We start from the raw sequence: 62,996 nt of genomic DNA on the forward strand, positions 1-62,996 counted from the left end.
ATGATACACGAGGCTCTGAGTTTCCCCAACCGTTCTCTGAGGAGTTTGGGCCAGATAATCACTAAAGTTCATATTCTGGTTACCACTGCTGTGCAAACGACTCCAATTAAGTGGTGTAAATCCAGCAAGCATTGTATCGCGCTCAGGATCTTACAGGTCAGGAGGTTAGAAGGGCCTGGTAGACAGGCCTTGTTAGCATGCCTCATGCACCTGCAGGCAGGTGTCGGGTGGGGCTGCGGGCATCAGAAGCTCAGCTGGGCTGGATGTTCGCCAGGGTGTGTTTGTGGGGCCGGCAGAGGGTACCAGCTCTTGGCTGGGACCGAGGCTGAAGCTGTCAACCGAACACCTGCAGACACACGGCCCCTCTGGCCCAGGCTGGTCTCAGGGTAGTTAGACTTCTAAGATGTCGGCTGAGTTTCCTCAGAACCGCTCTGCCTAGAACTCCCAGTGGAAGTGGCGTGACCTCTTCTAATCTCACCTCAGAGGTCACAGAGCATCACTGCTGCCATATTCTGTTGGTCGGGGAGGCCCTTCCTCACCCAGATTCTGGGAAAGGAGCTTAGACTCCACTCCCTTGACGTGTTAAAGAATTGGGGGCCTTAAAGGAAAAAAAACCCGACCACATCCCAGTGGTCTTTGGAATCCTACTCTGGCCCCAGGCCCTGTGGCTAGAGCTGGCTGAGGCTCGGGGGCTGGTTGTGGGGTCGGAGAGACCCCCACACTTTGGTCTTCCCTTTCCTTAAAACGGGGCCTCTTTCTCCTCCTTCCTGGGCTTTTTAATGTTTTAGGCTGAGACCGTCCCTTCTGAATAGCTCTGGGAGAATGACTCTCTGCCAGGGTGAGGGGGCCCCCAGAAGGCAGCAGGCCCCCTGGACTTACTCCCATTGCAAGAAGGAAGGAAGCTGATGTTTAATGAGCAAGTATTAGATTCCAGGATGGAAAGAATTCTCTACTGGCTTCCAGTCGGTTCTCCAGAAGGAGTTCGTTTTTCCCTCACAACGTCTCTGTGAGAAGGGACATTCTCCTTCTAGAAAGTAGAGGTGAAACGGGTTCCGGGACTTGCCCCAGGTCATAGGGCTGTGACACAGCCATGACTCAGACCTACCTCATGCCATCTGCTCTGGGCAAACATGCAACAGAAGTCGGCTCCCATGTCCTCCCAGGCGCCCTCCTCCTCCCGTCTGCTCCCTCCGCCCTGGGGCCCCAACTCAGCCATTTGCCTCCCCAGCACAACTTCCCTGTTTGTGCCCCACTCGGGCACCGATGCCTGAGGATCCCTGGCCCCCTGGAATAAGCCAGTTACATGGGCAGCCACACATTTTTTTTGGTGCCCTTCCCATCACCAAGGGGGGCCTGTATGCCCTCGCATTCACTCTGGGCAGATGCTGTGACCTACAGGATATGGCAGAAGTGACGCTGTGTCATTTTCCAGGGCCAGGCCCCTTAAGAAATGGGCTGCGTCCCCCTCCTGTCTCTTGAAACGGTCTCTCTGGGCATCTGGAGCCACCGTGGACCCAGAGATGAACTGTGCAGGGGCAGTCCAGCTGCGGATGCTCCCCTGGGAACAGTCTAAGACCAGCCTGCCAGCCGTTCTCACTGACGTGCCTGCCGTTTGAATGTGAGTGAGGCTGCTGTGGACCCTCCAAACCAGCTTATCTACCAGTTTCATTCCACTGGGTGACCTCAACACCATTAAAAGAGCCACTCAGACCAGTCCTGCCTGAATTCCTCATCCCTAAAACATAAGCGTTTTTTGGCCTTTTTTTTTTTTTAAGGGCTGTACCCGAGGCATATGGAGGTTCCCAGGCTAGGGGTCGAATTGGAGCTACAGCTGCCATCCTACACCACAGCCACAGCAACGCGGGATCCAAACCAAGTCTACCATCTACCCCACACCTCAGGGCAAGGCTGGATCCCCAACCTACTGAGCAAGGCCAGGGATCAAACCTGTGTCCTTGTGGATACTAGTCTGATTTCTTTCCACTGTGCCACAATGGGAACTCCCAAAACATGAGTTTTAATTCCTTAAGCTTAAGTGTAACTTGTTATGTAGGCATTATGTCATTCTATCCAGTTTATACCTATCCTACAGATTAAAAAGTTTAAGTTCAGAGGGGTTGTATAACTTGCCCTAGGTCTTTCAGGAAGCAGGAGCCCTAGCTGGCATTTGAACTTGAACTCGAGAAGTCTGACTCCTAAACTCCCTCAAACCCAAGCCTTTGTTATGCTGCTTCTTAGTGGATCTATGTGTCCCTCCTGGCAGGAGGGTTGGCATTTCAACCAAAAACACTGACTTTCAAACAAAGAACTGAATGAATTTTCAAAGAGTGATATTTTCAGCATTATCTCCCCTGTTTGAGAGATAATGTGGGGAGCTTTGGAGAGGGAGGGGTTGGGGAGGAGGGGTTCCCTTTTCCAAACTCAAGACAGTAGGCACTGATTATTTACCTTTGTGTAGCCACAGCTGGAACAGAGCCTGTTCATGGTGGATGCTTAATAAATGTTTGTTCTAGGGTAAATTAACCCAGAGTTCCCACTGTGGAGCAGCTCGGGTCACTGCAGATGTGTGGGTTCAATCCCCGGCTTGGTGCAGTAGGTTAAAGGATCCTGTCTTGCTGCAGTTGTGGCATAGGCTGCAGCTGTAGCTTGGATTCAGCCCCCGTCCTGGGAACTTCCATATGTCATAGGTACTGCCATTTAAAAAAAAAAAAAAAGGAGGAGTTCCTGTCGTGGTGCAGTGGTTAACGAATCTGACTAGGAACCATGAGGTTGCGGGTTCAATCCCTGCCCTTGCTCGGTGGGTTAAGGATCCGGCGTTGCCGTGAGCTGTGGTGTAGGTCGCAGACGTGGTTCGGATCCTGTGTTGCTGTGGCTCTGGCGTAGGCTGGCAGCTACAGCTCCGATTAGACCCCTAGCCTGGGAACCTCCATATGCCGCGGGAGCGGCTCAAGAAATGGCAAAAAGCCAAAAAAAAAAAAAAAGGAAATTAATCCACAGAGGAAGAAATGATAGCGTGGGAGAGAGACGCTGTGGACCAAGAGATGGGTTTTCCTGCCATCTGGTGGCTATTTCTGGAACAGCACTTTCTTCTCTGCTGCCAGAGAAGGAAATGCAAGGTTTTTTGGGGGTCTTTGGCTGTGTCTGGGATCAGGCAGCCTCATTCCAGTATGGAGTGGGTGCTGAGGTCTGTGGTTCTTGAGACGTGAGGCAAGAAGGCGCGTGTCCCCCACCCATGGCGCATTCCACTGCTCAGAGCCCAGCATTCAGTAGATGCTCAATTGAAATTTGAGAGAACAGCTCCTGTCAAATCTCATGGTTCATCGTTACCGTCTACTGAAGCTGGCAGGAGCGATCGCTGCCTGGAAGACAGGGCCATGCCCTCAGAACGCACAACGCGGCCGGCTCCCGGTGAACCCGCCTGTCCTCTGCCCTCTCCCACCTCCCTCGCAGGCCTCTGGGCACTGGCACCGCCTCTCCCTGATGGGTGGTTTCCACCGTCGCACAGCTGACAGGTCTACATGGCTGTCTTCCCAGCAGAAAGTCAGGGCAGGAATTTCCCCTTCCAGCCTTGTGCATGGACAACAACCTCCATCTCCCATTCCTCTTCCTCGCCCAGAAACCCTCAGGCACCAACGAACGTCTCACCCGCACAGAGCTGCTGCAACGATCACATGGCTTCGAGGTGGGAAGCCCCGGACTCCGTAAGGCGGGCGGCCGGTGTGTGTGCACCGTTAACTCTGCTGGATGATTCCTGGGAACATAAGCCCATGTCCCTCCTTATCCTCAAACGCCACAGCCAGACAGCCGGGCAGCCCCCAGACCCCCACAGCCGTCCTCTCTGGCCCCTCCCATCCAGGCTTTCACCCCAAAGCTGCACTGGGGATCCCCTCTCCCTGATCCGGGGCAGGTCTGAATGGCAAGAGAGGGAGTTCCCTTTGTGGCTCAGCAATAATGAACCTGACTAGCATCCATGAGGACTCAGATTTGATCCCTGGCCTCGCTCAGTGGGATAAGGATCTGGCGTTGCCGTGACCTGTGGGGTAGGCCGGCAGCTGCAGCTCTGATTCAACTCCTCGCCTGGGAGCCTCCATAGGCTGGGGGTGCGGCCCTAAAAAGACCAAAAAAAGACAAGACAGGCAAGGTGGGTTTGGTAAGAACAGACGCTTTATTGTACACCATGGGAGGAAAGAGAGGAAAGAGGGTCTCCAGGGGTGACAATGCCTTGTTCCCTCCCCTGGGCTGAGCGGTCATGACCCAGGACTCTTGTCTAGTGTGGGGCACGTGGACTGGAATTGTTCTGAGCTGGTGCCAGAACCTAAAGTGACGTCTGCCAGGTGCGCTTGGGTCTGTACAAAGCAGGGCTGGGATGAGCGGGGACCCCGGACCCTCCCCCCTCGCCTCCAGTCACTAGGCTCCAGTGAAGGGGCAGTGGGCCCCCAGGTTCAGGGCTCAGGGAGTCGCGTGCATTCCAACCTGTGCTCTGGTGGGGAGGGGGAGGTGCAGTGAGGATGGGCAGAGGGCCGCCCCCTGCCCATCATAACGCGGCAGCCCGCTCAGGCCTGGGCCCATGCGGCTTCCGCCCCCTGCCAGCCACGTGGCCAGTGGCAGACTGACTCAGGAGGGCTTCTCCGGGCACTAGAAGAGCAGCAGCCCCCACAGACTTACTGCTTGAGGGCAAAAGCCAACCTGGCTGGCACCAGCCTGTGTGCCCACCGGCTCACCCCATCTGGGCCTCGGCTGCAAGCTGCCTCAGCAGAGAGGGCTCCCTGAGCAAGAAGCTGGTGACTGGGGCTGGAGGGCAAGCAGAGGCAGGACCAGGGACTCTTTCCGGTACAGCCCTGCCCTGCTCTGCCCTGGGTCCGCTCTGTCCCCTGTGGGCACTGCAAGGACAGCACCAAAGTCATTGGGGTGGAGACCCTGTGCAGGAGCATAGGGGCCTGCCCCTCTGGCCACCTCCTGCTCCTGCGGGGGCTCTGGGGCTGGTCTGACCTGGTCAGATGCCCCACCTGCTCTCGGCCCTGCCCCACTCCCAGGTGGCATGTGTCAGAGGCACAGGGGAGGGTCAGCTGTTCCCTCTGAACACTGCCAGCGATGTGTCAAGGACACACACAGGACAGGGGCCCCGTGAGCCGATGCCCTCTTGGGGTCTCGTCCTCTTAAGAAACCCAGCGCTTACTCTGGGAGTGAAGAGCTTGTGCCTCCAGTGGGCACAGCAAGAGGCTGGCTGGGAAAGAAATTTAAGGACCTCCCCCGTGCCCCCAAGACCTCCCTTCCCCGTTTCGGGCAAGCCCGCTGGTGTGAAGGCAATGTGTCACCCGTCAGAAGCGTGTGCCTTTCCCACAGAGGGCACTTCCCACGGGACCCTGCCCTGCGACCTCGCCTGATGGAGCTGAGAGGAGGGGCAGGAGGTGGCGGCGGCGTGGTCTTCAGGGTTGTGGTGAACGCTGGGAAACACAAATTAGCAGCCTACACACACCCACACCCACGTATGTGCACACACACACACACACACACGCACACACGCATGCCAAGCTCCAGGCCCTACAGTTAACAGCAGACACAGCAGGATAGGGCCCTGCTCACAGCAGTGGCTACAAGCACTACCCAGCCCACGAGGACGGAGAAGATGCCCGGCTCAGTCACCCTGTCTCAGGCTGGCAGGCTGGGGCCTGGGCCAGCGACACGCTACAAAATTAAAAATATCTCAAATATACAATGAAAATAGATCTGTACAGCACTGAGGATGAAAATAGTCCACCAGCCACAGTATAATATTGGGTTTGTCATTTACCAGCATTTACACCCACATGTACAGATTGAATATACAATAGAAAGAATACACAGAAGAGTATATTTAGTCCAGTGTCTCTCCCGGCGCCCTGTGCTTCCTGTTGCTATTTCTGCTTGGGATCAGGCACGGGGCCAGGGAGCAGGTGGTGTCAGGTGAGGAGGCCTAAGGGGGGATGTTGTGCCCCCAAAGCTCACGTTTTTGGGGAGATGTGGGTCTCCCTCTCCCCTCACACACGCAGGAAGGATGGGTGTGGCTGAGAGGGCTGCAAATGGGAGCACGGGGTGGGGGGACGGGTAAGGGAGGTGCTGGGTGGACTCCAAGGAGGGGGAGGAACCAAGAGACTAAGGGGTGAAGGACGGCGCCCTGGGCCTAGTCTGTCCCTCCCAGGCTGAGAGCAGTCAGAGGCACAGAGTGAGTCAGGACCCTCTGTGAAGGGAGCCAGGCCAAGCACTGTGGCCCGCCCTGCCCTGCCCACCATAGCTCTCAAAGATGGAGATTTGCTGTCCCAGCCAGAATTCCTTCCTCCCTCCCATTCATTCATCCATCCTTCCCTCCTCCATTCATCCATCCTTCCCTCCATCTATCCATCCATCCTTCCCTCCCTCCATCTATCCATCCATCCTTCCCTCCCTCCATCCTTCCATCCATCCACCCATCCATCCATCCATCCATCCATCCATCCTTCCATTCTTCTATCTATTGCTCTGCAGACTTCTGCTCCCCGGTCAGGTTCTGCTCCTCTGAGTCTATACTCCAAAGGAAGCCCCCTTCTGGGGAAGGGGAAGGTAAGTTGGGTCAGCACGTGTGGGACTGAGCCCCAGGACAGAGGGCTGGCCCGTCCCCTGGCAGCTTGCAGTGTCCACAGCACTGTCCGTGGCCCTCCCTGCCACAGGCCAGGCAGCTTGGGAAAGGCTTCCGAGGTGTCCCCACATGATGTGCACACGAGGGGGGGGGCTGTGCTTGTACAAGGAGGGGGTGGTGGCCCAAAGGGGCAGTGAAATCATCTCTTTCCCCGGGTGTGAGCCCCTGACGTCCAGGGACCGCTGTTCTGGGGGAGAAGCTGCCACTAGTGAGAAAGTCGGGCCCCAGGCAAGAGGGGAAGGGGTGTGTGCTTCACAGCTGTGCTCCGAACCATCTGAATTGTGCTGGGAACCATCAGGTGTGCCCTCCATGTGCTGTGCCCCCCCGCTCTTGAGGAGGGAGGCAGGGCCGCCACCCAGGGCTCCAGGAGGCAGGTGGAGGGAGAGGGCAGGAGAAGCCCTAAGGGAGGTGGGAGGGGTTCCGGGGCCAGTCATCAACCCCCCAGGCAGGATTTGAGAGCACGCCCCACCCACCCAAGGCAGGGCCAAGGACTTGGGGGTTCCCCCCTGAGCTGGGGCCAGAGGAGCCCCCTCAGCCCCCCCACCCCTGCGGCCCAGGCTGCTGCTCAAACCAGAGGGCCCCACCTGCCTCACCAAACAGAACTTGGGGACTTGTGCAGACGCCGTCCCAAGTCTGAGCCCTGAGTCCTGGCACATCTGACCCACCCCTAAGTCAGGATGAGACACGGCTATCCAACCCACCCCGGTACCTCCCAGCACCACCCCTGCCTGGCAGCACAGACCTAAAGGGCCCTGAGACCGCAGAACTGCAGGTGCCAGGTGCCAGGGAGAAAGGGAGAGCGGAGTGACCCCTAGAGTGGCCCTGTGTTGCGCTGGGAATCGGGATTTCTAGATGGTTCCAGCTACTCAGCTGCAATTTGGTACGAGGCTCTCAGAAGGTTAGCTGCATTGGGGGCCTAGACTGGGGGCCAGAGCTTCTCCCAGCACCCACTCAGATTGAGGGGGCAGAAATGGGCCGGGATCGGGGTGGGGGATGAGGCAGGGCAGCCCCCTCCCCTTGGGCGGAGGGCCTGGCCCGGAAGGAGAGGCCAGGCTGGGACAGGCAGGCCGGCTGGCGGGGAGCGGGGGACGAGGCAGGCAGGGCGGGGCGGTGGTCACAGCTCTGACTCGGGGGTGCTGGCCAGGAGGTAGCCGCTCCCGTAGCGTCCGTTGGGGTTGCCGCTGGTCTCCAGGGGCGATGTGCTGCCAGGCCCCAGGTAGGAGCGGTGGGTGGGCATGGGGGAGGGCGCCTCGCTGGGCACCTTGCTGAGGATGAAGCGGGTCTCGTCGTTCTCCTCCAGGTTGGAGATCTCCTTCATCATGCGGCCCTTCTTGTAGGACACGGAGAGGGTGTTGGAGCCGTCGGAGAGCAGGTGGAAGTGCCGCAGGACGAAGCCCACGGGGATGGGCAGCACGGCCAGGACGATGAGCGTGATCAGGAGCGCCATGGCCCAGTTAGGGAAGTACAGGTAGCGCTCGGCAGCCTACGGGGGACAGGGGTGAGGCCCGCTGCCCCGCCCTACAGCAGCCTCACCCTCTCAGACGCCAGGGCCACCCCCTCCTGCCCTGCCCACCCACCCCCCAGCCTCTCCCATCCTACCCCCACCAGCCTGCCCGGCCTCCCCCACCCAGGCACCGGCCCAGGTGGGGGTATCAGGGGCTGCTCCTGGGTTGGCTGGTTTGGTTAAGGGCCCAAACCTCCCGGGATCTCCGTGTCTACCCTTGTCAAAAGTTGGACTGGTTCCATCCCACAGACATGGAGAGAAAACGTGGCGTAGGAACACTGGACAAGGACGTTCACCTTTGTGCCACGCGGTGGCCCCATCTGTGTGATTCTAGGAATCCCACCCCTCTCTCTGGGTTGTGGCAAAGGTTACAGAGCAGGTGTAACCTGCTCGGTGGCAGGGCCTGGCACCGAGTAAATGCCCTATAACGTTTCTGTCTATTCCCTAAAGGCCTGGGAAGATGCCAGCATCCTGGGGGTTTCGGGCCCCCACCTCTCACCTCCTCCTTGATCCAGGCGCTGTAGCCCGGGGGCGTAACCCCCAGCTGGATGATGCTGGCCGTGGTGAGCACAGCCATGCACAGTGGAGACACGAACTTCCACATGTAGAAATAGAAGCGGTAGGGCCGGAAGCCCAGCATCTCTGTCAGCTCCTGCATGAACCTGCCAGGCACAGGGGAGGGCCCAGAAGTTGTCCCTCCCACTGCTCCTGCATAATAACCCCCAGCCGCCTCCTCCAGGAAGCCTCCACCCACCACTCCCTCCCTCCCAGGCTCTTCCGTGCTTCATATTCAATACATTATTCTGTGGCCCGGCTCATCTCTGAAAAGGCTCTGCTGTGCTCCCCTAACTTCCTCTTACTATGTCACATCACACTCATCTGGGGATATGATACAGGACGCGCCCTGGGCAGGTGGACAGGCTCCAGAGGGCTTCGTTGGGCACAGAGCCCTACTCACACTGGCCTGGCTCTAGACTCCCCCTGCTGGAAGAGACGTAGAAGTGCAGGTGCCTAGCGTCCAAAGGCAGAAAGGCCACCTGACTCGAGATTCTAAGCCCTGGGCATGTGGGTGGAATTCCAGGAGCTTGCAGGCTGAGTACACAAATGGCACTTTTAAAAATCATTTTTGGAGTTCCTGCTGTGGCACAACGGGATCAGTGGCGTCTCTGAAGTACCAGGACTGGGTGTTGGCTCCCTGGCCAGGCACAGCGGGTTGGGGATACAGAAGTGCTGCCGCTGCGGCAGGGATTACAACTGTGGCTCCAATCTGATTCCTGGCCTATGCACACCATAGGCCAGGAGGAGGCCAAAAAAGAAAAAGCAAAAAAAGAAAGAAAGCCATGGGGGGAATAAATCATCTTCGGCTCAGTCACACCTAACTGAAATCTTGCATTTCTTTCTATTATAAATGCAAGCAACCGCAGCGGTATAAACAGTACCCCTGACTCTATAAGGAAGTGATTAAATCACAGACGTTCTTCTATCACGTCACAAGTGAAAGAGCCACAAACGTCATTTATGCTCATCACTCCTTCCAAATTAGTTATTAGATCTTATAACTTAATGCAGCAAAACTAAAGTACACATATATTAATATATCACAGGTTTGAAACATGATTTTGCTAATTTCCAATATAACTCATTTCCTGTATAGTCTTATATATTTTATCATAGCTTTTTTTTTTCTTTTTGGCTTTTTAGGGCCGCATGTGTGGCATATGGAAGTTCCTAGGCTAGGGGTTGAATTGGAGCTGTAGCTGCCAGCCTATGCCACAGCCACAGCCACAGCCACAGTGACGCCAGATCCAAGCTGCGTTTGCAACCTACACCACAGCTCATGGCAACGCTGGATCCTCAACCCACTGAGCAAGGCCAGGGGTTGAACCTGCATCCTCATGGATACTAGTCAGGTTTGTTACTGCTGAGCCACAATGGGAACTCTTACTTTTTTTCTTTTTTGCTTTATGCATTTAAAAATACCATTCTGAGAAGGGGTAGGGGGCTTCACCAGACTGCAGAACCATAGGAGCCCTTCCAGCAGCATGTTCCAACCCTGGCCGGAGGGCCTGCTTCTTCTCTTCCTGCCCGCCCCCTGCACTCTCCTAGGATGGATACAGCCAGGCCCAGCAGAGAGCTTCATTTAAGACATGGTCCAGACCTTGGGGAAGGTCAGGCTGAGCAGGTTAGAGCCCTTGGCCTTGCTGAGTGCGTGGGGGGGCTTCCTGGGGACACGGACTTGTCCCTAAATGAGGAATGAGGTCAGGGGTTGACAGTGCCTAGGTCTGCCCAAGACTCAGGCCGTGAGACCCGATCCTTCCATGGTGCTGAAATCTCACCCCGCCCAACTTTTTTTTTTTTTTCTGTCTTTTAGGGCTGCACCTGCGGCATATGAAGGTTCCTGGGCTAGGGGTCAAATTGGGGTCACAGCAACGCAGGATCCGAGCCCCATCTGTGATCTACACCACAACTCAGGGCAATGTCGGATCCTTAACCCACCGAGCCAGGCCAGGGATCGAACCTGTGTCCTCATGGATACTAGACAGATTTGTTTCCGCTGAGCCACGACAGGAACTCCGTCCCCACCCAACCTTAAACCGAGGCCCCTACCACACCTGGTCTCACCCTCCTTGTAGCTCACCCTCAAACCGAGAGGCAGGCTACCGAAGTCAAGGAGTTCCCCAAGGGCAGGGGCCACCCACGAAGTGCTTAACAAGCTTCAGAGAATTCTGAAGCGCTGGTAACCAGGAAAGGTGCTATGGTCATTTAAGGCTGTTTAGGATGATGCCAGGACCCGAGCCCAGGAGACGTGTGTCCTCAGCCCGGCTCTGTCTGTCAGTAGCCCAGTGGCCCCCGGGCAGCTGTGCCTTCTGAGACTCAGTTTCCCTGAATGATCTGTAAGGGCACTGGCAGGCTGATCTTCTGGCTGCAGGATCTCCCGCCCCACTCACGAGCAGCCCTGGGCACACGGCGCTCTCCAGAGAGTCGGGATGGGAGGGACCCTTCCTCCTGTCCCCGCCTCTCCCCCACACATCCCCCTTACTTCTTGGTTCCATAGATCCAGGCCACCGCGACGTTCTCAAGGATGACAATGAGGGTGAGCGGCAGGGTGGCCGAGTAGTCATCAAACATGGTGACAAAGTAGTTTCCGGAGCGCTGGACGAACAACAGCCCCACGAAGAATGCAAAGACACAGCAGCCCACTACAGAGAGCCGGGAGGCCGGTGTGGGGGCACAGGTGCAGGGAGGGCGGGGCCCAGGGGGTGGGGGCACCCAGGCCCCTCCCACCCCACCCCTCCCCACCGCAGGCCTGTAGCCCACCCTGCCGCAGACCCAGCCCCGCACGGGGCGGGGGGTGGGGGCACAGGTGGGGTCCAGATGCTGAGGTTCTGAGCTCCCACTCTACTAGGCAGAGAGCACCCCGGGGCTGGGAGTGACAGGGATGAGCAGGATGCCAGGCCAGCCTGGAGGCAGGCCACCCCTGCCAAGACACCTCAGCAGGCCCTCGGGGAGAGAAGCCAATGAACCAAGGCAGCCTAGCTCCCAGGCCAGGTTTGGCACGGACATGCCAACGGCCTTCTCCCTTTCGGCTCTTGGGTGTCCCTCTCTGGAGCCGGGCTCCAGCTGTGCCCCAGGTTGGGCGGGGGCAGGGGAGCTTTCTAAGTATGGAGTCATGAAAAACACAGTCGGAACCCCATCTTCCTGAGGTCAAGGCCACCACCTGACCACGGTCCCCCAGGGCAGCCCACAAGCTCAGAGGGGGCCGCGGGGAGGAGTTACCTGTGAACATCTCCTTGGGCACCTTGAAGGTGTCGATGATGGGCGTGGTGATGCCCGCCATGGTCCCGATCATGCTGCCCAGGCCCAGGTTGATGAGCATCAGGAAGAACATGACCGACCAGAACGGGGAGGCGGGGAAGTGCGTCATGGCCTCGGTGAAGGCGATGAAGGCCAGGCCTGTGCCCTGCACGGACTGAGGGTGGGGGCAGAGGGAGGGGCTCAGCGGGGGCGCCTGGGAGCCCCCCACTTCCTTATCTCTGCCCTCGGCGCTTGAGAAAGAGTGGTTCCCTCTCTCCCGGGGATCCCCGCCCTCACCTAAATCCTCTTGCTGTTGGCCAGTGGGCCTCAAACTTAAGTGGGCATCAGAATACCTCCCAGGGAGCAAAACACTAATTCAGGAGCTCACTTGTGGGGCCTGGAGGCTACGAGCTGTCCAAAGACCCCAGGTGTTCAGAGCAAGAGGCTCGCTTTTAGAAACACACCCGGCTCAAGCCTCTCCCCCTCTACGCAGCGGGGCCACCACCCCCAGCTCTGAACGCCAGGCTTCCGTGGAGTGGTCTTAGCCTCAGCTGCCCGATGCACTCACATTGCCGACTTTAAAAAAATGTTGGCAGTTTCCATCATGGCTCAACGGTAACAAACCCGACTAGTATCCATGAGGATACGGGTTCGACCCCTGGCCTCACTCGGTGGGTCAGGGATCCAGCATTGCCCTGAGCTGTGGTGCAGGCCGGCAGCTGTAGCTCTGATTCGACCCCAACCTGGGAACCTCCATATGCCATGGGTGCGGCCCTCACAAAAAAGAAAGAAGGAAAGAAAAAAAAAAAAGCCAATGCCTGGGTCTCTCCCCAGGGACAAGGATTGGCTTGGCCTGCGGGTAAGCTGGGTGTCAGGTTTTATCAAGCGCCCCCAGGTGACTGATGGGCGGCCAAGGGAGAGAGCCATTGCTTCAATGCTCTGACCCCTGCTCATGGGGAACTGACCACACAATACCGCCGACAGCACTTGTACGCTGCCCTGTGATGTCTGGTGACTGCGAGGGAGCGCCTCCCCCAGCCGTGTCAATCTGGATTGTTATCAGGGTTGGATTCTATCAACGCTGCTACCATCCTACTTCTCTCCAGAGGACCAGGCCACGCCTGAGAGAGTGGGGCAGGCTCTCAAGGAAGGGGACAGTCCTTTCTGACTGCCAGTCACCTGGAAAAGAAACCTTTCGTGCTTGATCATCTGGGGCAGAGGTCACGGGGTACAGGACACGGTCCCTCGGTGTAAGGACGATGCCAGCAGAATGAAGCTGACGTTTAATGAGGCAGGGAAAGCGCCCCCTCCCTGGCGGTCACAAAGAAGGGCAGGGATGGCTTGGCCCTGGCTCCCCTCAGGAGCCCTGGCACCAGCTGGAGCCCAGGACCCAATAGGCGCATCTCTCTGCTACCCCTCCGAACAGACTGGTCACTTTGAAAGTTGCCAGCTGTGCAAATGGGCATAGAAGCAGGGCGTCTGAACCGGGGCCTGCGGGTTCAGGAGCGCCGGGATCACCCTGCCCTACCTGGGGGCTAAGGGGCAATGGGGCAGAGGGAGCGGGGAGGGGCAGAAGCATCCAGGTTTGAACCCCGGCTCCCCGATTTCCTGGCTGTGAGACCTCGAGCAGGCACCCAACGTACAGGCTGCTCACCCGTACAACAGGAGACAGGATTAATTCTCAGCTCCCGGCGCCATCACGAGAGCCCCGGGGACAGACAGCAGAGGGCAGATGCTGATGGGAATTTTACTTTCTGCGAGCCGTGTCAGGGGCACCGTTCCGAGCGCATTACATGTGGCAGTACGGGTGCTCAGGAAACCCTCTGGAGAAATGTGAGAGCTGGCTGTGCTTCCTGGGGTTTCTGGGACATGAGCATGGGCCTAGCTCATCTTCCGGGAGAGACTCAACCTGCCTCGGAGGCAGGGGTTTGGGCAGCATGTTCCCTCTCGCCCTCTCTGGGCGCCTAGGAGGTCTTGGCTTAACAAGGAACGAAGGCGTCCCTGGCGACTTCTGAGGCCCGCGCCCGAGCTCCGATCCGCCCCCCACCAGCCTGGCTCCGGGCACCGCGCTCCCACATCTGCCTTCCTGCCCCTTCTGGCAGGACAGGCCGGCCCGCACCTTGTCCAGCTCGTCCTCCAGAAGGCAGGGGTCGAGGCCCAGGGCGGGGAAACGGTCCTCCTTCACGGTCCTGATGACTTTGTACATCTCGGCGTAGTCCCTGGCGCTCAGGTGGGAGAAGTTGACGTGCGGAGGGATGAGGGCCCGGCTCAGGACGTCGGTGTTGAGGTACCCCAGGATCTTCTCGGCGTTCCTGCAGCACGAGGGGATGGTTAGGGTGAAAAGAGAACACGATTTAAAAAAAAGGAAAACAACAGCAACGACAACAAAAAACCGGAAAGGTCACAAGGCAGGGGTGGGCACCAGGCCGGGAGCTCCTCCCAGGCACCCAGGCCGGACGCCACGGGCCATCGGCAGAGACCTCTCTGAAGCGGTCCCCGTGGTCGGGGGCTGGGGACAGAGCGCTCCTCTGGTCTCCATCCCCCAGCCCGCGTGGAGGGGGCCTCTCCCTGGGGGAAGAGGGACCGGGAGAAGGAAGGACAGGAGGAGAGGGGCCACCTACTCGACCACACACTTCTCGTTCATGATGTTGGCCTTGAAGCCCAGCACGGCGAACACCACGAGGGTGGCCAGCACCGAGGTGAAGAAGTTGATGAAGGACACCAGGGCGGCGTCGAAGTGGCAGTTGTTGTCCTGCTTGTTGTAGCTGGAGAAGGCGATGACGCCCCCGAAGCCCAGCCCCAGGGCGAAGAAGACCTGGGTGGCCGCCTCCCGCCACACCTGGGGGTCCAGCATCTTGTCCAGCTAGGGAGGGGGAGGGGCCGCGGCGGGGGAGACACACAGACAAAGGCTTTACTCACGTGCAGTGACAGTCCCTCCACACCCCCCGGCGCACCCTCGCGGGCTCCAGAGGCAGTGTGGCTTTGGGGCAGAGGGCTGTGGCTGAGTGACCTGGGCAATTCCCCTAAACCCCTGAGTCTCACATCCCCCGAGCGTACAACACAGATAACAAGAATATCAGGAACCTGGAGTTCCCGTCGTGGCTGACTAGCATCCATGAGGATGCAGGTTCAATCCCTGGCCTCGCTCAGTGGGTTAAGGATCCGGCATTGCCGTGAGCTGTGGTGTAGGTCACAGATGGGGCTCGGATCTGGAGTGGCTGTGGCGGTGGTGTAGGTCGGCAGCTACAGCTCCGATTGGACCCCTAGCCTGGGAACCTCCATATGCCAAGGTGCGGCCCTAAAAAAAAAAAAAAAAGACAAGAGTATCCGGAATCTAAACAATACAGCAAACTAGGGAATATAACAAAAGAGCAGACTCACAGATATAAAGAACAAATTAGTGGTTACCAGTGGGGAGACAGAAGGGGGCAGGGGCCACATAGGGATGGGGATTAAGAGGTATAAACCACTACGTATAAAACAAGCTACAAAGGGAGTTCCCATTGTGGCATAGCAAGTTAAGAATCTGTCATGGGCGTTCCCATTGCGGCGCAGTGGAAACAAATACGACTAGTATCCATGAGGATGTGGGTTCAAATCCCTGGCCTCCCTCAGTGGGTCGGGGATCCGGCATTGCTGTGAGCTGTGGTATAGGTCACAGATGTGGCTTGGATCCAGTGCAGCTGTAGCCGTTGCTATGGTGTAAGCCGGTAGCTACATCTCCAATTCGACCCCTAGTCTGGGAACTTCCAAATCCCATGGTGTGGCCCTAAAAGCAAAAAAAAAAAAAAAAAAAAAAAAGAACCTGACATTGTCTCTGTGGTGGCATGGGTTTAATCCCCGGCCTGGCATAGCGGGTTAAGGATCCAGAGCTGCTGTAGTGGCATAGGTCACAGCTGAGGCTCAGATTCAATCCCTGGCCCAGGAACTTCCATACGTCACAGGTGCAGCCAATACATAAATTAATTAATTAGTTCAATAACTTATAAGAATATATTGCACAACACATGGAATAATTTTATAATAACTATAAATGGAGTATAATCTTTAAAAATTGTAAATTACTATAGTGTACACCTGTAACTTACATGATATTACACATCAATTATACTTCTCTTTAAAAAAAAAGAGTATCGACTTCAGACAACTGTCATGAGACCTAGGTAAGATAAAATAAATGCCATGTGCTTATGTAATAAGGTCTCTGTCAATTTTATTTTATTTTATTATTATTTTTTTTTTGTCTTTTTGTCTTTTGTTGTTGTTGTTGTTGCTATTTCTTGGGCCGCTCCTGCGGCATATGGAAGTTCCCAGGCTAGGGGTTGAATCGGAGCTGTAGCCACCACCGGCCTACGCCAGAGCCACAGCAACGTGGGATCCGAGCCGCGTCTGCAACCTACACCACAGCTCACGGCAACGCCGGATCGTTAACCCACTGAGCAAGGGCAGGGACCGAACCCGCAACCTCATGGTTCCTAGTCGGATTCGTTAACCACTGCGCCACGACGGGAACTCCGGTCTCTGTCAATTTTAACTGCTCTCATTGCTTACCATGGAGCTCAGGCCAAGGAACATCTTCAAGGCCATCATGTATGATGTGTGGTGCAAACTCTAGGGAGTGCCATTCACTTAGACTAGAGTGTGAATGGTGCCTTCCAGAGGGGTGCAGTGTAGAGCCTGCACAATAGCACATGACAACCAAGAGCACCAGTGTCTCCCAAATACCTCGTCCACCTTAAACCATGAAAAAAGACACCAACTTCTCCCTCCCATCCACCCAAACATCCTCTTCCAAAAAAGAAAGAGACCCAAAGTTCATTCATAGACATCTACATGCTGTAGGTCACAAAAGAATCACCTCCAACCCACTGGACTTGAAGCACAGAATCCAGGCATTTGGACTTCCCATTGTGGCACAGTGGGTTAGGAATCTGACTGCAGCGGCTTGATCCCTGGCCCGGCAGAGTGGGTTAAAGGATCTGGGGTTGCCACAGTTGCAGCGTGGGCAGCAGCTGCGGGTCAGATTCTGTCCCCGGCTCAGGAATTTCCATATGCAAGGGGTATGGCCATAAAATAAAAAATAAAAAACAAAAAAGAACCCAGACACTTCCTGGGGGGGGAACCCCTGCCTGACCCTCCATCTGTCCTCAGACCTGACAGGAGCCCGGACCGCCACAGCATCTGGATGGTGTGGGGCAATTTCCAAACGATTTTCATGTCTATTTTCCTTTTACTGTTTGTTCTCAAGGCAAGGACTGTGGCTTGGGCCCAGCACAGGGTTTGAGAATCAGACAGATCCAGGTCTAAGTCTGATCCCCTCTTTAAACAGCTGAGAAGGCTTGGGCAAGTGATAGTGTCTGCTCAATGAGCCTCAGTTTTCTCACCTGAAAAATGGGAATAATAATCTGTCCCCGAAGTGATTGTGAGGATCAAATGCACAGTCACAAGTAATGCCAGGCACGTAGTAGTACTGAAGCCTGACAAAATGCCTCTGACCTGGTTGGCTTATTTTCTTTTTTTCTTTTCTTTCTTTTTTTTTTTTTTTTTTTTTTTGGTGGGAAGGGATTGTCATTTGCATTTTGAAAAAGTAAACGGAGACCCAAAGATGAAATGACCCCTTCAAAGTAATGGAGCTGGCCGGCTGGGGCTGAGGAGTTACTAAAATGCAGATGGTCTGACACGGGCCATGGTGCCCTTCTGGCCCCACCTCCCATCTCAGCTGGCCTGTAGCTAAACTCCTCGGACCATTCTCCCCTGGACCTTCTCTGCTGGGGTGGACCCAAGGGACCTCCCTCTGGACAGACTGGGAGGCAAGGAGCTAACTAGGGAATCCACCCCGTGGGCACAAGCCCTGCCCTGGCCCGGCCGCCCCTCACTGCCTGCGGGTGGGTAAGTCTCTCCCTTGCATGTACAGTGAAGGGACAGACCTGAGCATCCATCCGGCTCCAGCTCAGAGGCCCGCCATCCTAACAGCTTCCTGGGCTGTCTGAGCCCCGGAGTCACGCCCCCAGCTGCACAGGCACTGGCGGGCTTGGAGGCTGCAGAGTAAACTTGGGGGGAGGGAGAGGGGGGAGATGGCAGTAGAGCTGTCAGGCTTCAGGTCCTGTACCCGAATGGAGGCCCAGGAGGACGGCCCGCTGGCCAGTCCGTGCGCTCCAGGGGAGAGGAAGGTCCCTCACCCCGCATGAAACAGCTAAAGGCATCTGTGGCTCACCAAGAAAGCCCAGAGCCCAGGCCTTAAGGAGCCCAGAGCCCGTCGACATCCAGGAGGAGGTCACACCCTCCCCACCCCCTCCCTCTCGCCATACACTCAATGCGCTGTGACATCGCTGTGGATGTGACATGCAGCTACTCAACCATCAAATCCTGAGCACCTGCTGTGGAGGATGGGGAACCAGGGGGATCAGTAGCGGCCACGGTCCCAGCTCTCATGGAATCCACATTCCAGTTGGAGAGATGGATATTGGTCAAATGATCCCACAAACAGATGCTAAGTTGCACAAACGACAAGGGCTGGGAAGGCCAGGTACCCAGCGCTGGGAGAGCCTGTGCTGGGGATCTGAGTGAGTCAGGAGGCCAGGGGAGGTGTCCCAGAGGAAGGGCTCTTGGAGCTGCCTTCACTAAGGGAAGGGAAGGGCATTCAGGCAGAGGGAACAGTGTGTGCAGAGGCCCTGAGGTGGTCCGGAGGCGGACCTCACGTGGGGAGCGATGTGTGAAAAGAAACGATGGAGACTGGGCGGGCTGGAGCGGCGAGGACACGTGGGAGCCACACAGGCGAGGCTGGGAGAGTCAGAGGAATCGGACCAACAGGCCCACAAAGATGCTGGTCTTGATCTCAAGAAAGCATTTAACCGGGGAAACAACTAAGGGGTGTGAAGATCAGATGTGCATTTCTTTTTTTTCTTCTTTCTTTTATGGCTCACGGCGTATGGAAGTTCTCAGGTAAGGGTGGAATCGGAGCTGTAGCTGCCAGCCTACATCACAGCCACAGATCCGAGCCGCATCTGTGAACTACGCTGCAGCTTGCAGCAACGCCAGATCCTTAAGCCACTGAGCTGGGCCTAGGATAGAACCGCCATCCTCATGGACACTATGTCGGGTTCTTAACCCGCTGAGCCACAACAGGAGCTCCAGGGATGTACACCTCCAAAAGAAACCAGCAGACGCAGCAGACTTTGGAGGAAGCACCTCCTGGGGTCCAGGTGGGAGGTAACGAGGTGCTGCCTAGGGTCAGGGTGGTACAGATGGAGACTATAGCCGGAAAGACGGAGATGACCCTAGTGACAGACCAGAGGTGGCAGCACTAGAGGGGAGACACCAAGGTGATGGCCACATCTCTGGCCAGCAGACCTGAGTGGGTGGAGGTGGAAACAGCAGACAAGGAGCAGGTCTTAATGGGCTGCAAAAGGGAAGATTAAAACATCCCTTCTAAAAATGTTGAGTTTAATGTGTCCTAAAAAAGATACAAGCAGATGTTGAGGCGGCAATGAGACAAAGGAGTTCGGAGTTTAGAGGAGAGCGCCGCGCTGCAGGTACGACCTGCGAGCTGCAGGTGTATGGGCCGGGGTTGCAGCTGTGGCTGTGGGTAGAGTGACGAGAAGCAAGAGCCTGGGACCAAGGCAAGATCTGCAAGTTGAAAGCAGGACAGAGGCTCTTCCAGGGAGGGAGAGGAGCAGCGGTAGAGGCAGGAGGAAGGGCAGGAGACGGCTGGACCCCGGGGGCCATGGGAAGAAAGCCCGCCAGGGCGGAGGGGGACCCACGCTACGGAGTAAAAGATGCTACAGCCACAAGGTCCTGGGTGGGATTAGTCAGGCTGTGAGGGAGCCAAGCGGCCAGAAGACGAGCAGGGATGAGGAAAGCTGAGAAGCAAGGGGAAGAAGCGGTGGGCACCCTTGGAGATGAGAGGCTGGGAGCCAAAGGGCAATTATCTGCCCAAGGCTATGAAGTCAATGGACAGGTGCCTTTTGATTTGTGGTCTCATTTTTGTTTTTAATGCAGTGACTTGACAATTGATAAAAGCTTATGAAGGACCTCCCATCATGGCTCAGAGGTAACAACCTGACTAGTATCCATGGGGACTCAGGTTCGATCCCTGGCCTCCCTCAGTGGGTTAAGGATCCAGCATTGCTGTGAGCTGCGGTATAGGTCGCAGACGCAGCTCGGATCCTGTGTTGCTGTGGCTGTGGTTAGGCTGGTGGCTGTAGCTCTGATTCGACCCCTAGCCTAGGAAATTTCATATGCCGTTAAGTGCGGTCTTAAAAAAAAAGAAAAAAGAAAAAAGAAGCTGATGGAGGGCAAAGGATCCCGAGGAGGAAAGGAGAGCTGTCTTCCTTAGGGGAGACCCCTGAGCTGTTCATCTGGGAAGGAGGACAGGACGGGGCAGCTGCAGGCAGGGCTGTGTATCCTGTTTCTGTCTCTGTCATCTAAGGCAATTTCCCTCTGGGTGGCTTCTGTTTTTCCCTTAAAGCAGGAGATAAATCGTCAGCTGGGCTGCGGTGCTGAGAGGGGAGGTCAGAGGGTCAGCGAGTGGAAGTGGCTTAAAACGTTCACTGTGGAACACGGGACCGAAACGTGGCCAGAGAAATGGCACAGGGTCCTCCCCCACTGTTGAGGGCCCGCTGGGCTTGCGGTGTCATCTTTACAAAAGTAATACAGACCCACGTCTCCTGAGCTAAAGGCCTCGGGGCCAAACTGGTTTTGGAAATCAGGCTTTGTTCCTAATTTTATTTTAGGAAGGTAATATGGCACATGTGCCACCTAATTACATAACACCCCGGCGAGGTCTGGGGCACTACCCTGTAATCAAACGCCTTAGTATTTCTGCAGCAGACCACGAATAGTCCCACCAAACGAATCAATCAAGACTATTTCAATAGCTTCACATCTGTTCAGGTCATTTTGCCGCAAGTGAGTTCCAAGAGAAAGAAAATTTTTGTTGTTGTTGTTTTTCAGGGCTATTTGGATTTCGACATTGTGGATAAAGACATAGGGCCTAAACAGGCTCCTCAGAGAAGACTGGAGGTTCTTTTGGAAAGAAAAAAAAAAAGAGAGAGCAAAATAATCATAGTTCCACTGGGAAAGGACTTCTGTACCTCCCTTCTCCTGGGTGGGTTTGGGGTATTTTTAAAAACGATTCTCCCAGACGTTCCAGAAATGGGCGGGTTACTGATGCCTGGAAGGCTGGCTGGCATGCACTGAGGTTCATGGATGCCAATCATCTTTGATGGTCCCTCACTGTCTGCTGGAAAACCTTTCCCCATTCTATGTTCTGAACAGCCTGCCTACTCTTCAGAAGCCCCAGGGTCTTATACCTCTGGCTTTTGCCCAGGCTGTTGCTCCCTCCGCCTGGAATTCCCTTCCTCCTACTCACTTTCTGGCGAACTCCTATTGATTCCTCAGAGGCCAGCACAAATATCACCTGCCCTTTGAAGCTTTTCCTGACTGCCTCTGGCAGAGCTAGTCACGGTCCTTGGGCTCTCACAGCTCTTGTCAATACAATGCAGGTTTCTGTGCCTGTCTTCCTTTTGACACTGGGTGCTCGTTAGGAGGGGAGCCCATCTCCTGTTCATCTTTGCATGAGCTGTGCCTGCCATTGGGAGAGAAGGGAAGAATCGAGGGCAAGAGTGAGCCGGTCAGACCAAAGCCAACCTGTATCCTCGAGGTGAGCTCGAGGTGAGCTAAGCAGGGTGAGCTGAGCAGGAGCTGTGAAGTCGAACTAGCCTTTGTTATGCTAAGATGCAATCTTCTAAGACAAGCAGATCCTTAGGACTGTAAACTTGTGCTTTCTAAACAAGGCTATTTGCATGCTGGCTTCCTTTCCTTCTCTTCTCTTTTTCTTTTAAATGTACTAAGTTCCTTTTTGATCTTCGTCAGTCATTACTACAGTTTTTACAAAAGGCTCTGAGCCATCTGTGAGATTATTTTGAAGCGAAATGATGAATCCAAACCTGCCATTAATAAGGCCCCAGGGAAGAGGGCCAAAGCTTGGACTTCGTATGAGTGGTCCTGGAGTGTCCCCCTTTCCAGCCTGCAGCAGGGAGGGGCACCCTTGCTGGTGATGCCTTGCTGCCAGGGCTCCTCTGGGGGTAAACGAGGTCAGGCACCTTCAGGACTGAGTGCCCGCAGTCGCTGAATTTATTTGACTGATTGATTGTCTTTTTAGGGCCACATTTGCAGCATGTGGAAGTTCACAGGCTAGGGGTCGAATCAGAGCTGTAGCTGCTGGCCTACACCACAGCCACAGCAATGGGATCTGGGCTGTGTCTGCGACCTACACCACAGCTCACCCCAACATGGGATCCTTAACCCATTGAGCAAGGCCAGGAATGGAACCTGAGTCCTAAAGGATGCTAGTCAGGTTCATTACTGCTGTGCCACAACAGGATTTTTTTTTTTTCTTGCAGTCCTTAAATTTAAAAGGGGGTCTTTGAGGATTTCAGGGATAATGGTACGTGATTTCAACAAGGTCCTGATCAGAGTGTCAACAGAGCATGAACCCACAGCCAACCTCAGGAAACCCAGTGTCCTTTCCGGATGTCAGGATGTGACAATGTGACTGCAAGAGAAGAGGTGGGAAACGGGCTTTCCCCACCATTTCAGAGGGGCAACAGGCTTTCTCCTCTGAAAAAGAGCAACAGCTGCCTGACTTTTCCTCGGCACACAGCTGCATCCCTTCCTCGCGCAGGGGGCAAGGTGGTCCACGGTATCTGACTCAGCGCATGAAGATGCTTTCTGAGCGGCCAAGGAACGCGCGCCCCTGCTTCTCAGCGCAGACGGGCCGGCAGACACCAGATGGCACTTGAGCGCCGGATTCCCGCTGCCCTAGAACAGTGTCACCTTCAAGAGGGACAAGAAGAATAACAGCTAAGGCTTACCACATGCTCTCTGCACCCCGCAACTGGGCTACTACTGTCACGAATGCCACGATGGAGCTGCGGCCGTTCCCCCCGGCTCGAAGCCAAGGACGCTGAGGCTCTGAGAGTCCAAGCGACCTGCCTTCCCATGGCTGAGTGATGAGCCGGGATCTGAACCACACTGTCCGGCTCCAGAGCCCACCGCTGGTGATGAGGCTGGGCTGCCTTGGCGCCGTGTTCAGAAGCCTTCCTCTAACGGGGGGTCATGGAGCCCCACTAACAGCTATATCTGGGCCTTTGGGACTTGCACAGACCCCACTTCTCCTCCCTAAGGGTTAACACACACCCCAGACCCTGCAGCCAGTCTGGCTCACTGGACAGGACCTCTCGCTTGTCTCGATCCCAGAGGCTGTAAAGTGGATGCCCGAAGCCCCCCACAGAGCTCAGGCTGTGCCAGGCCCCATCCGTGACAAAGACTGCCATGGCTTCCATCTTGACCGATTATAGGGAATGCGGTTATGTGGTTTAGAACTCAAAAGGCACGGGGGGGGGTCCTCCTTTTTCTCACCCCTGTATCCCAGACCCTCAGCGCTTCCCTAGGTGTAAACATGGTTCTACTGTCTACCCTTCTAGTGTTATCATATGTGTATACCAGCAATATGGATACACATGCATACATGTATCACACACACACACGCATATCTACGTGTACGTGTGTGTGTGTGTATTCCTTCTTCTTTTTTCCCTACTGTTCACCAGAGATGTTGTCCCCAGCAGTGTCACTTCCTCATGCTGAGCTGGGAACCCACTGGGTTCGAAGGCTCCTGGCCAGCTGCCCCCTCTGTCCCTGCTCACTTGCAGCCTCGTCCCCGCAGTCTGCCTAGGGGACCCCCAGGTCAGGGCCAATTTAGCTTGGCTGCTGCAAGATGTCCACGACCCCTGGGGACGCTTCATCTGGACTTCATCCCAGGATGGCTGGGTCTGTCCCCTGCTTTGACTCAAGCCTCTGCACTCCCCCACCCCCCAACCTCGAGCACCCTGCCACCGGGCCATGTCATCAGCCCAATCCCCCACTGCCACCACCCATCTCTGGATGTTCTCTTCACCTTCTTGCTGTGACACAGCAGCTCTCCAGCCCAGGTCCTCATTGGAATAGCAGAACCGCTACCACATGGATGCCACACCCAGCAACCTTGATCAACGAGTCGTCTTGGGGCCTGAGTCCTGGTGGTTATTCCTGGTCGTTACAGCTCCAGGGGAGGGGCCTGTTGCGCAGGGAAGGGCTACCCAAACGGCCCCTGCAGCCAGTCGGGTGAAGGCTATTTTCTCGCACTCTTGGGAGCCCTGGGCCTGGGGGACCGGGTGCTGCCTGCTCTCCGGCCACTCCCTGCATTGCACTGCGCACCGTCTCTGGCCAACACTACCGCTGCTGTCCTCTGAGTGATTTGAGTACCTCCATCAGGGTCCCCTCCAACAAGTCAGCTCTTGTTCCTCTTCCTCCTCTACTGCTCTTTCTTCCCCCACCCCCACTGACACGCCATGGCCTTGGGCACGACTGGCAGCTGGGCTCCAACCCCACCTCGATTTTAAGGATCTCATACTCCCAAGCACCTTGCATTTCCAACTCACCTCTGGTTCCTCGACTCCAAAAACTCTCCCTCCCTGCTGAGACCTCCAGTCCTCTGACCGAGCTCCATGTCCCCTTCCCCTCCTTCCCTGCCTGTCCTAATTCCCTGCGTCACTGGCTTAGGCGATGTCCATCCTTTTCATCACACCTTGCTTAAACTCACAGCTCCCCTGCCATCTCTCCACTGGCATCGCTTGATAAATTCCTGACCATGGTTGGACCAACAATGCATCTACTCGGCACCTGCCCCCAAGCAGCAAGCAGAACTGGGCACAAAGCACACCTTGGGCCCTGGACACATGGGCCCTCGGACTAGTTAATTACCCTCTCTGTGCTTCCCCATGTGGAAAAAGGCAATGAGAATAATACCTCTATGGTCCTTATGGGCTTGAGTGAGTTAATGTACGTAAGGAATGTACAGTGCCTGGTACATAGTAAGCATGGGTCGTTGGAAAATATATGATCGTTTCTTTTTCTTTTTCTTTTTTTTGCCTTTTTTTTTTTTTTTTTTTTTTTGCTTTTTAGGGCCTCAGCCACAGCATATGGAAATTGCCAGGCTAGGGGTCGACTCGGAGCTGTAGCTGCTGGCCTACACCAACCACAGCCACAGCAACGCGGGATCCGAGCTGCATCTGCGACCTACACCACAGCTCACGGCAATGCCGGATCTTAACCCACTGAGTGAGGACGGGGATCAAACCCGCATCCCCATGGATACTAGTCAGATTCATCTCCGCTGAGCCACAGTGGGAACTCCACATGATTGTTTTAAGAGCCTCACCAATTGTGGGGAAGAGCCTGCCTCCAGAGACAGTAAACAGGAAAGACTCCACCGAACGGTGAAGCGTTCGCTGTCACCGCACTGGCAGCCTCCCCTGCACACCCCCCACCCCTCACCTCCAGCTTCCTTTCCGTGGGCACGCAGTCCCCCTCATGACACACTCACCCCTCCTTAGGCCCCCAACTCCTCCCCCACCACCCGTCCTCTCAGCTGATGACCTGTGGCTCACAGCACAGCACAAAGCACCCCCATCAGAAGAGAACCCCCACAGGGCGAAGCTCCTTGCCTCCGCTTCTCAACACCTGGCATCTGTGCCGCAGACTGGCCCCGCCCTCCTGCTCCTATGGGGCCAGGGTGTGCTCAGACCAACTCATCCACCTGGGTGCTGGGTCCCAGCTCCCCTGCTTGTTCAAGGACTTCAGTTCCCTCCTCTCCTACAGCCTCAACTTCCCTCTCTTTTTTGGAATTTTTTTTTTCATGACCACACCCATGGCATATGGAAGTTCCCAGGCCAGGGACTGAATCTGAGCCACAGCTGTAGCCACGCCAGATCCTTTAACCCACTGTGCCAGATCGGGGATCCAACCTGCACCTGTGCAGTGACCAGAGCTGCTGCAGTCAGGTTCTTAACCCACTGTGCTACGTGGGAACTCCTCTCTTTGGGATTTTTTTTTTAAGGGTTCAATTCAATGTTTTTTTGTGTATCATGGCATTGCACAACTTTTACTACAACTTCAGAACATCTTCATCCCCCTATCACCTATGAACAGTCACTCCCCATTTCTCTCCAACCTCTCTAAGCAACCACTAAATCTGCTACCTGTCTCTACAGATGCGCCTATTCTGGATATTTTATAAAAACAGAGTCACACAATATGTGGTCTTTTGTGACCGGCTTCTTTCCCTCGGCAGAATGCCTTCAAGGTTCATCCGTGATGTAGTATTTCATTCCTTTGTATGGCCAGCTAATAATTCCGCCCTCGTAGGAATACACTGTCTCCCATTTTTCCATTCATCAGCTGATACTGTCTGAGTTGTGTCCACTTTTGGCTATGAGGAATACTGCCGCCCTGAACACTTGTGCACACGTTTCTGAACATATGCTTTCAGTTCTCTTGGCTGTGCGCCTAGGAGTGGAATTGCCGGGTTATACACTAACACTGTCTAACCTTTTGAGGAACTGCCAGACTGTTTTCCAAAGTGGCTGCACCCTTTCACATTCGCACAAGCCATGCATGATGGATTATTTCTACCATCATATAAAGCTCTGAAAGAGCACCTCTGATCACACGACCCTGTCCCATGACCACCCCATTTCCCACTCCTCAACTCCCGCAACGCCAAACTCCTGAAAATCAGTGGTCTCCGTTACTTGTCCCCAGTTCCTTGCCTCTCATTTTCCCTTGACCCTGTTGCTATTAGACTCTGTCCCCAGCAGACCACTGAAACAGCTCTTGTTGAAGTACCAGCGACACCCTTGTTGCCAAGCGCATTGGCCACGTCTCAGTCCTTATCACCTGACCTTTGGGCAGCTCTGGACGTGGCTGACCAGCCCCTTCCTTCTTAAAGCACCAACTCCTCGTGGCCTCTGAGAAGGACTTCTCTCCCTGTCTCTGTCTGTCTGTCGCGCTTCTCCTCCGCCCGCATCGGCTGTCTCCTCCCCCCACCGCTAAACGCCCAGACCCCAGGGCTCAGTGTTCAGTCCTCTTCTCTGTTTATGTTCACTCTCCAGATGACCGTAACCCACCCACCACTTTAAATTCTCTGACTCCCAAATTTATACTCCCACCCGACCTCCAGACTCATCTACCACCCACCTGCTCAGCATCTCCACTGGATATCTCTCCAACATCTCTGAGCCGCCCATGCTGGAAACGGTACTCCCGCTGCTCCCCAGCAACCCTCCTCCCTCACCCATCCTCTTCCTCTCCGGAAATGTCCATTCCGCCCTTCTCGTTGCCCAGGCAGAGACGGTCATCCTTGATAGCCCTCTCCCCCTCACGACCCCCCGTCCAATCCAGAAGCAAATCCTGCAGACTCTACTTTCTACATAGGACCCCAGTCTGACCACTTCTCACCCCTTCCGCTGACATCACCTGGGCTCCACACAGTCCCCTCTCACTCGGATGAGTTCCAGCACCTGGATGGAGCTTTCCAGCACCTGGATGGAGCTTTCCAGCAGGTCTCCTATCTACCCTTGACCCCTCAGATTCTCCATGGCAGCCAGAGCCATCCTCCAAAGACAGAAGGCAGATCAGGTCCCTCCTCTGCTCAGAAGTCTCCAATGGCTCCCATTTCACCCCAAGTAAACACCAGAGGCCTTTCCTGGCCTCCAGGACCCTCCTGGTCTGGCTCCCCCGACGGTCCCCTTTCTCCCTTCCCACTCCAGCCACATCAGCCTCCTTGTGGATGCCAGGCAAGTCCGGCCCCAAGGGCTTTTCATTTTTCGTTCCCTCTGTTGGGATGGAACATGCTTCTTCCAAACACGTGCTCCCTCACCTCCTCGGGTGCCACTCAAACGTCCTTTTCTCGGGGAGGTCTTCCTTGGGCACCCTAGCTAAGCAACCCTGTTCCCGGTGTCCTGAATCCTTTCTCTGCTTTATTTTTTCTCTTGGCCAACACCATCCAACAACTCCTTTATCTTATATTTTTCTGTCTCCCTTCACCAAAACATAAGCTCCAACACGGCTGGGAAGTTTATCTGCTTTGTTCACTATTGGGGCCACAGCCGTGCCCAGAACATAACAGGAATTCAGTGAACCTTTGTTGAAAGAAGGAATAAATGAATGATGGTCATTCAGGTGGTTTTCACTCTTTTGCTGCTAAAACAAATGCTGTTATGACCCACATTGTGTGCAGATTAAGTTGGTGGTGGGTAAATGCATCTGTAAGAAAAATACCTAGAAGTGGAGTTACTGGGCCGAGGAATGATAACAGTTGTAATTTTGATAAACATTCCCTGGAAGTTTGGGTGGTTAGAAAATCTGCTGTAATTTATATTACACGGAGTAAATCACATGATTAATTACATGGTACTCATGCTGACTCGGGTGTTTAACTGGATGGAAAGAATTATCTGGTGAGAAGTAACCCAAGGAATTCAAGAGGTTCATTAGCTATCAACCTGAGTTCCTGTTCCATCAGAGATGCTAGTGGGTTATCACAGTATCCTGGTGACACTGCATTCATCACGTCCAGTAACTGCTGGAAGGTATGGAAGGTATGGACGGGAAATCCAGGTCCTCTAGCTTGGATTATTTCTGATGTTAGAAGATGTGTAGGAGGAGGCATCTTCCAGGTTATTCAGTGTATCCATGGAGACGCTATGCTTCTTTCAGGTGGACTCTGAGATGCCCTGGCCAAAAATCTTGGACACTTCCCCGGCATGACCTCTGGGAATGTCATCTGCATTGTGGTTGATATGAATGGAGCAGTGCACAGGCTGGGCAGCTGTGTGCAGTGACCCTGGCACTCTAAAGCATTACGCTAGAGCACGGACTTGAAATAGCTCCAGGGTTTCCCACATCTCAGCAGTCCTGTGCAGAAACAGTCACAGATCTACAGCAGTAGTGCTGTGGAGGGACAGGCAGAAGTTTGTGTCTGAACATGGGTCCACGCTTTTTGCAGAGGACTTGAAAGGATATGTAAATAGGAACTTCACCCCGGCCAGCATCCCTGGGCCTCACCTGCCTAAAACAAACCGTGGCACAGGCTGTGAAGGAGATCCCTGATAGAGGGGTTTGTCCTCTGAGGGCCTCAAGCCTCCCCTTCCCTACTCAACACATCTCTCCAGGGTCAAGGGCAGGAGCGGCCCTATGGCACTGCTCAGTGGACAAGGTCTCAAGATGGGTCCCGTAGGCTCTGTCCGAACCTGAACATCACAAGAGCTGCATGGGCCAGGGGCCACATCTGCTGGCTCTCGGTGACCTGGCTCCTTCTGGATTTGAATTCTTTTTTTTCTTTTTTCCTTTTTTTTTTTTTTTTTTTTTTGTCTTTTTAGGGCCACACCAAGGGCATATGGCATATTTGACCCCAGGCTAGGGGTCGAATCAGAGCTGTAGCCACTGGCCTACACCACAGCCACAGCAAGGCCAGGGATCAAACCTGTGTCCTCATGGATGTTAGTCAGATTCGTCTCTGCTGAGCCACAATGGGAACTCCGGGATTTGATCTTTTTAAGCTTCACCTCAACAATACTCTGGTCCTCTGCCAGTGCTAAGGTGGAAGCACACTGTTTCCTGAACATCCAGGAAAAAGGTCTGGGAAAGGAGCTCCCCTGTCATTCAAAGTGTATACCAACCTTTCTGCATCCATCTGATTGGCAAAAATGGCAGTGTAACAAGTGTGGAGCAACCAGGACTTTCATATGCAACTAGTGGGAATATTAACAGATGCAACCACTTTGGAGAGCAATCCAGCCAACATCCAGTAAAACCGAGATATCCGTACCCTTCAAGACAACAATTCTACTTGGAAACATATGCGCCTACGGAAACGTGCACATGCAGACCTGGGTCATAATGTTTACTGCAGCATCATTAGTTGTGGCAAGAAGTGGAAACAACCAGATGACCATCAACTAGAGAATGAATAAACAAATGTGAGGGTGGTGCTACAGTGGAATACAATACAGCAGTGAAAATGGATGCACCAGTGCGACATATAACAGCAGAGCTAAGTCTCAAAAAAGAATGTTGAGCAAAAATCAAAGCACGTCACAGAAACTTGCACATAGTGCAATTTATATAATTATCCAAAGTATGCACACATGCCCTATGTTATTTATGGATACGCATACATGTATTACAAATTTTAAATAAAGCATTAGCAGGCTAAACCCCAATTCAAGATAGTGGTTATTTTAGGGAAGGGAAGGGAATGGGATGAGAGCTGGCTCCATAGGTACTTTTATGGCCTCTGTAATATTTTATTTCCTTAAAAATGTTTATTATATTATTATAATGTGTTTATATGTCTGAGTGGTTTCACTTTAAAAAAATGTCTTAAAGAGTGTCTGAAGCAGGGGGTTCCTGTCGTGGCTCAGCAGTTAACGAACCCGACTAGGATCCATGAGGATGTGGGTTTGATCCCTGGCCTTTCTCAGTGGGTTAAGGATCCAGCATTTCCGTGAGCTGTGGTGTAGGCTGCAGACGTGGCTCGGATCCCACATTGCTGTGGCCGTGGCGTAGGCCGACGGCTGCAGCTCTGATTAGACCTCTAGCCTGGGAATCTCCATATACTGGGGGCGTGGCCCTAAAAAGGGGGGAGAAAAAAGGAGTGTCTGAATCAGAAGGGGAGCAGCTCTGCATGTGCTGGGACTGGCAGCCCCTCTCCTGAATCGGTTCCAGGCTCTGTTAAAACCACCCAGGGGCGCATCCGGAGACCTGTGCGAAGCTCCGCATTTATGAACATCTCCAGAGGATACGATTTCCTCATAAAGTTCAACAAAGCATAACGGAAAGACTCCAGGGAACACACTAGGCTGACCACGATTCTAGAAATACAGTCGAATTCATTCATAAAAACCCTCGGCTTTCTTCTCGTGGCGGTTTCCCGCCCACCCCAAAGAAATCGGATTTGCATGTTTCTCTTCTTTGTCAGACATCACATGGTCACCACAACCCTTCTCCAGCCAAGCGGCTCTCGAGTCACACTCACGCCTCCAGGAAATTCACTAAGTCCTTCGTAAAACGGGCCTCTCTGATTATTCACCTAGAAACCTCAGATGTCACATCTAAGAACACCGAGGGCCAGCTATGTCCCGCCTGGAGAACACAGATGGTGAGTCCTGCCTGCCGCCACCGCCAGACACCAGGAGCTGTGTGCAGCTGCAGAGCAGGGGGATTGGGAGGGAAAAGGATTCCCAACCCCACAAGATCTGGATTCTTCTCCCTGTGTCATTTGTATAAACTTTCCGTGTAAGCGTGTGTGTGTGTGTGTGTGTGTGTGTGTGTGTGTGTGTGTGTGTGTTCGAGCATGCATATGCATGAGATGGCAGTATTGAGAGCTGAACTTTCCAGCTCGCCCGCCAGGGTGACCATGGCACTTTGCTCGGGGTTGCCCTGAAGCGCATGCCAACCTGCACCTGAGATTCTCCTATTCCTCAGTGGGCTGGCTCCTGCCAGCTGTGCCCAGTGGTCTGAAGGGCAATAGACAGGCAGGGCCACCGTTAGGAAACTGGGTGCCAATCTTCAGGATGCCTGCGCCCCTGAGGCCACCCTGCGAGCCGAGCACTGCGGTGCTGCTGGACCCTCACTGGGCTACTGAGAGATTACATGAGAGGAGATGCAGGCGGCTTCACGCATGTGGCTTTTATCTTTAATAAGATACTAACCTCATGCCCCTGGTTTGGATACAAGCTGGGATTCCCAGGGATTTTTCTTCTCTTTAGCATCTTCTTGGTGCAATGAACGCCCCTCCCCGCCCCCACACCCCAGCCAAACTTGACTTCCAAGCAGGCCCAGTGCTTTTCCACACCTGCTCATACAATTCCTTTGCATCATCCTACCGCTGCCCCTGAAATCCTATCTGCTCCCTAAGGCTCGTTTCAGATGTCATCTGCTCCCCGAAGCTTCTTCGGATTTCACCCACACTGATGTGGGACCGTGAGGGCAGGGCCCATGCGCCTTTCCCTCGCCCCTCCCTCCAGTGCCCGACACGGCGCCTGCCACTCAGCAGGTCCTCAGTGGCTGTTGAAGCGGGTGAAATGGACAAGGCCCAGGGAGCTGCTGTGCTCCCCAGGAGCCCGAGACCCTTACCTTGGGCGTGAACATGTGGAGGATGCCGTCAATGGCCCCTCGCAGCAGCAGCCCCCGGACCAGGAAGCAGGCCAGCACCACGTAGGGGAAGAGGGAGCTGAAATACATCACCTGCGGAAAGGACAGGGACCCACTGTGTGGCAGAGCCCCCCTGCAGCCGGCACTCCCTCTCTGCTCCCAGCTGGGGTGCACAAGCCTCCTCGGATGGCAGCAGAAAGCGGAGCCCTGGGACCCCTGGCATGGGGCCAAACCCACTGCGCATCTGGCATTGAGCCAAGGCAGAAGCAGGCGCACAGACAAGCTGGAGTCAGCACGGCTGTGCCTGATGCTTCTTTTCTCCTTTCAAGGGCTGGCGGGGCTGGGCCCGCAGCCTCCCCACCCCCAAAGGCCGCCAAGGGGGCCAGGAACCCTTTGCCGGCCCCTCTTCATTTTTTCATGTCACATGCCTGCTTTCCCGTCCCTGCCTCCAGTGGACCCCCAGGGGATCTCCCGTCCTAAGAGCTCCCTTGACAGGAGGCAGCCAGGAGGTTACGGGCATGGCTCCCAGGCAAAGGCATCAGACGAAGGTCCTGCCTCTTGTGATTATAAGTTAGATGCTATTTTCTAGCACATGTCTTTCTTGAACGTTTCTGTATCCCCAGTGTGCCTGGCCCACAGCCTTCCGCAAAGGAGATGCTTACAGAAAGGTGGCTGCAAACAAACCAGGGGGGCTGTTTGGGAAGGAGGCTGTGAAGACTGAAACCGTGTGTGTCTAGAGCCGGACCACCTGGGTTCTGATCCTGGCTCCACCACCTACAGCCATGTGACCTTGGGCTCCTTACTGAACCTCAGGCTGCCTCTGTTTCCTCATCTCTAAAGTGGGCATAATTAGGTATTTGTTTTCATTGTGAACATGATATATTGATTAAAGAAAATTTAGACAGTAGAGTGAAAACTACAAAAAGAAAAATCTTTCTCTTATTTGTGAATATTTTGATATATTTCTTTTCATCTTTTCAAGGCACAGTTTTATTTGACTCAAATCTTAGGCCCTCCAGAGAAAAAAGTATGAATTGTCAGCCATGTGAATCTATATAAAGCAAACACCCTGTAACCCCTGCTTAAATCAGTTATGGAAAAATATGTAGGCCATAGATACCGCCTTCATTATCTTCCCAGAAAGAGTCTTAAACATTGTCTGCTATCCTCACATAAAGGACATACGCAGTGTGTTTACGGCTTATTTTGTACAACTTGATGTTTCGTTTATCTCGTATGTAATTGCGTTTTATTCATGTTGGTCACTCTCTTCCATTATGTGGAAATTAAAACAATCATTTTTCCATTTTAATTTGATTAAGGCTTACTACTATGAATGATGCTAAGATGAACATTCTTGTATATGTACATGCTATTCTACTGGCTACGAACCTATGAGAAGATTCTCCAGATGAAGGCAGGCTATTTTCTCATTGAGTCCCACTTCATATAGTAGCATTGAATGAGGGTTCCCAGGGCTCCACATCTTTTCTGCACTTTCTATGATCAGGCAATTTAAGTCTGTGTGACTCTGATGGGTGTATCATGGCCTTGGTTTGGGTTTGTTTGTTTGTTTATTCTCAATCATGGATCTTATCTGCCATGAATGTCATTTTCATTTTCCTAGCTATATTCTGCTGTTTTTTAACAATTGGGATTTAAAAAAAAATAACAAGATGCTTGTTCAAAAAAATAAAATAAAATAAAATAAAATAAAGTGGGCATAGTAATTTCTAACTGCAAATGCACTCACACATGTGGCAGTGCCTGATCAGGGCCCCGAAGTACCAGCGACTAGTTTGGCCTTTGGAGGGAGAAGAGGCCGTGGCTGAAACCATGACACCTTTCCAGGGCTTAGCTTCCCTGCTCATCAAATCCAGAGAAGACCCTGGAGCCTAAGACCAACAGCGAGGGTTCTAGTCCCAGCCCTGAGGCTGAGCGGCTTCCTGATCTCAGGAGAGATTTTTTTCCCCCTCTCTGGGCCTCAGTTTCCGCATCTGTGAAATGGGCGGATTGCGCCATAGGATCACAAATGTGGTTTCCAGCCCTGGCAGTCCACAAATCCTGCTATGTGATGAAGAAGAAAGGGCCCTTATGTGAAGAGACTCTGACCTGCTGGGAGAAGGTGGAAGAGGCTCGGCTGGTCTGCACTTTCCAAGGCGGGTACGCAGCCGTCCTCAGAGCCCCCAGCACCCGCTGCTCACAGAGCCCACTAACTGTAGAGACAGTGAGCTGTTGGTTTTCATCCAAAATTGTTAGGCCGGCTCTTTTAGGGCTTCTGCTTGGGAAGCAGGATCCAGCCAAATGTCCCAGCTCAGTTCTCCTGGTGTTCCTTCTCTTTCAAGTTTGTGGAACAAGCCTGAGTTATCTGAGCACAGAGGCAGCCGGAGTCAAAGCAATGGTTTTCTGCAAGCCCACCCCTGGCTAGCTGTCCACAGGGAACAGTACTGTGGCCGTGACACTCCCATCGCTTCCTGGGGGCCTGTGTCCTCATCCTGAGCCATCCAGAGGCCAAGGCCACCCAAAGAATCCTGCAGAGGCGACCCAGAGTCCCCGCCCTCTGCCCACGCTTTTCTGCCGCATCTCCTCCCCCTGCAGGTGTGGGTGCCCCTCGCCACTCACCTTCCCTGAGGACTGGATGCCCTTGACCACAGCCATGCCCACGATGCTCCAGGCCACGAGGAGGCACAGGGTCATCTTCCAGTTGAGGCCCCCGCTCTCCGAGATGGAGTTGGAGATGTCCAAGGCCTCTCGGTACCAGAAGTAGGTAGTGGCTGAGCTCTTCTCACACTCTGGCTCCACCACTGAAACGGCAGCAGAGGCCACAGAGCCTCAGCGGCAGGGCCTATGGGACACCCACCACCATCACCCTCCCCACCCAGGGCAGCCGAGTGTCGGCAGCGGGGACAGAAGCTACTGTTCGGGGTTAGCCAGGAGCTGGCAGGCCCGAGGACTCCTGGGCTCCCAAGGGGCCTGGGAGGCTTCAGGACACTCTGAGCGGACTGAATTCCCACTCAGGTGATCCCCCTGCCCACGTCCATCACAGAGGGCAAGAGGATTAGGTGGCACTGGCCACAAGTTCCTTGAGGAAGGTCCTGAGGTCGGAGCTGAAGACCTGGATTCCCATCCTAGATCCTTGGTTGAATCAGTGGCATGACCACGGGACAGTTGTTTCTGGGCCTCAGTTTATCCATCTGTGAAGTGGGACAAATCATCCATCTCTTTATAGACCAGCATGCAAATCAGGGTTGATTCCAGATAGGATGGTGCTGGAGTAACACTGGATCCTTAACAGTGACTAAACCCAAGTCACAATTTCCAGAACTTCGCCTACACTCACTATTTCATTCTGTCCCCCTAAGATCTCTGTGGGCTGGGCTGGCAAGAAAAAATGAGGATCAGAGAGGGTACGTGGCTTAGCCAAGGTGACACAGCAAGTCAATGAAACCCCAAATGCGTGCCTTAGCCACTTAGGCGCCTTCGACGCCTTCCTGGGACAGAGCCGGCTGGAATCCCCAACTGGGTGCCTCAGAAGAGCCATACTTGCCTGCCACGGTCCCATTCCTGATGACAGGGCACTCACTCCAGGGCAGCGGGTACTGGAAGGACTTGAAGAAGTAGAAGATGCTCCACCCGATGATCACATTATAATACAGCCCGACAAAGAGGCAGACCTGCAGAGAAGGGTCCACGGGGTGGGGGTGGCGTCACGGAGGCTGCAGGCAACTCCACTCCCACCCCCACTCCCCCAACACAGCCTTGAAGGAGGAGGAGGGGTGGGTCGCTGCAGCCGAGGGCCTGCTCCTAATCCACCACTCATCTGCTATTCAGGGAACCCACAAAGGAATGTTTCAGATATTAACGTTCTCTCCTTTAAGCAATAAACTCTTAAAATGTTAATCCTTTCCAGTTTGAAATTCTTCTAAGATGCTTGAAGCACTTCCCCATCATTTCCTGATGACTCAGGATTACAATTCCAGAGCTGCCCTCGGGGACTGGGAGGCACGAACAGCTCTTGCTTCTACAGTAAATGGCCCCAGACTGCTGTGCTTTTTGAGGTTTTGTTGAGGTTTCTTATTGGTTCCCTATGTCCTCTCTCCTCTTGGATGCGACTTGCTCTTTGGTACGGTTAGCAGCCTGCCTCCAGAAAATGTCACTTCTTATTCCTTGGAAACATGATAACTAACCTCAGTAGAGTTGTGTTTAAAATAAGAGCACATGGATTCTGACTGCGGGTCCAAGGGGTTTCTTTGAAAGTAATGTTTTTACCCGCAGGGATTTGCTGCATCCACTGTGGATATCGAGAGATGCCTTCTATGTCCCAGGGCCCGGCTATATGATGCATCAGTGACACCGCTGGGCTATATGATGCATCGGTGACACTTCCTTCATCATTTCACCTGAGCCTCGATATGCACGAGCAGACCCTCCTCCAGCACATCTTACGTGGAATATAGAGGGAGAGACAACCACTACCTTTACTTGGATGCTTTCAGCGCCAGGGGGAGACCCCAATCGCACTCATGCATGCACACACGGCCAGCCCCAGCAGAGGGCGCTGCATTCAGCCACGTGGACCTGTGCAGGGGTGAACGCTCCCAGTCTCTGCTTGAGGCAGATCTGGGCTGGCTCTGCTGCCACACCTGACAGATCCTCAGTCCCTTCCAGAGGCAGACTCCAGTTTTTATCCCAGCCGGGAGCATGGGTACCTGTGAGCTTCGCCCTTAAGGGGGGCGGGAGGGGTCTCATTTCCTCCCCTAGAGAGCTAAGTGGGGCCTTACCTGCTGCCCCATGGATCAGCCTGGAGCCCTCACAGAGTTTCATATCCAGGCCAGTGAGATCTCCCTGCCTCCCACTGTTTCACAGCCACCCCCTCCCAGGTCGGTCCTCGGCTCCTGTCTGAGTCCTTCTCCAGCGCTGCTCATGCCACGGCAAACTGGCCAGGAGATGCCCTGCCCCAGAGTTGCCTTTACCCAAATAAAATGCTCCTCGACCAAGGAAAAGAGACGGGCCTCCCTCACAGAGAACTGATGGGCCGGTAAGCAGAGAGGGCAGCTGGGAGGGTCCACACGTCCCCAGGGAACTCTGGCCAAGATGTTCAACCTTGGTAACAGTCCCAAACACTACATCCTGCTTCAGGCAGTGCTGCCAAATTTCAGTTTAGGAAACATGAGGTCCCGAGGCACCAGCTGGATGCAGTTCTCACGATGAGGGTCTCCCTCCCTGCCCTCAACTCCGCCCAGGACTCTGGTCTGTAAACCCTATGCCCCGAAGCAGCCCCTCTGCTTCCTGGCTGGTGCCCGCTGCCCGCTCCCGACTCACTATGCAGCTGGAGAAGCCGATGCCACCCAGGCGGGGGCACACGTAGTGCCACACGCCGATGCTGCCGCGGCGGATCCTCTGGCCCACAGCCAGCTCCAGGAAGAAGAGCGGGATCCCAATGATGATCAGCAGCACCAGGTAGGGCACCAGGTAGGCACCTGGGGAAGAGGGAGGAAGGGAGAGACGTCGGAGTGTGTCTGGAGCACAGCAGCCGGAAAAGGGAGGGGTGGCAGCCACGTCCTTCAGCCTCAGCCACACCTCTGATCATCCTCAAACCGTCTCCAGCCCCTGTGCTCCTCTGGAATGGCCTGGCTCACACGTGCGACCTGCCACACGCCAGCCTCCTTCTCCCCCTTGGCTCCCCGGACCTGAGACACTTCAGGAGCATCTGGATATATGTCAACACCTGCCACTTACAAGGCTGGACTCAGAGACACACAGACACCAGTCACATGCAGACAGACACACTCATCTCCCGACGTATCCTGTGCACACCTGTTCACACCCCCTCCCGCCCAGAGAGGTGGCCCAGAAGGAGTGGCCGCTGGCTGCTCACGGGTCCCCCAGAGGCACAAACCCCAGGCTCAGTCTTCCCTCCTCAGAACCAGACGCTGATGCAGCAGACTGGGCAGCTCCAGGGAAGAACAGCCTGGAAGCTCTCCAAGGACAGAGGGGCTGACCAGCATCGCCATTAATCTACAGCTAATTGGGAGGAACGGGAGAGAAATGGAGCAGTTCAGGAAAGCGTAGCCTCGAGGATCATAAAGGATAGACTGGATCTCACTAAAGATTCCAGATGATAAATTAACGTCGTTGTCCCGGGCCTTGCTGCAGACACAATCTCGATTCCAAGTGACAGGGCATTTAGCAGGAGAATTAAAACCATGTCTGGACACAGACGAGTGATCTCCGCAGAGAGCTGTGCCAACCACCTAGTCCTGTGAGCAGCGCTGTCAGCACAGCCCTGCCCGTCTGCTATAGGTGTCAGAGCCACTCCATCACCAGCACGTTGACGGTCACCCAGCACCCCCAGAGCCAGCCCTGCAAGCTTGGGAGTCTCCGGAAGACCCCCAGCAACACGGCTCTGCCCCCCGTAACGTGACATCTCACCAGCTCCCCAATATGTGCCGAATCCACCAATGAACCTAGGGGGTTGGGCATCTCCGAGGCACACGACCCAGCACTTGGCAACTGTCAGCCATTACCTGCTTTGTACCAGGCGTGTGCGGAGGGGGATCAGGGCAACAGAAGGCACAGACGCTATCCCAGGAGGACTGGCGGGACCCTCACGATCACAAGGACCATGTCAGCGCACACGCACACACACGTCACGCACGGCCAACGGAGCACATACGTGCAAGGGGAGGGGTAGGGGGTCCAAGGGGGCTAATCCAGAAAGCCTTCTGGGGAGCAACCCCACCCCCGCACCTTACATAACAGCACCTAATTCATTAAACACACAGGTGCACGTGGTCACATGCACACATAAATTCAATTTTCACTAACGAGCCCAATGCATCACAATCCTAAAAGGAGGAGGGGGCTAAAGGACCCCTGGTCCTGTCTTTTAGCCTAGTTCTGTCTCCTGGCCTCCAGCTCAGGAAGAGGCAAAGGAGAGATGTGATCTGCCGGAAGGCACGGGGACACAGCCTCACTGGTTTCATATTTCACCCGCAAGTCCTCAGGTCGGTCCAGATATGCAGGGAGATGGGTTTCTGGGATAGGATCTTCTGTTAGGGGAAGCCTCCAGGTAAGTGCTGTGGCAAAGACCTGGCCCCACCAGTCACGACTCGGGCCCCAGGGTGCTGACCCGGCTGCAGCCTCTTAAGACACCGAGGTCTAGTTAGCCTTGGTGCTCCGGGCTGCGCTCTGGGTGAGCAGAGTACTTTTTCACATCAACCTTTACAGAAATTCATTTGGAAATGTACCCTCTTCCACCCTAGAAAACACAACTTGGAACACATCTGGATTTCCTTTGATGTTTCGGTGGTGTTCAGGGGCTTCGGGTCATCAGTCTAAACAGCTCGTGCCAGGAAATTTAGCAGAACATGGCTACAGAAAGCTGGATTCTGGGAATCTCATAAGTTCCCTGGATCTCTGATAGCCTGTGTCTTGGTCTGCACTTGGTCTCATTTCTAGCAAACCCCAAAGTTATTCCTGGGCTTTGAAGGACCACCTTGGTCTCAAGCCTGTTCAGATGCACACTGAGTGAGGGGTTGAGATCCAGACCCTGGAGCCAGAACCCCTGGGCCTGAATCCTGGCTCTGCCACTTGCTAGCTGTGTGACTTTGGCCAGATTGCTTGATCTCTTTGTGCCACTGTTTTGTCATCTACATAAAGAGGATGAAAATATTAGGTATGGAGTTCCCGCTGTGGCTCAGCAATAACGAATCCAACTAATATCCATGAGGATGTGGGTTTGATCCCTGGCCTCGCTCAGTGGGTTAAGGATCCAGTGTTGCCATGAGCTATGGTGTAGGTCACAGATGCAGCTCAGATCTGGCATTGCTGGCGACTGTAGCTCCAATATGACCCCTAACCTGGGAACGTCCATGTGCCGGGGCGGGTGCGTCCTTTAAAAAAAAAAAAGAATGAAAGAAAAAGAAAATATTAGGTAGACCCATATGAGATTGCTACTCTTTGATCACTTTTGACTAATGCTAACGGCCATTTCCTATGCTTCACCTGTACACCTACGCACAGGACTGTCCTGACGATTCAATGAATGACCTACCCCGAGTAAGCCCTTGATGACCACGTGCCTTCTCCTCATAAAAATAAAGAGAAAATAAAGCAAACTCAGAAGATGCAGAACAAAGAATCTGTCAGCATCTGGTGGAGCCAGGCAGAATTCCAGAGTTTTCAGACTTAAGCAGTTTAGCGTGGATCACCCAGGGCTCGAAACCAGAGTTTTGACTCTCAGATCATCTCCCTCCTGTAAAGATGTGCCTCCTTCCAAAATAGCATTTCGGATGACTTCTCACAAAACCAGGAAAATATAGGAGAGTTCGAGGTAGAGATAAAGCAGGATTCCAGGAATCAGAGAGGATGGAAAATGAAGGTGGGAATGTGGAATGCAGAGCTCAGAGCCCCGGGACCTGCCAGTGCTTCTCTTCCGGGGGTTGTTCGTGATGTCGGGTGACACTGGGAACCGACACACTTTGGCAAGAACGGTGCCCTCGGGGTGGGGGGTGCATGTGTGGTCAGAAGCGGGACTCCGTGATCCAGCACCCAGTGCTCCGGCAGATGGATGATCTCAGCCATAGAAGGATGAGGCTGGGGGTTGCCGGCCAGGGTCCCCAAACACAGTCGTCCTGGGTCCTCTGAGCTCCTGTCAACATCTAAGGGCACTTAAGGGAACCACATGCTTACATCTATCTGTACCTTTGCTCTGGGCTGGTCTTACATCCGCTTAGTGACCTGGGCCTGGCCGTGCTATACAGACCGAAAGCTCTGATTGGTCGCTATTTATTGGACGAAGGGCTGGGGGGAGATCTTTCAAAGCTAGGAGAGCATGGAGGGAACAGGTCGCACCCTGGTGGAAAAGATGAAAGCCTCTGCCTTAACTCAGGTGGGCAGCTCACTCCTGCCCTTCACGAGCAACTACAAGAACGAGAAGCTTCCGTCCCGACTCTGCCTTCTGCACAGGGAGAGTGTCTGGAGAGGAGGGAGGGCTCCCGAATGGGGTTCTTCTCTGGGACAGGCTGCCCAGAAGAGCCCCACAGAGCAGGGAGGGAAGCGGTGGGGTTAAAATGCCTGCAAAGCTGTGGCCACCCCTTCAGGCTGGAGTGTGGCAGTCCCGGGGCACAGGGACTCAGGGGCATGAAAGCTCTCTGCTGACTCAAAATCCCATTCCCAGGACCAGAGGTTGCCCAGGTTTGAATCCTGATTTTATCACCAGCTGTGTGATCTTGAGCAAGTGACCGAACCTCTCTGTGCCTCAATGTCACAGTCTCTAAAATGAGGATAATGGAGTTCCCGATGTGGCTCAGTAGATTAAGAACCCAACTTGTATCCATGAGGACACAGGTTCGATCCCTGGCCTTGCTGAGTGGGTTAAGGATTCAGCATTGCCATGAGCTCTGGTGTAGGTTGCAGATGTGGCTCGGACCCCAAGTTGCTGTGGCTGTGGTGTAGGCCGGCAGCTGTAGCTCCGATTCGCCTCCTAGCCTGGGAACTTCCCTATGCTCCAGGTGCAGCCCTAAAAAGACAAAAAATAAAAATAAAAAATAAATAAAATAAGGATGATGATCAGTCCTCCTTACTTAAGCTTTGCGGAGGTTTCAATGGTCGAACCACATGAAATTGGTGCTTTGGCTGTTCCAAAACGCTCCCATATGAGCACTTTCATGTATTTCAGCCCAATATCCAGGGAGTGCTTCCCAGCAGTGCCTGCACCTACCTGCATTTAATATAAGGCCAACAGTTGCTCTTTACTGTGCATCAGATACAGTGGCAAGCATTCTACGTGTAAAGCTCATTAAATTCTCCCAACTATCCTGTGAGGCAGGAACGCCTATTATTCCCATTTTACAGATGCAGAACAGTGAGGCACAGAGAAATCAAGCAAGATCCCAGAGCAGACTGGCTGCACTGAGATTTGAACCCAGGCTGTCCAGGGCCAGAGCCCATGTTCTCGCCATCATGCCTACAGCCCCTTGAGAGCTGTTAGCTAATCCTGGGGAGTCTCACTCTGGAGCCCTGAGCGCCAGCCTACGAGGGCTCCGGTTCTGCCCCACCAGGGGGTGATCCATCTCTCCCCCCAAGCCCGGTGTATTTGCAGGGCCCCGCCTGGGCAAGCAGAGCTCCTTCTTACCTCCTCCATTTTTCTGGCACAGGTAGGGGAACCTCCAGATGTTGCCGAGGCCCACGGAGAAGCCGATCTGGGCCAGAATGTACTGCAGCTTGCTGTTCCAGGCCGGCCTGTCCTCCGCATCCAGCTCCTCCTCCGCCGCCTTCTGCTTGCCACCTGCCTCGCCGGCCACGTTCAGGACACTCTGTTTATAGTCCACGGGCTCCTCAAGGGCCAGCAGGTCGGCCACCGACTCCGTGACATGCTCACTGCTGTGCTCGCGCTGAGTCACCTTGCTGTTCTTCGGCATTGGGCCACCGGGGCGGCGCAGCCCCGCTCCCCAGCACACAGAGAAGGTGGGGCTCGGCTGCTGTCAGCTCCTTCTCATCCAGGGACCTGCGAAGCCAGGCGAGCAGGAGAGGATTAGCTGCCCACACCAGAGAGGTGGGGAGCCCAAGATGACACGACCCCGTCAGCTCCCCGCCACACACCGGCTGTGTCATCAGTGGCCTTGAACACGGGGTTTGCCCCCACCCATCGCGGTGCCCACTGAGGAGATCAAGGTCTGCAGACTCAGCTTCCCCACTGGCCTTCTTCCTTTCCTTCGTTCTTTTGCTTTTTGTGGCCGTGCCTGCGGCATAAGGAAGCTCCTGGGCCAGGGGTCGAATCGGAGCTGCAGCTGCAACAGCACAGCCATGGCAACTCTGGACCCAAGCCGCATCTGCGACCCACGCTGCAGCCTGTGGCAATGCCAAATCCTTAACCCACTGAGTGAGGCCGGGGATCCAACCCGCATCCTCACAGAGACAACGCTGGGCCTTTAACCCGCTGAGCCACAACGGGAACTCCCCCACTGGCCTTTTTACCTGAGCATCATCAGAAAGGAAAGCCTAATGGGACAGAAGAGGTGACAGCAGACACCAAGCCCAAATAAAGGGTCATCCACGACAATACTGCCCCCTTTCATAACCACGGATCCTAGAATGCTCAACACCATGTGAAGGGCCCCATAGCCTTCCCTGCCCAGGGCAGTGCCGGGTGGGGCCAAGTCCCAGCCCTCTAGTGTCCTCTTTGGTCAAAGCCCCTGGTGGGACCCCGAGAAGCCAGCATAGGCCTTCTCCGGGGCTTTCTATTCAAAATGCACTTCATGAGCCAGTGACATCATGGGGAGCCTGCTAGAAACACAGACTCTCAGGCCCCTCCCAAGCCACTGAATCATTCTCTGTATTTTTACAGATCTTGCAGTTGATTCAAACGTTTGTGGGAGAATAGAAAGGCCAGAGCGTTTACCATGAAGCCCTTGGGCAGCAGCAACCCCAGGGCCCCTGCATCCCCAGGCAGGAGCACTGGTCAGGTTCCACTCAGGATTCTGGCACCAAAACCTCAGAAAGGTTTGCTCAGCGCCAACAAATCCTGGGTCATGGCTCAGCGCTGACGTTATCTGAAGGCCACTGCAGCCAAGAGCCGGTTCTCTATCCTTCAGTGACAGTTTTACAGCAGATAATGTCTGCACGACGCAGGCGGGGGAGGCAAACCCTCCCCTGCTCCTGCCATTCCCCATCCGTCTTTCACGCTTTCCCTTAAACAAATAAAGCACCAAGAAATGAGTTCTTTGAAGGATCTCCACATTCTGCTATGTTTCAAAGCACCTCCTCATTAAGGGGAGGTTGGAGGATTTAAAATTAAACCACGTACATCCTGGCCTGCAATTGCCCTGCATCCTTCTAGGGATGTAAATTACCCAGCTCTGTAATTACTTTACGGAGGGAATGAGCCGTCTCTCTTCTCGCACGTGCCACCTGAACGCACGGGCAAGGTCCTCGTGCAGCAGAAACGTGCATGGTTGCCCCTCTGGCTGCACTTGACCCAGACCTCCTGGCTGACTCCAGCCAACACTTGACCTTCAAGGGGACCTGGCCAGCTGGATCCTACTACACAGGCAATGAAGGCAGGAGGCCTGGCAGATGGGGACAACTGTCCTCCCTGGTCTGCAGGGTTAGCCAGCCCTCCCCCTCCCCAGGCCAGGTCTTGGACCACACAAGCTGATGACACGTCCTTGCCTTCCTCGTCTAAGGGAGACCATGATTCTTTAGTGACTGTGCCCTTCCATCCCAGGCAGAGTGGGGGTCTTGGCCTTTGGAGTGCCTGGGACAGAGCCAGCCTTCCTGCACAACCTCAGCTTTCCCTGGAAGACATACAGCTCTCTGCTGGGACTCGACTTCACAGTGGGTAGGCTGAACGCGCCATTGTGTCCTGGAGGGGGCCCAAGGTGGGACGGTGAGTCTGTGGACCCTCCAGCCCTCAGCACCCACCCCCCCTCACCCCCGGCTGTGTGTGCCCATGCCACACAAGCGAATGGTGCCCCTAGGAGTTGTGCAAGGGAGAGGCCTTCGTTCTTGCCTGGGCTACTGGCACGAGCTCCTACCCCTGCCCCAGTGGGCAGGACCCTGACCCCAGGCTCTCAAAAGAGAGCAAGACCTAAGGCACAGGCAGCGGCTGCCTGTCCAGCTACCCCATCGCTCCTCAGCGTACGGCAAGTGCTTTATTAAAAACTAGAGCTGGGGACAGGGGTCGGGGACTCTCTGACGACTGCAATCACCACCCGGGTACCTCACTCAGAGCCTCTCTGCAGGTACTCGGCCTGCAGCGGGCTTCGAACAGAACAATCTGCAGTGCATTAGGTATGATTTGCTGTTTATCTGGCTGCAACTGGAGAAAACCAAGGGGGATTCCCACAAGTCTGCAGACTTTATCCTGAGGCTGATCAATTAGAGAACACGTGTCCCCATAAACAGATTAGGGAGTGGCAGCTCTGGTCACCAGCATGAGGGAGGGGTGGGGTGGGGGTGAAGACGGCCTCGTTTTAAACCAGGAGGGCTCAAGGGCAAAATGAACACATTCTGGGAAAGCCAGAGAAGGATGCCCACAGCAGCATCACAGAAACCGCAGGCATCAGCTCGACACAAGCTTCTTCCTTCTTCCCAAGATGTCACTGATGTGCGAGGACATCCCGCACTGCAGGATGGCGGCCCGGGGGCCTCCTGTGCCATCAGGTTTGCAGGAAGCAAAGTGCTGATGCAAACTTGCCGCTGAGGCACTGGGCTGGGCTGCAATCCTGACTGGACCCTTCTGTGCCCATGAATATGCCCATGCAATGTCTAATATTCATATGGAATTAATGACTATGGGATATTAAAGTTCGAGGGATTCTAGGCACATGCTCACTTTATATGTGAGCAACCTGAGGCCCAGAGAGAGGAAGTGAATTACCCGAAGCCACTGGGTCAGACCCAGCAGGGGGCAGGGACACAGGAAGAAGAGAATTGGCTGCGGTGGCAGAAGGCAGGGGCTTTGGAGTTAGGTGGGCTTGGGTTTGAGAGTTCCCATTCATTCATTCACGCACTCATACCTTCATTGACTCGACATGTATTTTCTGACTGCCTTCTCTGCAGCAGGCCCTGTTCTAGGTGTGAGGGATGCAGCGACAAACAAAATAAGTCCAGTGTTTCCCCTTGCCTGGGGGACTTAACACATTTTTTTTCTTTTTCGGCCACCCCTAGGCACGTGGAGCTCCTGGGCCAGAGATCAGATCCAAGCCAAAGTTACAACCCACGCTGCAGCTGTGACAACATTGGATCCTTAACCCACTGTGCCAGGCTGGGGATCGAACCTGCATCCTAGTGCTTCAGGGATGCCGCCGATCCTATTGGGCCACAGTAGGACCTCTCATATTTTTAAATGAATAAAGGCAAACAACACCAGACTTCCAGGTAGCAGCCACTGTCATTTGGGTCCTTCCTGGCTCCGGTCCCTGCACCAGGCACCTTGTACGCATCTGGAGGTTTATTTCTTATGCAAGGACCAGATACTAAAGAAAGAAATAAACATAAAATAGCCAGTGGTGATTTGTGCTATAAAGAGAAATACCATGGCGTGCAGAGCGGGGTGTTTGCAAGCTGCTATTTTATGGCCTGGAAAGGCATCCCGGAGGAGGGGACGTTGGAGCAGCGGCCTTCAGGAAACGTATGTCGACTGCATGAGTGATCGAATGAAGTGGGAGCCCTCGAACCCAGGCCCGACTAACTTCAAAGCCCCTGCCCTCCCTCCCTCCCACCAACTGTAAGGACGCTGGCTGATGCCCTGAGAAAGGCAGGCAGCCACCTGACTTGGATTATGTGAGCATCAGCCCTCTCGTGGGTGAAAAGTTCTCTGTGATGACAGTTTCTGCCTCCCGGGGAGGCTGCGGAAGGATACGGTGAGCAGGTTCCCGGCGCCAGCAAGGACCCAAATGGCAGTGGCTGCAACCGGAGGCCCGGTGTTGTCTGCCTGTATTCATTTAAAGATATGCAAGTCCCCCTATTTATATTTTGTTACATAAATGCCCCGTTTCTCCTCAGGAAAAGCCAGAGTGAGTTTGTGGGATGGGGGCAGGGGCGGGGGATGCGGGGGAGGACGGAGAGCATTTGGCAACGGCACCACGTCAGAGATGCCCTTTTTTTGTTTGCAGGAAGGGGCACTACCCTGAGGCGGGTGGGGCAGCGCCCTGCGAAGTCCGGGCCCATTCACCCCGCCGCGGGCTCTCACAGGGACACTGTAAGGGCCATGCGGTGCCAGGTCCTGGGCCCGGAGAACAGCAATTACTAATAAAAACACGGGCTCATAGTGCAGCCTAGCAATATTATGAATCAAACTATAGCTCATGTTTTTAATAATTTGAAACCACTTAAAATCCTGTTGTATACAGTCTCTGGGCACATTATGGGCTAGTGATTCTGCTCTGAAGCCAGACTCAGATCGGCCTGCGCTTGATTCCCAGCTTCTCTACTTACGAGCCCCGCAAGCTTCTTCAGCTCACTGTGCTGCTTCCCTCAGCATCGGTGAGGAGAGCAGAGCCCACCCCCAGTATCGTGGGGAGGATGGATTGTTCAGGTCTTAGAGGGGGACCGGCTCCCAGCAAGTGTTCACAAATGTCACCTCTTCCTGTCACCTCATGGCATTCATAGCCCAGCCGGGCAGTGAGGTGGACAGCTGTGCCCCAGGCTGGGACAGTGCACGGCTCATGTCACACAGCTGTCAGCACCCAGGGTTCCCACTCCTGTGCCCTCTGCGTGATTTTAAAGGGCAGGTCAGAGTTCCCGTTGTGGCTCAGCAGGTTAAGAGCCCGACTAGTGGGAGTTCCCCTTGTGGCTCAGCAATAACAAATCAGACTAGTGTCCATGAGGACGTGGGTTCGATCCCTGGCCTCGCTCAGTGGGTTAAGGATCCGGTGTTGTCGTGAGCTGTGGCGTAGGTTGCATATGCAGCTCGGATCTGGTGTTGCCATGGCTGTGGTGTAGGCTTGCGGCTGCAGCTCCAGTTTGACCCCTTGCCTAGGAACCTCCATGTGCCGCAAGTGGGGCTGTTTAAAAAAAAAAAAAAAATACTGCAACAGGCTCAATAAAATCACTTTTGAAAATAAAATAAAGGGGCGGTGACAGCAGCGAAGAACCCTCCCACTCCGCGCCCCCCCAGTCCCCTTAAGCCTGGAGTCCCTGTGTGGGGAAAGGTGAGTCTTCGGACGGAGGCATGGGAACGCAGTGTGTACCCAGCCAGCAACCCTGAAGCACTGCCAGGACAAGCACTCGGGTGGGGAGAGTCCTTTCTGGCCCTGCCTCTGCAGGCCCTGGAGCCGGCCATGATCCAGGCATCTAGAGGCTGGCTGGGTGCTGGTCCTGACTAACCACCACCCACCCATCACCCTGATCCCTCTGGACCTCAGCATCCAGGTGTAATACGAGTTGGTCTAGGTGACGTCCGAGGCCCCCTTCAGGTCCGCATGTATCTAGGGAGGGCTCCCCCCTGACGCCCAGACATGGGTGTGAGCAGGATGTGACCTGCCCCAGGTGCTAGACACTGCAGGTTCTCAGGCCTGTCTGTCAGGCCACCCTCTGCCAGCTGAGAGCCCACAGAGGTGTCGTGATGATGCTGTGACAGCCAGTCCAGCAGGACTCAAATGACCCCCCCGGTTGTAAAGTTGCTTCCCCGAGCATCAGGTGATGAGTTCCATGGTACTCTCTGCAAGGAATGTCTCAATGACTTAGAGCACGATGCAGAGGGGCTCAAACTCGGAGAAAGATCTGTCACTTAGCAACAGATGCAGCTTACGGCTCAGAATAGCACATGTGAGAGCGCAGGACGGCACGAGTGAGCTGTGAATCTTCTTTAAAAGAGAATGAAAAAATAGTGCGACTAGGAGGCAGACAGGTAAAAATATCTCCCGCCAGAGGGCTGATGGGTCCACAACAAATGTTCAAGCACAGCCGTCAGCAGTGACCCCAAGCAAATGGGGGTGGCTGCTCACCCTGCCACCGAGGCCAAGCCAGAGGCGGGGCGGGCCCCTCTGAACACCTGCCTCCTGGGGTCGGTAAGGTTGTACCAAGCAACGCAAGGGACAAGCCCACAGGAGTCATTTATTTTCCAGGTACGATCCCCAGGGGAGTTGGAGGGACAAGCTGCCATCTTGGGGCAAGAGGCCGCCAAGGGGACCCCGGTGTGCTGGCTTCACCCGGCCCCACGGGGCGTGCCCAGCCCTGCTGCCCTGGCTGGCGGGGCTCTGCAGAGAGTGCTGTGTGTCTGCAAATGCGGATTTCCAACAGGGAAGCCAGGAGGGGCCCCAGAAGAGGAGAGCCGTGGGGAAGGCCCCGCTCCCCGACCACGCGGCCAAAGTCCAACGCATCGCTAAGCGGTGGGGAGAAGAACGCGAGGCCGGGCTCCTTCCTCTCAGAGACCTTGGCAGCTTCCTAATCTCCAGGTGACAATCAGTGGTGGCCCCACCGTCCTGCTCATCACCTCAGAGCCTCTGGGCTTCCACTGACCCCAAACGGGTCGGACTATTCTCAGAGACCCAAACTGTCCCACGAATTATTTTTAATTGTCTTCCTGGAAAACTGGCAAACTGCTCCTGGCCTGGATGTGGCGGCCACTCGCCCTGGGTCTCCTCGCCCAGGACACACGGGCAGGGACCCAGCCCCATTCTTGGCCTTTCCCTCCTCTGTCCTCCATCCCCATGTGGCACAGTCATGTCAGTGGGTTCAGATCTGTCCGCTCCCACCCCTCATGCTCCGGCTCAGACTTCTCTCCATGAGAGGCAGGCAGCCGGCTCCCAGCTCGCTTCTCCTCAGGCCTTCGGAGGTGGCTTCTTGGATACTACGCACTGTCACTGTCCCACCCTGGCCAACACGCGCAGCTCCTCCTTGGGGCCCCTTCCTCCCCGGCCCAGCCATCACCCCGTGTCCTCTGCCCCTGGAGCTTCTGGTTTTTGAAGGTCCAGCTCCAAGCTCACCGTCTCACCCGTGACACCTTCTAGAATCCTCTCAGTGAGAATGAATGCCCCTTTCTCACCCTCCTCAGCACGCTCCTTATGAGACTATTTATTTTACACACTTAGCATTTGGCTTTCTAGCATCACTGGGTGCTTACAGGCCTGATTGCTTTTCTAACCACAAGGCTCCCTGAGGGCAGGACCCGGGGGTGCCCGGCACACGGGACGGAACGTGGAATTTACAGATGCTCCGGGGTCACTGCCTGCCCAGCTTCTGAGAACCACCTGCTTCCCAGGTTGAAATCTGAACCACTGCCTTGGCCTGTGAAACAAAGAGGCTGGGAGAAAAGCTAACAGCTCTGACCAGAGAGACGGTAAACCTACCAGAAGTTGCGTGCCCAACCGGGGGCTCTAATCCCGCACAGCCCTGCAGCGCATGTGGGGGGACCCCAGGCCTCGGAAGGCAGCTCTCTCTCCCTTGCGCATCTGGAAAACAGGGAACAGCGCTCACCTACCAACTGCATCTGGATACCACATGGACAGAAGGAGAGAGAGGAAGAAAAGCTGGCTGAGGAGTTGAATCAACACAACGGTCCCTTCTGACTCCACGTCACAGATTGCTGGCTTTGTGTTGTGGTCTCCTGCCCTTATTCTAACCGACAGCATCTTTGCTTCTGCAAGGCTAAATTCTGGGAGACTTTCTACTACATGGGCTCAATAAATAGGTTATAAATGACGAGTGAATCAATGAACTGATGTATCTTGAGCTCCTCAAATTTTCTAGAGCCGTGTCATTTCCCAGCTTCGTATCTTCTCCATTTTCTGACAGGATATTCTGATCCCAAGAGTGTCTGATTTCCAAACTCCTAAGATAGGAGTTCCCACTGTGGCTCAGTGGTAACAAATCTGACTAGGATCCATGAGGATGCAGGTTCAATCCCTGGGCTTGCTCAGTAGGTTGAGCATCCAGGGTGGCCATGAGCTGCAGTGTAGGTTGCAGACACAGCTTGGATCTAGCACTGCAGTGGCTGTTGTGTAGGCCAGCAGCTACAGCTCCCATTTGACCCCTAGCCTGGAAACTTCCATAGGCAGCAGCGGTGGCCCTAAAAAGACAATAAAACAAAACAAAACAAAACAAATCTAAGGCAAACTAAGAAGTCCAGCCATGTCTCATTGACTTTTTGCCTTTTACAAAGGAGCCATGATCTGGGCCTCCCTTTCTCCACTTGGCAGAGAGGATCCATCTTTACGCCAAGGAATAAACACTGGGTGGGCACAGTCTCTGCGTGGAACATTTCATCAGCTGGCGGACCATTCCAAGCAACAAAGAGGTGAAGGAGCCAGTGGAATCTTCTCGGTCCCTCTCATCTTCCTGTTGCATCTGCTGAGCATGTTCTCTGCTGTCAGTATTTTGTTTTCTTAGTCAAGGAAGAAGGCAAGCAGGAAAAGGGGCAGATGGTCCACAGGGGGAGGAACTGGCCCTGGAAAGTGTGGGTGGGGCCCGTGCCAACAAAATCTCTGGGTTCAGTTCTACCAAATCACGTGAGAGTTGGAAACTCATGCCTGGTGGGTCTGGACGTAAGAACAGCACTGCGGCTGCGCCACAGATGCATTGTCTTGGCGCTAGAATTTAGGAGCTGAGGGCGGAGCAGGGTGTCGCATAATAATGACAGCAGCAGCACAGGGGTGATGCTTCTTGAGAAACGACTGTAGCAGCCATTAGCTCCTTTAACCCCACCAGTGACTGCATGAGGCTGGGACCACTCTTGTCCGCATCACACAAATGAAGAAGTAGAGGCTCAGAGGAATTAATTAGCTATATGTCATTGAACTTAAGACCCTTTGGTGCTTGTACTTTCTTGAACTTAATGGAAAGGGACAATGGAAGGTTTTCACCCAACTAGGTCACCCATCTTCCTGACCACCAGCGCATCTGAGACATTGTTGACTGCACTTCCTGCTTTTAAGATGTGACACCGTGCAAAGTTATGCATCTTGGAATGAATGAAATAAGGCACACAGTCAAGAAGTGGAGGCCTTGAGTCCCAACCACTAATGCAGCCTGACTCCAGCATCCGACTCTCAACTACCACACGCTCCCAGAAAGATCCCGGGTTTGGGAGCCAGGGAACCTGGGTCTGAGGCCTGCGGCCACGTGTTACTCGTGAGTCTTTGGGGAAGTACACAACCTTTCTTGGCTTCTGGACCCGAAAAAAAGGATGAGGCTCCAACCTCAAGGGGTTGTCACGAGAATGAAATAACGCAGGGGGCACACTATGAACCCACCCACACGAGCTTCCCCTCCATATGAGAACACAGAGATATGGGCTCAAGCAGGAACAGAGGGGCACCCACCCACGGTCCCACCCTGGGCTGGTATGGAAGAAGCACGTGGGTGCCTGAGGATGCAAGGGGCTGGTGGGGGAGTTTTAGGTTTTTGGCTTTTCTTTTTAGGGCTGCACCCACGGCATATGGAAGTTTCCAGGCCAGGAATTGAATTGGAGCTGCGGCTGCCAGCTTATGCCACAGCCACAGCAACGTGGGATCTGAGCCACATCTGCGACCTACACCACAGCTCATGGCAACGCCGGATCTTTAACCCACTAAGTAAGGCCAGGGATCAAACCTGCATCCTCATGGATACTAGTCAGGTTCTTAACCCACTGAGCTGTAATGGGAACTCCAGTTTTAGGTTTTAAAGAGAGAGGGAAACAGAGAACCCCAGTGTGCTAACGTGTAGACGGGCTCTAGACAGAAGATCTATGACATCTGTCCTGATTTGAAAAAAAAAAATCTTTTAAAAATCAGTCTTGAAAATAAAAAGCCCAGCAGTGGACGAGTAAAGGCCTCACTCCCAGCTTTTCTTATTCACAAGAGGCCCATGGTGGTGACAGATGGGTCCTCGCGGCGTCTGCCCAAATCCTCTGACCTGGATTTTCTTAAACCTACTGTTTTCTCTTGTCTCAGACAGAAACACAAGGCATCAAGGGGGTCCAATTACCTGAGTTACCCACCAGACCGCCGAAGAGCCCTCGAAAGAAAAGTGATCAGAAACCTTTAATTACAGTCCCAACAGGATGCCTCTTTCCTGAGAACCAGAAACGTGCCTCTTTGCTCACAGCCCTCAGCGCGGCCCTGTGGAGGGTGGGCAGAAAAGCACTCCCACCAGGAACAAGTAGCAGGACACCTGAGATCACAGCAGAGGGTGCGCACGTGTCTGAAGACACATGGTGCTTCCATATGCTATTTATCCCCCCAACAACCTGGGATAAAATGCACTCTCATGATACAGACAGAGAAGCCCAAGCTAAGGGAAGGTAGCTACCACGTACGAGATCAACGGGCCGTGAAGCGGAGGAGGGGGGGATGCAAGCTGTGGTCTACCAGCCTCGGGAGTCCCTGCTCTATGGGCTTCTCGGTTTGCCCCCAGCGATGACACACGGAGAAGAGAACACGGGTAGGGCACACTGGGGTGACTGGAGGAGGCTTCAGCACCCTGGGCCACTCCAAGGCTATTCCAGGGATAAAGGCATCATTATTTCTGGGCCCCATGCCACCCACCTGGGGCCCTGGTTAGGAGGTTCTCGGATGCACGGCACGGAGCGCGACACGCGTGCATCTCATTCAGCAAGTCGCCAATGGAATGAGTCCGTCTAGTGCCACTCCCCGCCCCCAGCGGGGTCAGGGGCTCCCTCAGTTGACCAGGTCCTTTCCCAAAGCTGAAGACTTAATGCAGTTTGGGGAACCTGTCAAGGAGACTCCTTTCAGCTAAAGGAGTCCCCGAACTACTAGCAGGCAGGTTGTCTCAGAGGTGTGCCAGGACCGTGGACAGCAGCCACCAGGGCATTCTGGGAGCCAGCGCAGGGCTGCACAGCATGGGAGCACACTCGCTCCCCTTCCTGCAGACCCCCAGGAAGAGGGCGTCCATGTCCTCACGGAGTACTCACCTGGCGGCACCTGCTGGAGCCATCCTGCCAGGGGACTGCTCACGTCTCCTGAAAGGCAGTTTGGCAAGCACACTCCCGACCCGGAGTAGGATTCAAAACCACGGGAGCCCAGAAGCCTTATAATTAAAGAGACAAATACAACCAGCAGGAATTTGGGGTGTGGACCAGTGCATTCTATTGCAAGTGAAATAACAGGGGACAAATGAGTGGTGCACAGAATCCAATGGAAATTCTAATTAACCTGGTAATTAGAAACGATGGAATACAGAGAGAGGCAACTTGTTATCTTCAAATGAACAGTGAGTTGGCTCTGGAAGACAGAGTGGCAGCTCTGTGAGACAAATGCAGCTGAAACGATGACCCCAGGGCCTGGGAGCTGAGGTGGTACCTCCTCTGTCCCACGCTCACCTCACCCTCACTCCACAAGAGGCCTCAGAGCAAAAAGTGCTTTTGGTCTCAATTCCTGACTTGGGGACTCAGGCTGCCCAGGCCTCACCTGACCCAGAGCTACTCTCTAACAAAATATTCCTGATTTTTTTTTTCTTTTTAGGGCTGTACCTGCAGCATATGGAAGTTCCCATACCAGGGGTCGAATCAGAGCTGTAGCCCCAAGCCTACACCACAGCCACAGAAATGCCAGATCCGAGCCGCGTCTGTGACCTACATCTTAGCTCACACCAACACTGGATCCTTAACCCACTGAGCGAGGCCAGGGATCGAACCCACATTCTCACGGATGCTAGTTGGGTTAGTTACCACTGAGCCACAACAGGAACTCCCAAATATTCCTGATTCTAAACATGAGACTAATTTGGCTCAGTAACTCATCCTGTATCTGAACTTATGTCCTCACATGTGAGTTTTCTGTACACAGTGACTATTATATTTTTTAAAATAACTGGATTTATCCAGAGAAGAACAATGTTTTAATTTTTAAAGTTCCTCATAGGGGTGGGGGCTGGGGGGGGGAATTACCCAAAGACTGGATCTCTGCAAAATGACTGTCTGGGGAGCAAGCGTTTCTGGGAAGATTTCTTTATCCGCTGGGGGTGGGGCAGCAGTAACGCTTACATTCCAATTATCCACCCTCGCTATCAAAAATTTCCCCACTGGGATCATAGGTGGCTCAGAGATGCCAGCCAGCCTAGGACAGCAGGGCCCATTCCTCCAGGTGATTTCTCAGAGAAGAGAAGAGATGGAGAAGCAGGAGGAGTCAGATGCCAAGTTTCCCAGAACAGCCAAGGACGTAAGTGGCAGAGGCCGAGGGCGAGCAGAGCGAGCTCTCCAGGAAGCCCAGGAAGCAAGCAGCAGCCCTCAGGCAGCCATGGGGCAGCTGCTGTAAGTAACCTTGGGGTGTTGGCACTTTTGCTCTGGGGTCCAGGACCTCACCAGAAGCTGCGGCAGGTGCCTGGCACACCCTCTTAGCAGAGAAACCTGACACATCAGAGCTCCCACCAGTGACTGGCTGTCCTTGATTCTGCAGAGGCACAGATCTGCAGGGCAACCTCCAGTCTGCTCTGATGCCCCCTCCCTGCTCCGAGCACCAACCCCTGACTTGGACAAACTTAAGGGAATGAAGGTGGGAGAAGTCAGGATGAGAAAGAGAGACCCAACAGTAAGGCACCACGGTGGAGCCTGGGATCTACTTCAGGATTCCAGCCACCCTGGAACCACTAGTATTTATTTCCCAAAGCTTAGAAGTGAAGGTTCATTCATTCTCTACCAATTAGCCATTGGTGAAGGCTCAGGACTCTAGCTTAAAGAGCTAGATAGGTTTAGATAGCTTCATTTGGGTAAATGCCTAGGTTGTCAGCAATGTTTATTAAGAACTTATTATGGAAACGGGAGTTCCTGCTGTGGCACAAGGGGATTGGAGGTGTCTCTGCAGCGCTAGGATGCACGTTCAATCCCCGGCCCAAAACAATGGGTTAAAAGGATCAGACGGTTCTGAGGAGGTCACTACGGCGGCTTGGATCTGATCCCTGGCCTAGCAATTCCATATGCGGTGGCGCGGCCACGAAAGAACAACAACAACACAAACTTATTATGGAGACACATCACATAGTAAGAGCATGAAGTCTGGAATCTACCAGACCTGAGTGCAAATCCTCAGATTACCACTCACTACTGGTGGGACCTTGAGCAAATTATTTAACCTCTCTGAACCCCAAGGTCCACATCTGTAAACTTCTGAGAGCAATATCTGCCTCCTGGGACCATAGCGAAGGAGATGGTGTATTAATAAAGCACTTAGCACAGCGCAGAAACCTCAGTAAACCCGGGATGTTATCACCATGTGCCAAGCACGGCGTGAGCGGCTGGAACCCAGCACCCGCCCCTCCTGAAAGCTGGCAAAGCAGGCATTTCTCCACAGATCCCTGTCCCGCCTGCATTCGGGAGGTGCACTAACACAGATGTACCCGTGCCACTGGGCTTCCGACCCCTGGAAGCCTGGGACACCAGTCAGAGAAAGACCGATGTCAGAGGACTTTGTAGGAGCAGAGTGACATTGTGCCCCAGCCTGGAGCTCCAGATATTTTGCTGTGAGCACCTCTTGCAGCCCAGCCTAAGGGCGAGCAATAACTCAGACCTGGTTTTAGGGAGGCAAAAAAACCCTGAAATCCATCTTCCCTTTAAACTGTGCTGCTGCTTATCTTAGCAGCTTTGAAGGGATTAATGACGAATTGTCCTGCTGCAGCCAACCTGGACAGGAAGGCGCACGAGGAAGGGGAGCTGCACAGGCAGAAGGAACTCGCTTCTCAGGAATCCTCTCATCTGTGCGTTTATCATCCTTGGAAGTAGCTCTCAGGTCCAACTGAAAGGGCCATGATTCCAGAGTGCATGTACACACACACGTACACACACACACACACACACACTTCCAGGAGCAGTTCCAGTAGCAGGCTGGAGTCCCCTGGGTCAGCGTGACTTCTTTCTTGCTGCCCTGGGGATGCTCTTACTTCCTTTGCTCTTGAGATGCACACATCTTAGCTCAGCACCAGGCCTAGACACATTACAAGAGGGAGCCAGGGGCCAGCATCCATTAGGAAATGCATGAAACATGCTTGTTTCCTCTCCAGGACGGCCAGCCTAGCCTCCCCTGGATGGTTCTCTTGCAGCCCCCAACTCCATTACAAACAGGACAGGTGGGGGGACCTGATCAAAGGGCAGGGACCCTTCAGGTTCAGCAGGTGCTGCAACTAGGGTGCAGGCCACAGTCAGGAACAATCTGAAGGAGTCAAGGTCTGTGCTAGAGTCTCACCCTGGAGCCACTGCAGGCAGCTGAGGGCACCCAAGAGACCCAGCACAGTCCTGCCCACCCCTCCCCCCTCCCCCGCCATAGCACGGCTCTTACTCAGGCTTCCCCATTCAGGGTCTCCTGGGGGAGACCTGAGGGTTGGAAGTAGGTCAGTTTGACGCTGAGTTATGGGTCCTGTGAAACCACGTGGGCAGCCCTGCCCCTTTCATCTGTCTCCACACCTCCTCTCACACCAAGAAACAAGGACAGGAAGAGAAAGAATTCCTGCTGGCTGAGGCCCACAAGGAAAGGGGTGGGAAACTAACATTTCATGAGCATCTGCTATGTGCCTCACACTGGGCTCAAAAATAAGCCTGCAGAAAAGGTACCACCAGCATCTCTGCCTTACAACTGAGGAAACCCAGGCTCGAGAGGTAAAGTGACTTGCCCAAGGTCACTCCAGGCTGGCACGTGGCAGAGCACTGAATCCAGTTCTCACCAAAACCACACGGCCTTCCCCCACTTCCGCCTCTCATCCAACCTCCCTCCCGACCCGGCTCAGCCCTCTGGCCTTCCCCATGAAGTCAGAGCTTCAGGCCCCTCACCTGACAGCCAGGCAGCCTGAGCTCTGCTTAGCTCACTCTGGGGACTTGCTCACCTCCGGTCAGGGACTCTAAAACACCAGGAGCCCAGGTCATTGCCACTCACAGGTCCCGGTAGAGAACTCCATTCAACTCACAAACAGCGGACACACGACTCTGCATGTGACTCATGCCAAACATACTCACTCCCGTTGGAGCTGGTGGGCACCATTTCCCTTCTGCACTGAGTCACCCTCCAGGCTAAGCCGCAGGGATTTGCTGAAACTCACCACCTACTTAGCCACAGCTGCTCCATTCGGGGGAAAAAGCCAGCAGAGGAGCTGAGCCTCTGATGGTCCCTATGGATGGGCCAACGCCAAGGACACGCAGGCGTGACCTCAGAGCCCTTCCTGCCAGGTGATGGGTCCGCCTCACTGGACCGAGGGCTAGGCAAGCACAGCACGAGGTAGAAGGAGCCCCATGTTAACCTTCTCACACTCTGACCTTGTTCTTCAGACATCAGTCGGTAGGTTCAGCAGGGCGTGAGTGAAATTTTGATACTTTTTTTTTTCTTTTTTGGAGCCATTATGGGTTTTTCTCAGTTCCTGGAAGTTCCTGTTAATAGGGGCAGTGCCTTCTACACCCCTGACCTATCTCCCCAACCCAACCCAACCTGCCTCATGTTCACAGCTGAATTGCCCCCAAAATAGCTCCGGTTAGAAATTTCCTAATCCATAGGGACCATTAAAAATGCATCAAAGAAAGAAAGAAAGGAGTAGGAACAAATTATTTCAAAAAACGAACAAAAGACAAACTCCCCTTGACAGCGACTGGGTCCTGTAAAGTGAGCGGCCTTGGGATTTCTGAACCCTTGGCGCCCTGACACGGCTGTTCCTGTTCAGGCTTTAAAAGGAAAGTGCTGGAGGCCGCGCCCCTGCGGGAGCGGCCCTCCCCGCAGCACAGCGAGCGGCGCCTGAGAACCCGGAGCGCACAGGTATCGAGGAGGCAGAGGCCTGTCTCCCGAGACGGCGCCCCCTCCAGACCTGCACCCCGCGCACGTCCCCCCATCTCCGCCATTCTGTTCCCAGATGCGCTTCCCTCGAGGGAGGATGGGCTCCCCGCTAGCTCCGAATTCAGCGAGGACCAGCCCCGAGACTGGGAATTAAATATTCATCTCGGGCGTGAGCGCTCTGCTTCTCTTGCCAATGTTACTGTCAAGGTCATGGGCCTGAAGCCCAGCGGCTGAGGCTGGGGTCTCTAGCCACGCAGGAACCTCGCCGCAGGAACTGCGCCCTGGGCGCGCAGCTCCTGGCGGCGATTCTGGCCGGGTCTCCTTCCCGGTCCTTCGCGGGCGCTTGCCTCTGCAGCTCTGCCCCACTACCACCGGAGTTCTTGGGCCCTCCTGAGCCCCGGAAGCTGGAGCCTGATGTCCAACCCATGAGCTTGGCGCGGGGCACCCTCCGAAGCGCCGGAGGAGCTCGGGCCCCGGGGCTCCGTCGCCAGGCAACGGCAGCTGGAGTGGCGGGAGGAGCCCCGGGCCCGCGCCGGGCCGGGCGGATCCCTGAGCAGCGCCGCCTCGCACCTCGGTTCTTAGGCCTGGGGCGGGGCCGGAACAGCTGAAGTTGCGTTGGCTGGTCCCGTAAAGCCAAGCGGGGCGCGGCCGGCGACTCACCTGTCCCGCGTGTGCCGTCGTGCGGTCTTGGCCCTTGCCCTCTTGCCGAGCAGCCGCGGTCCCGACAGGTCGCGGGCACACAGCCCCTCCCACGGGCACTGCGAGTGTGGCGGCGACGGGCCCCGGCCCAGGCTGGGAGGGCACCCGGAGCGGCGCGCCGGCGCACGCGACTCTGCTCGCTCCTCACTCCCTCCCTCGCCGCCGGTCCCGGCCGGTCTCCCGCCCGCGGCGCGCTGGGGCCTCGGGGGAGCGGTCGGGGAGCCCAGGTGCCGCCGCCGAGGGAGCGCGTGAGGCTGCAGGCGTCGGGGCCGACTGCCGCCCTCCCCGCGCCCTGGCCGCGCCGGCTCTGCGGAGCGGAACCGAGTGGGGCGGAGCGCAGCGCGCACTGTTCCCTCGCTTTGCGAAAGGCCACCCTGGTGGCGGGGCGCCGTGACGCAGGCTTGACTCACGCGCGGGCCCGCGTCAATGCGAGGCTCTGGGGCCGCGAGCGAGGCTCTGATGGCCGACGGAAGCGGAGGGGGTGGGCAGCGAGCGGGAGGCGGCGGGGGGTGGGGGGGGCTGCCCGGGAGAAGCCTCCTGAAGCCCCTGACCAAGGGACTCAGATCCTGAAGCAGCATTACCAGGATCTGCCCTTAGAGAGGAATGGGGTCCCCATGGCCAAGGCCCTCCTGAGCGCTGGGCCTCCCTACCTTCATCGTTTCAGGTCCGTATCTTGAACTCAGCCAAAGTGGTTATTCCTCCGCCCTGGCCACCTCCACCTCCACTGCCTTTGTTCGCGCTCTTCTCACTGTCCCACTCCACTGTCGTTCCATCCTGTCATTCTGCAAGATCCTTACCAGCCGTTCGACTCCTAAATACATCACCCAACTATTGAGCTCCTACTGTTTGACTGGCGCTGCAGGGGTTGAGAAGATCACCCCTCTGGGACATGAGGGCATGGAAGCCAGGGAGAGGCAGAGTGGGGTTTAGCCAGGAAGTCACAGTTCAAGACAGAGGGATGGAAGAACCTTACAAGAGGAGGAAAGTGAGAGAAAGGAGAAGGAAATTGACTGAGCTGCGAGCAGGCCTGATGAAGGAGGTGAGACAGGATCCCAGCCTTAAAGGGCAGACAGGATTTCAATGGAAAGGGGGAAGGATGACCTTTACAGAGGGGACAGCTGACAAAGATGCAAGAGAGTGGAGAAGGTGTGCAGGTGGGATGGTTGCCTGACCTGGAAAGAGCGGGCTGTTAGGAGGTGCAGTCAGACTGGGAGTAGAAGCCATCCCTCGGGGCCTTGGAGGGCGGTGTGGGGTCTGGAATGAAGTATCTTAGCTCTAGAGGACACCTTGGACTTAGAGGCAGGGGTCTGGGAGGGATGGACATGGAGGCTGCATCGGTTGTCCTACTGAAAGGCAATAGGGAGTTCCCGTTGTGGCTCATTGGGTTAAGAACCTGGCATAGTGTCCGTGAGGATACGGGTTCATCAGTGGGCTAAGGATCTGGCATTGCCACAAGCTACAGTGTAGGTTGACGATGCAGTTCAGATCCCTTGTTACAGTGATGTAGGCTGGCAGCTGCAGCTCCAATTTTGTTTTTTTTTTTTGTTTTTTTTTTTGTCTTTTTGCTATTTCTTTGGGCCGCTTCCGAGGCATATGGAGGTTCCCAGGCTAGGGGTCGAATCGGAGCTGTAGCCCCCGGCCTACGCCAGAGCCACAGCAACGCGGGATCTGAGCCACGTCTGCAACCTACACCACAGCTCACGGCAACGCCGGATCGTTAACCCACTGAGCAAGGCCAGGGACTGAACCCACAACCTCATGGTTCCTAGTCGGATTCGTTAACCACTGCGCCACGATGGGAACTCCTGCAGCTCCAATTTGACCTTTAGCTCAGAAACTTCCATATGCTGCAGGTGTGGCCATAAAGAGAAAAGAAAAAAAAAAAAAAAAAAAAAGGGAAGGAAGAAAGAAAGAAAGCCAGTAGGGTCATTGTCATGAATTCTGAAGGCTCTGAGATTTTACCCTTGCATCTGACATAAGACTCCTGAACCAGAGACAAAGGACTTTTTCACTCATAGCACAGCAGGTAGCATGAGTTTAGCATTCAAATTAATTTCTCTAGCCTACAGGTCCCGTAGGGGGGGGCATGGAACTGGACCCCAGGCGATACTGCTGAGGAACTCCAGGCTTAGAAACACCAGTCCTTTATAGTGGGCTGCAAGCCAACCCGCCAAACTTTGCCCTGGAGGGAGATGTCATCTTTATTGTGCCAGACGCAAACATACCTGCCCTTTACCGCCGGAGACACTGTATCTTTCAAGCCTTTTTGTCATGCAGACCTCCTCAAAAAGACAGTCTGGAACAAAAGCCATCAGTGCTTTTGGAATGATCTTTCCATAGACAGTTATCTCTTCACTCAACCACTACCTAGTATTTGCCTGACGCTGTTCTAAGCCCTGAGGATATGACAGAAAACAAGACAGACAGGAGTTCCTTTTGCGGCTCAGGGGGTTACGGACTTGATGTTGTCTCTGTGAGGATTCGGGTTCCATCCCTGGCCTCGCTCAGTGGGTTAAGGATCCAGCATTGCTGCAAGCCGAGGCATAGGTTGCAGGTGCAGCTCAGATCTGGCGTGGCTGTGGCTGTGGCTGTGGCATAGGCCAGCAGCTGCAGCTCAGATTTGACTCCTAGCTTGGGAACTCCCATATGCCGCTGGTGTGGCCATTAAAAACAAACAAAACAAAAAAAACAACAAAACAAACAAAAAACCTCGATCGGTTGGTTAAGGATCCAGCTCTGCTGCAGAGCAACAGGACAGATAACGATCCCTGCCCTTGTGGACTCATCTGGTGATGCAGAACAGAGAGGAGGGGGCATGGCAGGGAGTAAGATGTGATACAGGAAACTTGACAGAGGTGAACAAATGGAATTCGACAACTGATCTGATGTGGGAGGCGGGAGGAAAGAAAGAGTCTGAGATGGGCCATTGTAAGGCGGGGAAAGGGGAAGGATTTTAGAGGCAAACATACCTAGGTTTTCATCTTGACTTCATTTACTGGAAACCTTGAATGAGTTATGAGTTATCTCTGAGCCTCAGTTTCCACATCTGTAAAATGGGTCCTACATAACCCATAAGGTTGTTTTGATGATCAGAGGAGAGGATTGGTTTAAAATATCTGGTATCCTGAGTTCCCGTAGGGGCTCAAAGGTAACAAACCCAACTAGTATCCATGAGGACTAGGGTTTGATCTCTGGCTTCGCTCAGTGGGTTAAGGATCTGGCGTTGCCTTGAGCTGTGGTGTAGGTTGCAGATGCAGCTCAGATTCAACTCCTTGCCTGGAAACTTCCATATGACTCGGGTGCGGCCCCCCAAAAATAAAAACATAAAAACATAAATAAAACATCTGGTATCGCATCTGATATAACATGTGTTTAATAAATGACTGTTATTGGAGTTCCCCTTGTGGCTCTCCTCAAGGACGCAGGCTCGATCCCTGGTCCCGCTCAGTGGCTGTGGTGAGAGGGAACTTCCATATGCCCTAAAAAAGACTTAAAAAAAAAAAAAAGGAAAGAAAGAAAAAGACTGTTATTAATGATATTATTGAGTGATTGTATTTCGATTAATGAATATAAGGTATCTAGAAGGAGGAGCAGATTTGGGGAACTTTGGGGAGGAAAGTAATGAGATGATGGATTTGGAGCATATTGAGACTGAAGCAGCTGGGGATATCAAGACGTAACAAAGGCATCCTTGCTTCTCTGCTCTTGTATCACATCTATCCAGTTCTTGGTTTCTCCAGGCCAGATTTTCTAGGGAAATACACACTATGGGGCACATGGATCTCCCTCTGTCTTCAGGGTCTCCAGCCTCAGGAGGGAGGCTCTCCTGCTGCCTGACACCTTCCTCCCAGCCCCTGGCTGGCTGACTTCCCCATTCTAATGAAGGTCACGCCCCCGTCTCCACGCCCCTCACACACCCACCCAGCTGGCCCCCACCCCCACCCCACAGGTCCCTGGCTCCGTCAGGAGCTGCCTTATTTCAATCAGAAGCTCTCTCTGCTTCCCACTGAGGACAAGCAAACCTGCTCCATCTGCATCTACACCTGCCCCCACCCTCTCCTCCTCCTGCTTCCTCTGATACAGCAGCAGACAGCCTCCTGCTGCCTGAGATCGACCC

At 54.4% G+C, this 62,996-nt stretch overlaps 1 protein-coding gene across 2 annotated transcripts; it reads right to left on the reverse strand.

Annotated features, from left to right (window-relative positions):
* SLC6A17 (solute carrier family 6 member 17) lies at nt 4,147-59,229 on the reverse strand. Of its 2 annotated transcripts, none has more exons than XM_021090051.1 (12): nt 58,841-59,229; nt 42,127-42,498; nt 37,311-37,468; nt 35,536-35,662; nt 34,611-34,792; nt 31,971-32,081; nt 14,573-14,814; nt 14,071-14,263; nt 11,934-12,126; nt 11,197-11,356; nt 8,656-8,818; nt 4,147-8,135 (listed from the first exon to the last, which is right to left on the reverse strand). In XM_021090051.1, exons 2-12 carry the CDS (start codon nt 42,410-42,412, stop codon nt 7,767-7,769), a joined length of 2,184 nt encoding a protein of 727 aa, XP_020945710.1. In that variant the 5' UTR covers nt 42,413-42,498; nt 58,841-59,229; the 3' UTR covers nt 4,147-7,766. The 2 variants fall into 2 exon arrangements, with proteins under 2 accessions (XP_020945710.1, XP_001929358.3); XM_001929323.5 differs by lacking the exon at nt 58,841-59,229 and adding an exon at nt 57,246-57,435 and having other exon boundaries at nt 4,150-8,135.

Source organism: Sus scrofa, chromosome 4 (genome assembly GCF_000003025.6).
Source record: "Sus scrofa isolate TJ Tabasco breed Duroc chromosome 4, Sscrofa11.1, whole genome shotgun sequence".
In the NCBI taxonomy this organism is placed as follows: Eukaryota; Metazoa; Chordata; class Mammalia; order Artiodactyla; family Suidae; genus Sus; species Sus scrofa.

What these genes read in the sequence shown, in the direction of transcription:
- SLC6A17 (XM_021090051.1), bottom strand. Translation starts at nt 42,412, where the DNA reads ATGCCGAAGAACAGCAAGGTGACTCAGCGCGAGCACAGCAGTGAGCAT. An exon ending in TCCACATGTTCACGCCCAAG is followed by an intron (nt 14,815 to 31,970) that starts GTAAGGGTCTCG and finishes CCCCCTCCCTAG; the next exon opens with CTGGACAAGATGCTGGACCC. An exon ending in TGGAGGACGAGCTGGACAAG is followed by an intron (nt 12,127 to 14,070) that starts GTGCGGGCCGGC and finishes CCCCACCCTCAG; the next exon opens with TCCGTGCAGGGCACAGGCCT.